The 60,948-nt window shown below is 52.1% G+C and overlaps 5 protein-coding genes across 17 annotated transcripts; 1 reads left to right on the forward strand and 4 right to left on the reverse strand.

Moving 5' to 3' along the window:
• Positions 1 to 12,976: 12,976 nt before the first annotated feature.
• On the forward strand, positions 12,977 to 20,803 carry B4galnt1 (beta-1,4-N-acetyl-galactosaminyltransferase 1). Of its 3 annotated transcripts, XM_036169622.1 has the most exons (11): positions 13,067 to 13,417; positions 13,871 to 14,089; positions 14,637 to 14,801; positions 14,888 to 14,994; positions 15,412 to 15,452; positions 15,593 to 15,773; positions 17,998 to 18,096; positions 18,222 to 18,412; positions 19,042 to 19,182; positions 19,366 to 19,606; positions 20,120 to 20,803. In XM_036169622.1, the coding sequence occupies exons 2-11, from the start codon at positions 13,872 to 13,874 to the stop codon at positions 20,335 to 20,337; spliced, it is 1,602 nt and encodes a 533-aa protein (XP_036025515.1). In that variant the 5' UTR covers positions 13,067 to 13,417; position 13,871; the 3' UTR covers positions 20,338 to 20,803. The 3 variants fall into 3 exon arrangements, 2 of the variants coding, with proteins under 2 accessions (XP_036025514.1, XP_036025515.1); XM_036169621.1 differs by having other exon boundaries at positions 12,984 to 14,089; XR_004943268.1 differs by lacking the exons at positions 19,042 to 19,182; positions 19,366 to 19,606; positions 20,120 to 20,803 and having other exon boundaries at positions 12,977 to 14,089; positions 17,963 to 18,096; positions 18,222 to 18,288.
• On the reverse strand, positions 20,787 to 28,732 carry LOC118570899 (solute carrier family 26 member 10). Of its 2 annotated transcripts, XM_036169624.1 has the most exons (18): positions 28,396 to 28,732; positions 27,816 to 27,926; positions 26,819 to 26,976; positions 26,455 to 26,619; positions 26,125 to 26,277; positions 25,394 to 25,476; positions 25,080 to 25,227; positions 24,864 to 24,977; positions 23,216 to 23,293; positions 23,031 to 23,126; positions 22,496 to 22,602; positions 22,328 to 22,397; positions 22,145 to 22,261; positions 22,020 to 22,053; positions 21,858 to 21,940; positions 21,718 to 21,772; positions 21,500 to 21,606; positions 20,787 to 21,045 (listed from the first exon to the last, which is right to left on the reverse strand). In XM_036169624.1, the coding sequence occupies exons 1-18, from the start codon at positions 28,718 to 28,720 to the stop codon at positions 21,007 to 21,009; spliced, it is 2,043 nt and encodes a 680-aa protein (XP_036025517.1). In that variant the 5' UTR covers positions 28,721 to 28,732; the 3' UTR covers positions 20,787 to 21,006. The 2 variants fall into 2 exon arrangements, with proteins under 2 accessions (XP_036025517.1, XP_036025516.1); XM_036169623.1 differs by lacking the exon at positions 26,125 to 26,277 and having other exon boundaries at positions 28,396 to 28,449.
• A 1,886-nt stretch (positions 28,733 to 30,618) lies between these two features.
• Arhgef25 (Rho guanine nucleotide exchange factor 25) lies at positions 30,619 to 37,944 on the reverse strand. 5 transcript variants are annotated; one of them, XM_036169929.1, is made up of 16 exons: positions 37,786 to 37,944; positions 37,413 to 37,527; positions 34,962 to 35,176; positions 34,737 to 34,832; positions 34,095 to 34,171; positions 33,866 to 33,932; positions 33,588 to 33,691; positions 33,314 to 33,383; positions 33,114 to 33,203; positions 32,932 to 33,042; positions 32,707 to 32,757; positions 32,433 to 32,510; positions 32,024 to 32,224; positions 31,723 to 31,903; positions 31,284 to 31,495; positions 30,619 to 31,067 (listed from the first exon to the last, which is right to left on the reverse strand). In XM_036169929.1, exons 1-16 carry the CDS (start codon positions 37,882 to 37,884, stop codon positions 30,960 to 30,962), a joined length of 1,875 nt encoding a protein of 624 aa, XP_036025822.1. In that variant the 5' UTR covers positions 37,885 to 37,944; the 3' UTR covers positions 30,619 to 30,959. The 5 variants fall into 5 exon arrangements, with proteins under 5 accessions (XP_036025822.1, XP_036025823.1, XP_036025827.1 ...); XM_036169930.1 differs by having other exon boundaries at positions 32,932 to 33,024; positions 37,786 to 37,943; XM_036169934.1 differs by lacking the exons at positions 37,413 to 37,527; positions 37,786 to 37,944 and adding an exon at positions 37,148 to 37,166.
• A 356-nt stretch (positions 37,945 to 38,300) lies between these two features.
• Positions 38,301 to 43,472, reverse strand: Dtx3 (deltex E3 ubiquitin ligase 3). 5 transcript variants are annotated; one of them, XM_036169598.1, is made up of 6 exons: positions 43,161 to 43,469; positions 41,781 to 41,839; positions 41,542 to 41,612; positions 40,417 to 41,146; positions 39,312 to 39,529; positions 38,301 to 38,980 (listed from the first exon to the last, which is right to left on the reverse strand). In XM_036169598.1, exons 3-6 carry the CDS (start codon positions 41,568 to 41,570, stop codon positions 38,905 to 38,907), a joined length of 1,053 nt encoding a protein of 350 aa, XP_036025491.1. In that variant the 5' UTR covers positions 41,571 to 41,612; positions 41,781 to 41,839; positions 43,161 to 43,469; the 3' UTR covers positions 38,301 to 38,904. The 5 variants fall into 5 exon arrangements, with proteins under 5 accessions (XP_036025491.1, XP_036025492.1, XP_036025488.1 ...); XM_036169599.1 differs by having other exon boundaries at positions 40,417 to 41,165; positions 43,161 to 43,468; XM_036169595.1 differs by having other exon boundaries at positions 38,914 to 39,529; positions 43,161 to 43,472.
• A 1,078-nt stretch (positions 43,473 to 44,550) lies between these two features.
• Pip4k2c (phosphatidylinositol-5-phosphate 4-kinase type 2 gamma) lies at positions 44,551 to 59,047 on the reverse strand. 2 transcript variants are annotated; one of them, XM_036169594.1, is made up of 11 exons: positions 58,766 to 58,829; positions 58,454 to 58,567; positions 56,178 to 56,275; positions 53,905 to 54,001; positions 53,045 to 53,188; positions 48,512 to 48,658; positions 48,327 to 48,365; positions 47,699 to 47,812; positions 47,073 to 47,340; positions 46,802 to 46,905; positions 44,551 to 46,663 (listed from the first exon to the last, which is right to left on the reverse strand). In XM_036169594.1, exons 3-11 carry the CDS (start codon positions 56,240 to 56,242, stop codon positions 46,574 to 46,576), a joined length of 1,068 nt encoding a protein of 355 aa, XP_036025487.1. In that variant the 5' UTR covers positions 56,243 to 56,275; positions 58,454 to 58,567; positions 58,766 to 58,829; the 3' UTR covers positions 44,551 to 46,573. The 2 variants fall into 2 exon arrangements, with proteins under 2 accessions (XP_036025487.1, XP_036025486.1); XM_036169593.1 differs by lacking the exon at positions 58,454 to 58,567 and having other exon boundaries at positions 58,766 to 59,047.
• Positions 59,048 to 60,948: the final 1,901 nt, after the last annotated feature.

Genomic DNA, 60,948 nt, shown 5'->3' on the forward strand with positions numbered 1-60,948 from the left:
AGTTTACAGTCAAGTCGTGGATTCTGGCTCCTGCATGTTGGAGTAAGACCTGTAGTTATTCCAGAAGGCTAATAAGGCAGGAGGATAGCCTTTAGTGAAACCCTCTAAGAGAGACAGGGACACTAGGGGTGTTGACATGGGAGCCTGCCAGAGATGACCAGACAGTTTATAGACAATTGAAAGTCTTCATTCCAGCCGGCTGGGACCCAAGTGTAGCACTGAGTATTTAAAATAAGAGATTTTTGAAGAAAAAAAACCACATCCTGGTATTTGGCTCAGTAGCTGCAGGGGGAGGTCCTTCAAAAGCCCCCAATTTAACAGAAGCAAAAATAAGTTAACTGGAGCATCTTGACTTCACGTTCCTAGAGTAGAGTTGGGTAATTTTCCATGGAGCTTCCTATCAAGGAGATAAAATTCTCTAGTCAGATCTAAAATGTCCTTAGCAAGAATACAAGATGGACGTACCTCTGCACTGTCTGCCCTGTTGCCATATACCTCAGTAGAACATTTGCCTAGTATGTGTGATGCTGAAAAGTAAAAGGAAGAAAAAAAAGCACGTGATAAGGCTTTAATAGCTTTTGTAAAATTCACTCAAGCAAACTGCCTAAACTTGTCTGAACAACAGAGAACCACCACTTTGCCAAACGGACATACAGATGGTAGCAGATGTCACATCAGATTGTCTTACCATGCTAAAAATTAATTTATCATCATAAAATTATTAAATTTCTACAAAAATAGGACAGAGAATTAGAAAAAGGGGTATCACTGCCTGGGGCAAAAAGACACTCACTCTCTTGATGGTTTCCATCAGACCATTTCTTTCTTCTGCCTTTACATTCTCTGTTCTTTATTTTCCTGGTGATTTCCTTCTCCCATTCCTGATGTTTTCCTTCTAACTCATTTTAACTCTCTTTAACTCTATCTCTATTATTTCCCTTACAGCTTATATACCCCAGAAAAATCTTTCAGGCAAAATAAAAATTACAATGTGGTTACATTTTGTTTTTCAAATGAATTATTACAATGAACACAAATAAAAAAACAGCATGTTTTCCACATCCCTAACACGATTAAACATTTTACGTATCCCAAGAACCCACACACATTCATACCCAAGCAACTTCTTATAGATTAACCATGTGGCAAGCAAGATATTTTTCTCAGTCAGGTCTTTTAACTGGCAGGCTGCATTTTGCAGTTACAAAGAACGGGCCAATTAATTTATTACTTATCTTCAAAGGTAATCTTATAAGGAATCTTAAAGGAATCACAAACCTAAACTTTCATATATAAAAAATCAGTCAGCTGTACTTTAAATCTTTGGGGTGCATACCTACTCATCAATAGTTTCTTATATCAGGAGATTGAGGGCAAAAAACGGGTATAAAGAATTAATCATCACCTTTGGTCATCAACAAGTCCTAGCAAGAAAAGTGCATCAGCTAGTAATAATTGGACTGCTTTGTTCTTGTTCCCTGACCTTAAAGAGTTCCTCACTCAACTATGTACCTTTCTAAAACTTTAGACTGTTTCCTTGGGTTTTTCACCTCAAAGCTATTCGACAAAAACATCTTAGTCTAACTTCAAGTAATTTTCAAAACTTTCTTTCAGCTGTGATGCACTCCAAAACCTGTGAACACATCTCCCAGCACTAAGGCTAAAAGAATTTAAGCTAGCTGGGCTAACTGGGACTCAATTTTTTTTGTTGTTTTGTTTTGTTTTTTTGTTTTTCAAGACAGGGTTTCTCTGTGTAGCTTTGTGCCTTTCCTGGAACTCACTCTGTAGCCCAGGCTGGCCTCGAACTCACAGAGATCCGCCTGGCTCTGCCTCCCAAGTGCTGGGACTAAAGGCGTGCACCATCACCGCCCGGCCTCAATTGTTTTTCTTAATCATTAACCTAAGCCACACTCTATATGGTTCCTCAATAGAAACCCATGTGTTGTAGCAATGTGACACTCTCTTGTTATATTTTTAATCATCAAGACTCTATTTAAACTAACATTCTTGTTATCATTGAGACAGTACAGCTTAGGAATAAATCATCTTCATAATAATCCACAGGCAAAAATGCCCAGTAGAACAGGATGTTTTTATGAGATAAACACACTATATCACAGGCAGTGGGGATCTCCCCACACCCATTCACACCATGCCAGATACTGAAGAAAGAGCAAACATGTAAAGGCACAGCAGAAGCAAAAGACACGTTGGGGTCTAGGGTCTCAGGGCCTTGCGTATCCGAAATTCACCCATCAGGGAGTTGCCTCCTGGTAGGCTGACACCTTGAACTTCAATTGCACCTGCTGTTCCTCTGACGTGGCAATCGGTAAAGAGGGAATTACCTGGGGGAGAGGGGAACAGGAGAGGACAGCCAGAAGGGGAGAGAGAATGAATAAGAACTACAAAAGCTACAAATATGTGAAAATGCCACAATGCATGTTGTCTTACACCTTTAATCCCAGCGCTCAGGAGGCAGAGGTTAGTGAATTTCTGAGTTTGAGGCCAGCCTGGTCTACAGAGAGTTCCAGGACAACCAGGTCTATCCAGTGAAACTTTGTTTCAGAAAAATGGGTTTAAAAAAAAAGGAAAAGAAGAAAAATGCCACAATGAAGCTATTTATAACTGAGGAAGAAGAAGAAAGAGCAGCAGATTCTGGGCTTGTTGCCTCAGTTTTGATGATGACAAGAGCTAAGTGTTCCTAGAGGCTCGGCACTTCTCTAGAATGTCCGCCTGATGTGTTTCTCAGGGGAGTTGTGTTGCAGTTTGGGCGTGTTCTAGTGTGTAGCTGGCCCACATCTGCCCACCCACTAGGTGGCTTCCCCTGTAGTCATCCCTCCTGCCTCTGCAGTGCTGGGATTTCAGGTGTACACCGCCACACCCAGAGAGGAGTGACTGGTAAATAGTTTACAAACTTAGAAATCAGAAGAATTAATTATCCAGAGTGCACTCGCGGATCTAAAAGGAATGTATTACGTGAGTATGTTTGCTCAGTGTGGAAGGTGCCAACACTGGTAAGGAAAGACATAACTTGAAAATAGAAATGTCCAACTTTATTGTTACGTAGATATTTGACTAAAAGTTACACACAGAATGAATTTGCCCGACAGCACCCCTGTTCTGTGCTATTTATCTCTTACACTTTTAACGAGTTCAAGTTCAGTGACAGCAGTGTCTTCTTGAATCACCTCCACCAGCCTTTGCCAAATTTCTTTATTTTGATATTCCCCTTCTTCTATTTTTCACATTCGTTTTATTATTTTTCCTATAATTTTGTGTAGTTTATAACAATATTAACAATCATTCAGTTATCAATAAAATATAAAATGTGCCTGTTACAGTTGACAGTCATATACTATCTAGGTCACACCATATTAATATTTTTTCTGAACAATTTTTTTTCTTAAAATTTTATTTTTATGTGTATGGTGTCTCACTTATGTGTACAACTGGTGTGCCTGGTGCCCATGGAGCCAGAAAAGGTGTCGGACCCCTGGAACTGAAGTCACAGGCAGTTGAGAACCACCATGTGGGTGCTGGGAATTGAACCCAGGTCCTCTGCTCTGAGCCATCTCTCCGGCCCTTTCTTGAACAAGTTGCCACCTTACCACCTTACATCTTAGAGTATGCCTTTAAGAACAAGGAAATAGTCTTAGACACCAGTTATCAACTTCGAGAAACCTAACATTTACCCTTTAACATTTATCTTTTAACCAAATTAAACATTTACTAATCTACCATCCTTCTTCCAGCTTTCCCAACCGCCCTCAGAATTTCCATTATAGCCATTTTCCCCAACTGAGGACCAGGATTCAATCTAAGATCACACTATATTTCCTGCTCACATCTCTCATTACAGGATACTTAAAACCATTATGGCATAGAAGAGGTTTAAATAACTCCCATGGTGACCTGTAGTTTGAACAGAATGCTGACTTCCAAAAGTGCCAGCATTTTAGTCAGGATTTGCTTTGATGAACTGATCCAGAGCTGAGACCTCATGATCTCGATCTCTCTCTCTCTCTCTCTCCCTCTCTCCTCCTTTTCCCTCTCCCTCTTTTCCCATCTTGAAATTTAGTCATGTGATGTTTGTTTGTTGGGACAGGGTCTCACTACATAACTTTGGTTGGCCTGGAACTCATTAAGTAGACCAGGCTAACCTTGAACTCACAGAGGTCTGTCTAACTCTGCCTCCCACGTATTGGGATTCTGCCAGTGGTTGTATCCATGTCAGAGTAACAGCAGGTAGCAATTGAAGTTCAGGTGTCAGGCCACCAGAAGAAAAACTCTCAGATGGGTATGTCTCCTTCAAGCAGGATGGAGGATGTATTCTGCTTCTGCTGTGCCTTGCTACATGCTTTTCTCTGGTACCTGATATAATGTATACATATGTGGGGATTCCCCACTACCTGCATTGTAGTGTGTTTATCTCATGAATACATCCTGATCTTTTGTCTAAAAGATGAGTCCTCCTTAAACTGTATTGTCTGATTGACACAGAGCTTGATGAATATAAATAAAACCATGATATGTTTCATAACTAAGGCCTGTTGTTCCACGAGGCCTGTGAGTCACACTTAGGAACCATTTTAGACCACAGCTCAGATTTATGATTTAAAGAAACATTTGTGTCTAGGAGGCAAGCTGGCTCAAATTCCTTTAATCTTTATGCTGAGATATGAAGTCAAAGGTTTCTTGTACATCATTAGGTGAAACAAAGATTCAAAAGAGCTTTAGATTAGACCTGATGCCTTGCTAATGGTTTCTTTAGAGAAATGTTTCCAATTTTTAACTCATGAGGACACACAGCTGTTCTGTCTGGCTAGGTTGTAAATACAAAGACAGTTCAATTATCGCTAGCTGGCAAATGATTAAGTCCTTGCACCGATTCCTGACCTCAATTTGTGAAAATATAATCTGACTAGTCAAGGCTACAGAAAATAACTTGACTCTGTAGCCCCAAATGAGGGCTGCTGGTGTTCTTAGAAAATCAGGAGCTACACGCAGGACAAAAAGTACATTTTCAGATTTTAGTATTAGTATGCTGTAGTATCTTGAGCTGATGCTAAAAAACATACAGTTTTTCTCAGGAAGGTTGGCTTGGGCTTTAATTAGAGGATATATGGTCTCCTTGCCTGGCGACTCAGCACTCGCCAGTTACCCTTAATTGCAGAGAGTTAGTTCAAAACGTTTACATAGTCATGGTTTCTATAATCTTTCACTTAATTATGGAATGTGCCCTTTGTGTGACTCTGGGATTGCCTCAAAAAGTTTTTGTTGGAATATACAAACTGTAAAGAGGCTTGAGAGAATACAACGTGGGGTGTAACAGTAGTGTTATTGTTGGTCGGTCTTTGGTCTTTTGGGGGGGGCCTGACACCCAGCTCCCAAATAAATCATACTTGGAGGCTTATTCTTAATTATCAATGCCTGGCCTTAGCTTGGCTTAGTTTCTAGCCAGCTTTTCTTAAGTTATCCCATCTACCTTTTGCCTCTGGGCTTTTCCCTTTCTCTAACTTCTGTAAATTTTATTCTTATTCCGTGACTTGCTGTGTAGCTGGGGGGCTGAGGCCGGGAGTCCTCCTTCCTCTCTGGCTCTGGCCCTTAGATCTCTCCTCCCAGATTTCTCCCTCTATTCTCTCTGCCTGCTGCCCCGCCTATCCCTTCTCCTGCCTCGCTATTGGCCAGTTTTGTGTTAGACCATCAGGTGATTTACACAGGCACAGTAACACAGCTTCACAGAGTTAAACAAATGCAACATAAACAAAGGTAACACACCTTAAAATATTCTACTACAGGCCGGGCGGTGGTGGCGCACACCTTTAGTCCCAGCACTCGGGAGGCAGAGCCAGGCGGATCTCTGTGAGTTCAAGGCCAGCTGGGCTACCAAGTGAGTTCCAGGAAAGACGCAAAGCTACACAGAGAAACCCTGTCTCGAAAAACCAAAAAAAAAAAAAAAAAAAAATTCTACTACAGAGTAGTACAACATGATGAGAACAACATGAGAAAATTAATTACAAGAAAAAAATAAGGAAATGAAACCATCAAGAGAATATGTGTGGGTGTTTCCCTTCCCCTAAAACACCTCAGAAAAAGTTTTAGCGTAGCTACGCTGTGGACTTTCCCTTTGAGCCCTGGCTGCCGCCTGGAAGCTGGCTCTTCCCAGGCTGTGATAGGATTCAAGGTGTGTGACACCATGCCTAGCACACTTTTGTTCTTAGTTATGAGTTGGTGTGTGTCTCTGTGGATACGGCACATGAGCACGTGTCCACGGAGGTCAGAAGTGGTTGTAGGACCCCCTGGAATTGGAGTTACAGGCAGTTGTGAGCCACTCAGCCTGGGTTCCCGGAACCCAATCCCTGTCCACTTGAGGAGAAACAAGTGATCTTAACCCTTCCTCATCTCTCCAGACCCTCTCCTGCCCCTTTCTCCTGCAGCGTGCGCTGGGAGTAAGGTTTTGGTGCAAACACAGCCCATGTTGGTAGGTCCCAGTAGAAGTACCTTAGCCATCTTTAATCTGGAAGTTTCTCAGTCTTTCTTTGAAAAATGAATGGCATTAAAAAAATCCAAGTTAGTTTATATTCATACAGATACGTATATACACCTATTTCCTCCTCGTTAAGTTTGTCTTTATCTTCCTACTTAGAATCAAGCTAACTATCCCCAGAGAACTCTGTACTTTGTCTCTGTACTCTGTCTTCATCAGGGTAGCATGTCTGGAGTTACGCCGTGTCCCTTCAATCCTCCTAAGCCATATGTCTCCTAGAGATGCTGTCTGTCATGCACTGGAAAGTTCGCAACTAATAAGCGTACCTGGCTGTTTCTTTGGGGCCACCAACCAGCTTCCAAATCCTGACACGGAGACTGATGATTAGTTCCGAATGCTCAGCCTAGCTGAGGCTCATTTCTGGCTAGCTCTTTTCACTTAACCTCTTTCTCTTTGTCTGTGTTTTGCCTTGGGCTTTTTACCTTTTATTTCCTTCTTTCTGTACATCTGACTTTCCTGTTGTCTCTATGTTTGGCTGCCTGGCAGCTGCCTGGCTTCTGACCCCAGTGTGTTCCTCCTCCTCCCCTCCTCCTCCTCCTCCTCCTCCTCCTCCTCCTCCTCCTCCTCCTCCTCTTCCTCCTCCTTCCTTCTCTCCTCCCTTCTTCCTCCTCCTCTGGAGCCTAGATTTCCCCTCCTACTTATTCTCTCTGCCTGCCAGCTCCTCCCATCCCTCTTCTACCTAGCTATTGGCCATTCAGCTCTTTATTAGACTGATCAGGTGCCTTAGGCAGGCAAGGTGAAACAAATGTTACACACATCTTTACATAGTTAAACAAATGCAGCATAAACTAAAGTAACACACCTTTACACAGTTCAAGTAATATTCTGCAGTATAAACAAATGTAACACATCTTTGCCTAGTTAAAGTCATATTCCACAACAAATAAGCCAGTCAGAAGGGGCTTTCTGGAGCTGGGGATATTGTGCTAGCCTAACGTTCTAGAGGCTCTGGGTTTGATCCTCAATGCCACAAAGATTAAAACATCATAAAAATGTATAGATTCTGCTCTTGATCAAATTTTCTCTTTAATTAATATTCATTTATTCGTCTTACTGTAACTGGTTTTTATTGTGGTAGTTACAAAGCAGTCATTTCACAACTCCACCCACTCCACACTTATCACCCGGCATCCACCCTTTACCTCACGCCTAACTCTGTCTCTCTGGACAGGGGAATCCGTGGCTGATATGTAAAATTGAATTAATTATAAAATAAAAATATTTAAAGGAAAAAAAAGAAATATAATGCAGGGCCTGGAGAGATGGTTTAGTTTCCAGCACCGACATGGTGGCTCACAACCATCCCACTCCAGTCCCAGGGGGTCTGATACCTCTTCTGGTCTGCACAGGCACCAGGCACACACATGGTGAACGAGCAAAGATACAGGCAAAACATCCCGACACCAAAGTAAAATAAAACCTCTTAGGCCAATGAGACCGCATGCTAAAGGTACTTCCTGCCAAGCCTACGTTCCATCCAGGGAACTCAAGTAGATCGGCAAAGCAGACTTTCTCAACCTGTCCTCTGAGCTCCATGTTGGTGTGTGGCAAGCTCACAGGTGTGCACACATGAGCACACACACTAATGAATGTAAAAAAATAAATAAGTGCCCTTAAAAAAAAAAAAAACTGTTTATGATAATTTACCACCTGCAGACGGAAGTCCAGAAGTTAAAAAGTCAGTCTTAACAATCTTGAGCCCAGCCTGTGCTTACATTTGTCTTAGTCCAAATAATACTTCCTCTCCCTAGTGACCAAATATTTAACTCCAGACACGATTGCTCGATCCGGTTGTTTGTCAAGGAAGGCTGTGCATGTCACTGGCTTTATTATTACAAGCAGCAATGTTCTCACAGAACAGAGAACCCTAAAAGTAAAATCATTCTGGGAGCAATGAACAACAGACCTTCCATTACCTGTCTTCCATTTGATAAGAATTTTATATCTTCTCAGATATAAATCCCCTTCTTGTTTTTTCTTTAAGATTTATTTATTGTTTATACACAGTGTTCTACTTGCTTGCACGTACCTGAACACCAGAAGAGGGAGCCAGATCTCATTATAGATGGTTGTAAACCACCATGTGGTTGCTGGGAATTGAACTCAGGACGTCTGAAAGAGCAGCCAGTGCTCTTAACCTCTGAGCCATCTTTACAGCCCCCCTTCTTGTTTTTTTTTTGTTTGTTTGTTTTTGTTTTTTGTTTTTTTTAATATCCTGCCAGGATTGGTGGTGCACACCTTTAATCCCAGCACCCGGGAGGCAGAGGCAGGCGGATCTCTGTGAGTTTGAAGCCAGCCTGGTCTACAGAGTGAGTTCAAAGCCAGCCAGAGCTGTTATACAGAGAGAAACCCTGTCTCAAAATTTCTTCATTTTATTTTATGTGTGTGAGTGATTTGCCTACATGTGTGGCTGTGCCCCATCTGCAGCTTGGTGCCCGAGGACAGAAGAGGGCATTGGATCTCCTGGGACTAGAGTTACTACTAAGAGTTATGAGTGGCCAAGTGGTTGCTGGGAATCAAACTCGGGTCCTCTGGGAGATCAGCCAGTGACCATAACCACTGAGGCACCTTTCCAGCACCCTTGAGAGCATTTTTTAAAAGCATTTATTTGCCCAGGCTGTTTCCAAACTCTCAGACTCAAGTGATCCTCTTACTTTACTCTCTTGAGTAGCTGGGAACACAAACACTATACCTAGATAATAGCATGTTTATAGTGAAATTAAAAATGTAGATTTAATTCTTTGATATTAAGTATGTTTTATGGCTGAAGGCGTTCATCACTGAGAGATGTATCCAACCTTTTGACATTTTCTTTAAAGTTCATACTTGAGATACATAAAATTGAATTACAAGGAAAAAAATTTCCAAAACTTATGTTTTAGTTAAGCTATGATTTTTGTATTGGATGATATTCCTAGCCATCTGTGGTGCATGTTGCTTGGAGGCAGTGTCATATCCTGGCTGGACACTGAGGAAACTGTCAAGTTTTCATCTTAATCTTGCCCTTTCTCAGCCAAGCAGTTCCTGTTTCCTTGTTTAGAGAAGAGACAGAAGCGGTCTCCTTGTAGGATTGTTAGTTGTTACTGCATAAATAACTGAATGTTTACAATGATTGCTGCAAGGAAGTGGCAACTGGTTAGTTAGGTGTTTATAATTCAAAACAACATCATTGTGTGTGTGGGGGGGGTGCGCGTGCGCGTGCGCACGCACGTTTATGATCTGTCTCTCTGCCTGTCTGCGTGTGGGTATGTGCACTTGCAAAAGAAGACATTGAATGCCCTGGAACTGGAGTTACAGGCAGTTGTGAGAAGTACCACATGGGTAACAGGAACCAAACTCAGATTCTTTGAAAGAGTAACAAGCACTCTTCTGTGTTGTTTAGACTCACAGAGGTCCTCCACACCTTCTGAGCTCTCTGATTAAAGGTGTGAACCACCAACTACTCCAGGGAGCCACCGAGGCATCTTCCCAACTCCAGCTTCTGTTTGGTTGCTTGTCTTTATTTATTTAGGTGGCCTTGGGGATGGAGCCTTGTGAATGTTAGGCAAGTCCTCCATCAGAGATCTCCATCTTCAGCTCTTTTTACTTTTGATTGACAGGGCCTCACTACATTGCTCAGGCTGGCCTTAAACTCACCGTGCAGCCCAAGGTATCCTCAGACTTCTCATCCTCTTGCTTCAGCCTCCCGAGAAGCTGGTGTTCTAGGCCTGTGACATCAGGGCCAGGGCATCTCTTTAGTTTAATCCTGATGTTTGTTACAATAAATATAGGTTGGCTATATTAGGTTGTGTATCAGTGACACTACCAGATGATATGCAAGGAAGTATGTGATTGGATATGGTTAAAGTGTTTTCAAATATATGTTTAATTACTAAATATGAATACATAACACTTACTAAAAGTAAGTACAAGCTAAGCTTTAAATAGATTTTGGTCGAGCCGGGCGGTGGTGGCACACACCTTTAATCCCAGCACTCGGGAGGCAGAGACAGGCGGATCTCTGTGAGTTCGAGACCAGCCTAGGCTACAGAGTGAGATCCAGGATCCAGGACAGGCACCAAAACAACACAGAGAAACCCTGTCAAAAAACCAGAGAGGGAGAGAGAGAGGAGAGAGAGGAGAGAGAGAGAGAGAGAGAGAGAGGAGAGAGAGAGGAGAGAGAGAGAGAGAGAGGAGAGAGAGAGAGAGAGATATTTTGGTCACTAGTGATCATGGAGGATTAGAAATTGTCACAAATTCTTTGAACCCACACTGTCCAAGGAGTTTATTTTTTATTACTTATTAGAGAGAGAGAGAGAACATGGACATCCAACTCACTTCATCAAACCTGAGTAGCAAGTGGTTTCACTGGATGAACTATGCCCCGAAGGTGACATTTAAATGACTTCTTGAATCTGGGCTGGCCGGCATACCTGTCACTTTTCCCTTGCTGTGATAAAATGCCATGAGTAAGAATGACTTCAGAAAGGGCTTATTGAAGCTTGCGGTTTCTGGGAAATATGATTCCGTTGTGGTGGGTAGGCATGGTAACGGGAGCAGGGAAATGATCACACCTCAACCTAGAAAAATGAAGCCGAGCGTGAACTGCAGGTGGGGTGAGGCTATGCACCCCCAAGGAGGGGCTTCCTCCCCCAAAGCTGCACCACCTCCCCAAACGGGGTCATCAGCTGGAGACCACCTGTTCAAAAACCCGAGCTGACGCAAGGCGTTCTTTGTGCAAACCACCACGGCCTAACCAATTGTTTCCACACACAGACATAGACACATGTAGGGAAAAACAATATACGAAAAATCTCAAAAGAACAAATGTTCTATCACTGAGTTTAACCCTCTACCCTCGTGTGTGTGTGTGTGTGTGTGTGTGTGTGTGTGTGTGTGTCTGTGTGAGTGTATGCCACATGTGTCTGTACCTGAGGAGACCAGAAGGGGGCATCTGACCCCCTGGTGTTAGAGTTAACAGGCAGTTGTGAGCCACTCAATGTGAATGCTGAGAATCAAACCACTGAACCATTTCTCCTGCTATTGTTTTTTTGACAGGTCTCCCTAATGTAGCCCAGACCAAAAAACCAACCAACCAAACAAACAAACAAAACACACACACACACACACACACACACACACACACACACACACACACACACACACACAAACCATGCTAATCCTCCAGCTTCTGCCTCCACAGTGGTAGGAAGGAGTACAAGGATGTACCACAAGCCTGTGTTAAAACCATTGGTCGAGAATAAGACCACTACAATTTTTGAGCCAAATTTGAAGTAAGCTTTAATTAAATACTAGCCAGGATGATAAGACTCTGACCAGGTCCATTCCAGGGTTCCCAGAAAATGGCCACGAGCTACATTGGCTAGGCAAACCCTACTTCCCGCCTCCGACCAATCAGGGACAAGCGTACATCCTGAGGCACTTCCTGCCTGTGTACCTTTCATCTAGGAATGATCAAACACATCCGGTGCAGTTGGGTAGTCAACCAAACTTGTTTAGGGAAGTGAAAACATGTGGCTTATTATCTTACATGAACGGCAGGCTCTAGCATCTTGGGAAGTATCAGTCCATGGGTGAGGGGCTTACAGGTTAGAGGCATCATTTTGTTTTATGGATCTCTTGAGCACAGTGATTAAAACTCAAAACATAACTTTGGTTCTCACACTAGACCACTATCAAGTATTTTTATATAGGCAGTATGTTGATATTTCCCTTTACCACTTGCTTAGAGGAGGGCTTCCAACTGTTTAAAAAAAAAAAGCCCTTGATTTATTTTAAAGTTTTTGTAAATCTACTTTTGCCCTGGAAATTTTGGTTTAAAATTCCAAAAGGGTGGAATTTCCCTTTTCCCCCAGCAGACGAGTCCCTATCTTCCCCTCCACACACATTGCGAGTGTGGTCGGGACAGGAAACGTCCGTTTGCAACACATTTTTCATCGGTTCTACCCGTTTTTCTATTAAATTTTGATCCCTCTGAGAACCACAGGACTTTAATTCTGGTAGGGTCAGGAGCCCGTCCACCTGTATTTGAAAGGACCACTTCTCGCCTGACCATTTCCCGGGGGGGTCCTCTTCCAGTCTGTACCAAGAAGCAGTTCGTTAGGGGGAAGGAGGCCATGCAGAGCATAACGGCTTACCTCAGTTGATGGCTCGGAATTCGGAGAAGAGGGGCGGAGGGAGGTGACCATCTTTGTTAACTTAGGCAGTGTTTATCTCCGGGGATGTCTTCATCCCATCCTGCCCACTCAAGTTTTCCTTGAGGTTGGAACCCTCTGCCCCACCTCCGGCCTGCTGCACCCAGTTGTTGTCCCTAGGCTACAAAGAGAGCGGAGAGGGAAATGACGGGGGACCGTGAACCGTTACAGAGACATAGCGGTTTGGGGGGCGAAGGGATGAGGGGCAGAGAAAGGGACCTTCCAGGGAGACCTCCTGGCCTGAGCAATCTCCTCCGCGCCCGCCAGAAGGCGCCGCGGCGCTCGCCATCCCCGCGCCGAGCCGGAGCCGGAGCCTCTGCCGCATCCATCCCGGGCGCCGCGCTGCGGTTGTGCGAGCCGGGGCGGGGGCCTGCGCCCTCCGCTGCCCGCGAGCGCCACTCGGTGCCAGCGCTGCCCGGCTTTGTTGCTGGGGCTGGGACGCGGCAGATCTACGATTCAGTTCTCCCCGGCAGGAAACGTCCAGCACCACCCCCACGCCACGGTCTACAAAGCCCCGGAGTCCGCAGGCGGGAGGAGCCGGAGCCCCCAAGCTGTCAGGCTCCAGCCCAGCTCCCGCATCAGGCCGTCCCCGGCCTCATGAGGACCCCCCGGCCGGGGCGGAGAGCCGGGCGCCGCCCGGACCGCGATCTCGCCGCGCCCTTGGAGCGTTAGACAGGTCAGTGCGCTCGAGCGCCTCGCGGCCAAGGTGTAGGCTGGAGCGGCCCCCCGCGGCGCACCGAGGCCACCCCGAGGGTCACCTCGGCCCGGGGCACCCGCAGGCACGGGCGCGATGCCGTGCTTTCCCTGACAGACCAGGTGTGCAGCCGCCTCCTCCGCAGCACCCCCGCCCCGGTAAGGGGGGGTGGAGGTGGGGTCCCCAAGGGCCACGCGCCCAAGGTGTGGCGTGTCACCACGCCGGGCCTCGGGTGTGTTGCGGAAGCTCAGATGTGAGAGAGAGGCGGAAGAAAGGAGGCCCCGGAGACCCCAGCGTAGGGACGGGATGTGCGCCCTGCGGATCGGAAATGGGTGGCCTCGGAAACCTGCGCGACCCTCCGAGGCAGCGGCATCGAGAGCCCCAGCCCTCACCTTCTTTCGGCCCCTGGTCACCTCTCGTCCTCCCCTGTCTCAGGATGCGGCTGGGCCGCCGGGCCCTCTATGCCCTAGTCCTGCTGCTCGCCTGCGCCTCGCTGGGGCTCCTGTACGCCAGCACCCGAGCCGCCCCCAGTCTCCCGAACCCTCTGGCGTTGTGGTCGCCCCCACAAGGTCCCCCGAGGCTCGATCTGCCAAACCTTGCCCCTGAGCCCCGCTACGCGCACATCCCGGTCAGGATCAAGGAGCAAGTGGTGGGGTGAGTGGTGATCGCGGCGAGGTGGCGACAGAGCTGAGCACGCTGGAGGGGGGCTGGGGGGAGGCTGCCTGGGAGCTTTTGTTTCCTCCAGGGCTGGACTCGGATGCTGCTGACTGGTGGGTGCAGCGAAGCGGGAGGTGGAGAAGGTTACCGAGGCTTAAACTAGGGGGAAGGGAAGGGGACAGCAAATCTATCCTCCTTGAACCTTGTCACCGCCATTGGGGTGTGGGAGGACGTTCAGGCAGGGGAGCACCCCAGAGACTGCCTGCTTCTTGATTTAGACTTGAGATTACGGAAGGGTTCCCGAGTGGCGGCTAGGTCTACATCTCAGTAATGGGCCCTACTCCACACCTCTATAAAGCCCAGATATAAGGGATAAGCCGTCTTGTCTGTGGTCCCCGCTCGGGGGCTATTTGAAGAGCAGTGTTTAAGGGGAAGGATTCCACATGGGAAGAGTTGAGGGATCCAAGTGCGGGGGTGCTATGCGTTTTGTGAGGGAAATGGAGCCGGGGAGCTGCAATCTAAAGACCCTTTCTCCTCACTTCAGGCTGCTGGCTCACCACAACTGCAGTTGTGAATCTAGGGGAGGGAGCTTTGCCTTCCCATTCCAGAGACAGGTTCGAGCCGTCGACCTCACGAAAGCCTTTGACACTGAGGAGCTGAGGGCTGTCTCTGACTCCAGGGAGCAGGAATACCAGGCCTTCCTTGCAAGGTGCTAGTGAGAAAGTCTTGGGGGGTGGGGTGGTCGTTAGTGAGATCTCTCCTCCTGATCCCTTTGTCCCCCACTCTCTACTGCAGAAGCCAGTCCCTGGCTGACCAGCTGCTCATAGCCCCGGCCAACTCACCCTTACAGTATCCCCTGCAGGGCGTGGAGGTCCAGCCCCTCAGGAGCATCTTGGTGCCAGGTAGAGAAGGAAGGTCTTAGGGGGTGAGTCGGGCTGGACTAGGCTAGATGGAGAAGAAATGGTGTGTGTGTGTGTGTGTGTGTGTGTGTGTGTGTGTGAAGACCTCCGATAAGGGAGCTCAGGAGGTGGGAGGTGAGGACAGAAAGGAATTGCAGAACACCTGGGATGTTTGTGAAGAGGAATCTCTTCTTTGGTAGCTGAGGCAGGGCTAGTGAGATAGGCAGGGCAAGCCACGGGAGAAATGTCTCTCTGGTGGGAAGGAGTTAAAAAAGCAATCCCTGTAGGGTGTTCTGTACTAGGCCTCCACAGGAGAGGTGGGCATGAAGTTCTGTGCGGACACAGGGTGGGAAGGAGAAAGTAAACCATCAAGAAGGCAAGGCTGCCTGTGTAACCCTAGCTCCCCATCCTTCCTCCCAGGGCTAAGTCTGCAGGAAGCTTCTGCTCAGGAGGTCTATCAGGTGAGAGAAAACAGCGAAGGAAGAGGCCGGGTGGGCATGAAGGGTGGCGGGTCCACCCAGAGAGATTCAGAGATCAAAAGGGCAAGAGGTGGGTAGGTAGGGCGGCCTAACCCTGCTCTCTCTCTCTCCCCCCCTGCCAGGTGAACCTGACTGCTTCCCTAGGCACCTGGGACGTGGCAGGGGAAGTGGCAGGGGTGACTCTCACTGGAGAGGGACAGACAGACCTCACCCTTGCCAGTCCAGGTCTGGATAGACTCAACCGGCAGCTGCAACTGGTCACCTACAGTAGCCGAAGCTATCAGGTCAACACAGCAGACACAGGTGTGAGGCCTGGGTAGGGGCAGGGTAGGCTGAAGGAACAGAAAGAGCCCAGAAAACCTTTAGAGAGCAAATGATAGAGGGTGTGGGAGGCACTCCAGGCAGTGGCTTGAATTGCCAAGACCAGCAGTGACTGTAGCGAGTGGACCTGTGGTGCCAACGGCTGAGAGAAGGAGCCTTTGTGTATCTGGGGCCAAAACAGGCCAGAGGGAAACCAGAGCCCTGGGCGTGTCCCAGCTTCTGCCCATCATTCCACCATTGTGGCTCCAGGAAGTGGCCTGTTGCCGGAGGCAGAGGACTCAGGCACCCCACGATCTATCTCATGCCTTTCAGGAGAGTGAGTGCACTGCCCACAAAGGTTTCTAGCCCAATATTTACTTTGTCAGGCTCTCTCTTCTTGGTTTTCGCCAAAGCTTGTTCTCCTGGAATCTTAGATGGTATTTTAATTTAAAAACAAAACAAAAGCCAGATATCAGGGTGAAAGCTGAAAGATCAGAGAAGCAAAGGACAGGGCATCAGATTCCTGGGGACTGATGTTAGCTCAGTGGTAGAGCGCTTGCCTAGCAAGTGCAAGGCCCTGAGTTCAGTCCTCAGCTCCGAAAAAAAAAATGTATTTATTTATTAAATATACAGTATTCTATCTGTGTGTATGCCTGCACTCCAGAAGAGGGCACCAGATCTCATTAGGTGGTTGTGAGCCACCATGTGGTTGCTGGAATTGAACTCAGGACCTCTAGGAAGAGCAGTCAGTGCTCTTAACCTCTAAGCCATCTCTCCAGCCCTAGCCACTAGTTCTTACCTCTATGATATCCTCAGCCTAAAGAGTGAGTTCCTGTTTCCTCATGCCTTATATACCTTTCTCTGCCCTGCCATCTTACTTCCTGGGATTAAAGGCCTGTGTGCTTCCCAAGCAAAGGCATAAGATCTCAAGCGCTGGGATTAAAGGTGTGTGCCACCACTGCCTGACCTCTGTGTCTAATCTAGTGGCTGGCTCTGTCTTCTGATCCTCAGGCAAGTTTATTAGGGTACACAATATATCACCACATACTTTCCTGTGCCTAAGTTTCCTGTCCTAGGAATTTATGTAATGGAATTATCATGAGGATTAAATGGCTTCATCCTTCATCAATTTAGAACACACTTTCAATTTTTTGTTTGTTTTTAAACCTATCTCCTTTCATGTGCCTCAAACTCACTATTCAGCTGACCTTGACTCCTGGTCCTCAAGCTTCAACTACCTCCCCCCCCCGCCCCCCCTGGTACCAGGATTACAGCTGTGTGCCACCACCTCCAAAGCACAGAGAATTTTACAGCTGCATAGCACAGAGCAAAGTATAGTGGTCCATGCCTGTAATCTTAGTGCTTGGGAAGCCACGGTAGGAGGGAGAACAATTCAAGGGTAGGCTAGGCTACTAATGCCATGTTTGTATGCGTGTAGGAAATGCTTGGTAAAGATTAACTTTTTAAAAATGTTAACTTTTACCTAGACACAATAATGCTCACCTGTAATCCCAGCACTCAGCAATCTGAGGCAGGTAGGAGAATTGCCTCAGGGTTGAAGCCAGCCTGGGCTCTGAAGCAAGTACTAAACCAGCCAGGGCTACATAAGCAAAGCCCAGTCTCAAGAAAACTAAAAGGGAAGAAGAAGAAGACGAAGACGAAGACGAGGAAGAAGAAGAAGAAGGAGAAAAGGAGAAAAGGAGGAGGAGGAGGAGGAGGATGAAGAGGAAGAGGAAGAAGAGGAGGAAGAAGAAGAAGTTGTTCCATTGTCTTTGTCCCACCCCCTAAACTGTCAGTTTCTGGGCAGGAAATGTAGCTCAGTGGGTAGCGTGCTTGTCTAGCATGCACAAGACCATGGGTTCAGTCCTCAGCATGGCACAGAAACAGAACTCTACATGGTGTCTTATTGGGAGACATCTGTAGGTAATAACACCTGTAATCTCATTCGACAGGCAGAGGCAGGAAGTTCAAGGTCATCCTCTGGAAGAAAAATAGGGCTGGGAACAAGAGCTCGGTGGTAGTGCTTTCCGAGCATGCATTAGACTCTAAATTCAATTCCCACCGCCACAAAACAAAAGGTTGTTGTTTTGCAGAAGTCAGAACTCTATGTTCTTGCCCACCAAGGTCTGGAAAGGCAGAATGCAGAATAGGAATTTAAGTCCTGGTCCGCTGAAAAGCGAATGTTCTTCTAGTCTCAAGGGCCCAATTGCACGTCCTTTCTTCCCAGTCCGGTTCTCCACCAAGGGACATGAAGCTGTCTTCACCATCCGCATAAGACACCCTCCCCACCCCCGGCTGTACCCGCCTTCATCTCTATCCCAGGGAGGTGAGGCTCGCGGGATTAGGGAAGTAAAGAAGGGGTTGGCCCTGGGAGGGGCTGCGTTTTCACTTCTCCTCATTTTTTTTCTTTTTTTTTTTCTTTCCGCATCCAACCCTGCGTCTTGCTTTCAGCCCAGTACAACATCAGTGCTCTGGTTACCATAGCCACCAAGACCTTTCTTCGTTATGATCGGCTCCGGGCGCTCATTGCCAGCATCCGACGCTTTTACCCCACGGTCACCATAGTCATCGCCGACGACAGCGACAAACCGGAACGCATTAGCGACCCCCACGTGGAGCACTATCTCATGCCCTTCGGCAAGGTGCGCATCCTGCAGAGCTGAACCCGGGCGCCAGAGGACTCTGGGAAGGGGGCGTGCCCTCAGTCTGGGCAGCTTGCAGGGTAGTGGTTAAGGACCACCGGCCTCAGAAACAAGCGTGTGCCTATTGTAAGGGATCCTGGGATCAGGAATCTTGTCTTATTCATTCTGCGTTCTTGAAATGGAGCTTCATACCTATAAAAATAGAACGATCGAAGGAGGCACGCAGGAATTAAATGCATTTCAAGACCCTCCCCCAAAAGATTCAAGATCTTTAGGAAGAGGGGTGGGAACCTGCGGATTTTTTTTAAAAACCTAGTTTCCGGTCACCCGAAAGCATTCAAAAGTCTGGAGAGGAGGCGGGCGGTGGTGGCGCACGCCTTTAATCTCAAGCACTCGGGAGGCAGAGCCAGGCAGATTCCTGCGAGTTTGAGGCCAGCCTGGGCTACAGAGTGGAATCCAGGACAGACACCAAACTACACAGAGAAACCCTGTCTCGAAACATCCCCTTCCCCCTCCCCCACAAAAAAGCTAGAGGGGCACGGGCTGTTTAGACGGTCAGGGAAGAGGGAGAGAGACGGCAGAGTTTTCCTGCTTCTACAGACTCCCCAACCATAATCCAACTCTTCTAGGGTTGGTTCGCAGGTCGGAACCTGGCGGTGTCCCAAGTAACCACCAAATACGTGCTGTGGGTGGACGACGACTTTGTCTTCACGGCGCGCACGCGGCTGGAGAAGCTTGTGGACGTGCTGGAGAGGACGCCCCTGGACCTGGTAGGGAGGGAGGGGCGCGGCAGGTGGGGCGGGACAGCGGCGGGTTCTCGGGTGAAGGGGGATGGTCCTGGGTCCTGGGGTGCGGGAGCATGTAGGGCGAGGGTGGGGCAGGGGGCGCAGACCGGAAGCACCCGGCTCCTCGGCGACCTAACCTTAACCGGAGCATCCTCTCACTCCCGGCAGGTTGGGGGCGCCGTGCGGGAGATCTCGGGCTTCTCTACCACCTACCGGCAGCTGCTGAGTGTGGAGCCGGGCGCCCCAGGCCTTGGGGACTGCCTCCGGCAAAAGCGCGGTTTCCACCACGAGCTCGTGGGCTTCCCAAGCTGCGTGGTCACCGACGGCGTGGTCAACTTCTTCCTGGCGCGCACAGATAAAGTGCGCGAGGTGGGCTTTGACCCGCGCCTCAGCCGGGTGGCACATCTGGGTGAGTGGCGCCCCCTCCTGGCCAGGCCTGGGGAGGACCTGGCGCGGCTCTGGGCGGGGCGCGAGGCGGCCACTCCGCAGCACCTGCCCACCGTCCCCCCTCCCACTGGATGCTAGGGCCGTTCTGGGGGGGACTGGGGTGTTACCGAGGTCTGCATCTGAGCTAAAAACAAAAAAAAATCAAAAACCCGAAACCTCCACTCTCTTCTGCCTGACATCGCGTTTACGCCTCAGACGCCTCAGACGGCACAGCTGCAGGTCGGCCTGGAGCTCCCCTCCACTGCCAAGGTCACCCTGACCTGCCAGCTGCGTCCCCAGGTTCAGACCTGCTCAGAGGAGGGAGTCTGGTGTTTATGGAAATGAGCGCCCCTATACAAGTGACCTTCGCGACCGAGTTTTTGCACAGCCGCCCTCCGAGTCCTAGACTTCAGTTCTCCCCCCCCCACACACCCCCGGAACTGGCCTTTGCCGCCCTCTGGAGCCTTAACCGTGTGCTCTCCCACCCTCACCCCAGAATTCTTCCTGGACGGACTTGGTTCCCTTCGTGTTGGCTCCTGCTCTGATGTGGTTGTGGACCACGCTTCGAAGGTGAAGCTGCCGTGGATATCCAAGGACGCAGGGGCTGAAACGTATGCCCGCTACCGTTACCCGGGATCCCTGGACCAAAGCCAGGTGGCCAAACATCGTCTGCTCTTCTTTAAACACCGGCTTCAGTGCATGACCGCCGAGTGATGGCTGACTGGGGCCTTCCCACTGTCAGGCTGGGCCTGCTTCCTTGTCCCTGCCAGGACATTTCCGGCAACCCCTGACCCCTGACCCTCTCTTTCTACCAACCTGATCCCTAACAGGGGCTTGTCCTGGTGACAGCCCTTCCTCTCTGTGAGTGACCGGAGGCCCTGATGGAGCCATAACCTCCCCCACAGCCAGTGCCAAGTCCCCCCCCCCAACCCCATTCCTATGAGGCAGGAAATAGTGGGGGGGGATTTACTTTCCAAGTGCCAAAGAGCCCAGAAGGACTCTAAGACCCTCAAGTGGAAACACTCTCACCTCCTGAGGGGGCAGGGAAACTCCCAATGTGCAACCCCACCCCAGCTCCGGATCCAGCACCGTGTGGTCCCGCTTCAACACACCCCCACAGAAAGCGCTGTGGCTGGAGTTCTGTGGAGCTGGTGAACACACGGTGAAAGCCATTTTTTTATTTGTGTCTCTGCTGTCCTTTGGGAACGGTGGGGCTGGGGGGGGGGGGGCTGGCGAGGTCCATGTGCAGACAACTAGACCCATTTCATGGGCTGCACAGAGTCTCAGCTTCATTTTATTGGTTGCATTTGGCAGGAGGCTCAAGGGCCGTGGCCTTCCTCACACACATACTGTTGGGGCCTCTCACACTCCAGGTGACCTTGGTCAGACCCATACTGTGCAGATCTTTGGGCCAGCGGGCTTCTGGGGAAGAAAAGGACAGTTCAGGAATGTTAGGTTACCACCATCCATATCCGACACTTGGTGCTCTGGGAGCAACATATCAGCCCTGGGGAGACCTTAGTGCAGGTCTTTGCTGTTGAAGGGTGGTCCACACGCACTAACTTGTGTGTTTGTTTGTTTCCTTGTGTGTTTGTTTCAAGACAGGGTCTTTCTGTGTATCTCAGGCTGTTCTGGAACTCCCTATGTAGACCAGGCTGGCCTCAAACTCGTAGAAATCCTCCTGCCTCTGCCTCCCATGTGCTGGGGGATTAAGGCTGTGCCCACCCCCCCTTCAGCTGACTAGTTAGTTTCCCCCTACTTCCCTCTTGATCTTCCCAGTCCCTTCTCCCAATCCCTCTTCCCAGATTTTCATCTATTCCTCTTTACCCTGGTCCAGCACCTCCTGGCTCCTGCCCTTGAGGCTACTAGCCCTTACCAGTCTCTCCAGCGCATGAGCGGCTGCATCCTGGACACTCACAAAGAGTTGTTCTGGAGTCATTCTATCCAGGAGTCCAGCCCGGGTCAAGGTCTCCAGCACCAAGGCTGTGTGTGAAAGGTGTCAGGTGCTGGGGGCCCCCCAATCCCTCCCACAAGTGTCCAGTCACAATCCCCCCCCCCACTCCGTACCCCCCCCCCATTCTTCACACCACACACCATTACACTGGGCCAGGAGGAGACAGATCCCGGCATCCTGGCATCGCCTGGTGAGCTGCAGGAACCAGACAGAGGGGTTAAACCCAAATCAAGGGGGTGGGATGACAAGGAGTTTTTCCTTGGCTTCCCTGCGCCCTCACCTGTATCACTTCCCTGGCCCCTGCAGCATCTGCAAAGCTGATGCCGCTGAAGTCTAGGATCACCACCCTGATGGGCTCAGCACCTAAGATGGGAGAAGGTGGGAGTACCCAGACGCCTCCGTGGTTCACAGCCAAATCTCCCTCTCTGTCATCCCGACTCACCTTTGTCAGGTAGACCACCCAGCTTTGGAGACCACTATAAAGAGAGCAAAACAATGTCGCACCTCCAGATCACAGGCCTCCCAATCCCAGAGGGCCACTCACTCCTCCTTGACCAAAATCCTCACCTGGCTTCTTTCTCCAAACCCCAGATGCCACTCCAAGGTGTGGCGGAACTGCCCACGGGTCGCAAAGTAGAGTGGCGTGGGATAGCTCAGGATACAGAGACCCGGAACCTGGAGGAGCTAAAGGGAAAGAGAGTCAGAGACGTCCTGTCAAACCACCCCCTCCTTTGGCTGCTGCCCACCCACCTTGTGGCTCTCTCTGAGTGGCCTGTAGAGCTCGGTCCCCTCAGCCAATCCAAGTGCCAGGCACTGAACCCTAGGGAAGAAACTGGGGTCAAATACCGAGCCTAGCCTGGCCTGGCTGTAGTCACCCCCAAAGTATCTCATTTCAACCCTACCCATCTCTATGCTCACCTCTGAGTTCGGCAGACCACCGTCATCATAGAGACGATCACACCCACAGCCAGGCCCAGGTCCACATTCAGGGTCACTACTGCCACCCATGTGACCATCCACACAGCCTGAAGGACATAGATAGGGGTGGATTCCCAGGAGAAACACAGGTTCAAGGACAAATATGAGTAAGGATGACCCAGGAGAGAGGGGAGGGCTTATTTCAGAGTGCACACACCAACTATAATAATGTCAGATCCTGTGTAGGTTGGGGGGTCTGGACTGAGGGTGAAGTTCAGTGGTAGGGAACTCTGCTAATATTCATGGGGTTCTGGGTTCAATCTTCATAACCACCAAAAAAAAAATGCCCCAAATACACACTTGGGTCCGTTGAGCTCAAACCCGACCCTTCCCCTTTTCTCTGGCATACGCATGAGGTCTGTGTGTTGGAGGTTGTGTGGATTAAAGAACTTAGGACCAGAATGATCAGCTTTGGTCCAGGGCAGAAGCCAGGGATGCTGGGGAGTGGCAACCTGGGGTCAGTGTCATTTCTCACAAAGTCCACACGGCTGATGTGCCACAGCTGTGGCAGTTCCTGCATCTGGAAGAACATCTGGCGCATGCTGGAGATGTTGATGCAAGCCAGGACAGCCTTGAGACAGAGAAGAACGGGCCTTTGTCCAAAGGCTCTGGGAGCCAGCCAGTTCCACTCAAGCACACAGCGCCTCTTCTGCTCCCTACCTTGGGCAGATAGTAGAAGAAGGGCCCCAGCCACAGAAGCACAGAGAGAACCACTATGCAGGAGAAGAGGCCGGCCAGCTGCAGGGAAGGAAAGACGGACAAGGGGGAGGAAGAACCTCTTCCACCCCCACCCGTGGGAGCTGGTCTCTCTGCTCAGCCTGTCCCATCTTCAGAAGTCTCCCTCCTCCCAAACCTTTGGCACATACATGCCCTGCTCACCCACTTCTTGACCTTCTGCCAGTCACACTTAGCCCTGCCCCCAGTTAAATCTCTTTCAGAGATGTATGCAGGTCAACCTCGATATTGTAACCCATCTCCATCTTTTTATTTATTTATTTATTTATTTATTTGTTTGTTTGTTTGTTTACTATGTATACAGAAGAGGGCACCAGATCTCATTACAGATAAGCCACCATTCGGTTGCTGGGAATTGAACTCAGGACCTCTGGAGGAGCAGTTGGTGCTCTTAACCTCTGAGCCATCTCTCTAGCCCCCCCATCTCCATCTTAAAAGATCATCTTGGTGCTGATGGCGTAACAAGCAGGCTAGCCATCTGCTTAGGGTACCAGCAAAGTAAGGAAAACACAAAATACTGGGGGAGATTGAGGTGTAATTATTTTTTAGAGGTTCTTATGGAAAAGGTCAGCATTTTATCGTGTGTGTGTGTGTGTGTGTGTGTGTGTGTGTGTGTGTGTGTGTGTGCAGCAGAGTATGTGCAGAGACGGCACACCCCTGTCCCGGTTCTTGTAGAATTTGACCCTGGGAGTCTTCCTCTGTCACACTGAGGCAGGGTCTCTCAGTTGAACCCAGATCTCACTGTTATAGGGTAGCCTAGTCCCCTTGCTCCAGGGCACCCCATCCCCCATCTCTGTCTTCAAGACAGGTTGCCATACCCATGGAGCTGGGATTTGAACTCCTGTCCTCACGCGTGGGCAGCAAGCACTTTATCCACTGAACCATCTGCCCAGCACAGCTGTCTTGTTTTGAAACAGTCTCTATGTACTCTAGACAGCCTTGAACCCCAGATTCCCCCTGCTTCAGTCAGCCTAGAATTCTGGGTATGTAATACAACATTCAGCTATTACATATGTGTGTGTTTTTTAAAAGAATTTTGGTATGTACACAGAGTTCTGCCTGCAAGTATACCTGTAGGCCAGAAGAGGGCACCAGATCTCATTACAGGTGGTTGTGAGCCACCATGTGGGTGCTGGGAATTGAACTCAGGACCTCTGCAAGAGCAGCCAGTGCTCTTGACCACTGAGCCACCTCTCCAGACCATATATTGGGTTTTTTCGAGACAGGGTTTCTCTGTGTAACAGCTCTGGACTAGGCTGGCCTAGAACTCACAGAGATCCGCCTGCCTCTGCCTCCCAAGTACTGGGATCAAAGGTGTGTGCTACCACCGCAGGGCATGTTATTTGTATTTTTAGTTCATCTGAGGCACCACAGCTTTAGTCAGTGCTTACAGCCTACAGAGGTCCTTGCGGAGCTTCATTATTGCCTAATCCTGCTCCTTATAATCCCTTCTCTTGTTCCCATCCTCTAATATATAGATGCTATTGGGGTATCTGCCTGTGTTCCCCTCCTCTGTTGCCAACCCCTGCCTGAGTACCCCATCTCTTCTCCTCACCCAAGGACTCTCTCTTACCTGTGTGTTCCCACCAGCATCCACCAATAAGCTGGTTGTAGCCAGTGTGGCCGAGTTGGGAAAACAAGAGAAGAGAGAAGAGATGAGGTTGGAGACACCATGGGCCAGGAGTTCCTAGAAGGATTCAATGGGGTGAAGAGGAGGAAGACACAGGCACGGGAGAGTGAGGCTCAGGGGTCCCTCTGGGAAAGGCTGGCATCCGCCATTGAGTCACACCTGGTTGGGGTCAATGGTGTAGCCGTACTTGTCTGCATAGATGGAGGCCAGGGAGGTGGACACGGCAAAGGTAACCAACGCGATGGGCAGCGAGTCGGCCAGTATCCTGGGCAGCTCATCCAGGGTGGGCAAGAGGGGTTGGGGAAATCTAGAGAGGGAAGGATCCAGGGTAAGGATGGGCTGGGTGCTCTGGGGAAACTGAGCGGAAAGGGCAGATAGGATGGGTCAGGACCAGGGCGCATGCGTGCGCGCGCGGGGGAGCGGGGGCTTCTTCGGGAGAGGAAGGAGAAGGAAGACCGTCTTCTCTCTCTTACCCTCCAGGCAATAGTCCCACCACCTGGACATTGTATCTTGTGTCCAGGGACGAGGCAAAGCACAGCACAGTGGCCAGAAGCACCTGAGGGAAATAGCAAATTGGGGCCCAGAAAGAGATGGGGGCTTGTGGGAGAGTCTAGAAGAGGCTCAAGGGAAAACGAGAATCCCAGTGTGGGGTTGGGTGGTCTCGGCAGGTGAGTCCACAGAGTGTTTGGAATGGATGCCTAACAACTATGTCTCACCTACAGTGAAGGAAGGGGCAGAGTGTTTGCCTGGAGGGAGAGAGACAGACAGACAGACAGACAGAGGATCTAGGAGGAGGTCCTTTGGGAATGATGGACACAAAAGATACACTTGAGCCATTCTGAGCGGAGAAGCTGGACTGTATCTAAGCACGTCTGAATTACCTGTGGAAAGCTCTGACATTTATTTACACAGGAAGTTGTTACCAGGGCGGGCAGTGAAAGGAAGATACAGCGGATTACGGTAGAGGCCCGGGAGCAATGGAAAGAAAGGAGGCAGCCCGGCCCGGGAAGTGGGACAGGACAGGTGGGCGGTTCTGGTGGGTCGATTGCTCTGGAAGAAGCTTGGAGAAGTACAGGTGACCACGAGACATCTCGCTTGTGACTCCTGTGCATTCCACCAGGGGGCATTCTACAAGGATCCAGTAGCCTCTAGATCCTTCTGGATGGGTAAGATGGGGGGGTTGGGGACCTAGGGTGGCCCTCACCATGACAACTTCTCCTGGGATCGGAGTGGGTAACCTGTCCCGGAATCGCACGTTCAGCTCCTTGACCGGCACTAGCAAGGCCAGGCTGAGCGCTGAGATGGTCAGTTCCGCAGGACTGCTCCGGGCCAGTGCCGTGAGCACCGCAGCCAGCGTCTGCAGGCAGGCGGGGACCGACCCCGCGGGACTCAACACCGACCCACCAGACCCGAGCAAAGCTTGCACCCCTTCCCCGCTGCACGCCATCCGCCTCCCCTCCGCCCCTCCCCTTCCGAGTTATCCTTTCCCCGTGACTTCTAGAAACCTCTTTTTTTTTTTCCCCCCCACTCCCACCTTGAAGAGAGAAAAGCAGCCAATCTGGCGTGGGAGAGACAATCCCAAGAGGCTGGGCAGCTGCGACACCAGCACGTGCAGCGCGGCCCCGCTGGTCAGCGCCTTGACCACAGGCTCCGATAAAAAGGTGGACAGGACTCCGAGCTGCAGCGCGAACATGGCCAGCTGCAGAGAAGGCGGAGGGGGGTGGGTGTGGTGTGCGATCGCCCACAGACCAGCCAGCTTCCCCACCGCACAGCTGCAGCTCGGGACCTGCCGCCGAGGCGTGTTCCTACCCTCACCACCCCGCCCAGCCTCAGGCCCAATCGTTCTGGTCCTCTCCGGTGGATCCATCCCCTAGGGTCAGCCCTGGGTCCTCCCTTACCATCAGCGCCCCACTCCCGAAGGCCACCGCCGCTGCCGCCCCAACTCTCCGAGCTTCCAGTTGCTCCCTTTCAACGCTACTGAGGTTCCCCGCCAGGGGTTCGGGCACCAGCCGCTCCACCACGGAGCCGGTCATGAGGCTGAGGACTGCGAAAGTTCCTGCAGCCGTGGGCCAAACGCAGAGGTTAGCAGCCGCGCAGCCTGGGCCACAGCAGCAGCCCGGACGCCCGCAGTGTTCGAGCCTCGGGTGCTGATCCACCCTCTTCGAAGCTAGCTGCCTACACGTGAAGAGCTTGGGGTCATGGGATGGTGCTGCAGCCGAGAACCCATGGGCAGGGAGGAAAAGAGTCAGCCCCCTAGCAAAGTGCCCCCTCCACAGACTCTCAGCCGACTATGCGCCTCTTCTTTCCCTTCCAAACCAAATTTAAGCAAATTTCACAGGGGACGAGGAGATCTGTGTAAACTCCCGCCTCTGTGTCTACTTTAGCGAGCCTTGGGGCGGGAGTGGGGGGAGTGGGTTATAGAGTTCTGTGCAAAGAGGGTGGGAATGGGTTGGGGATATCCTGAGAGGTAGCAAGTAGGTGAGGGACTGTGGCAGAGGGGAACAGAGAAGCAGAGCTTTCAAGTAGCAGCCTTCAATACCCGGCAAGAGGGAGGCAGAGGCAGACAGATCTCTGAGTTGGACTGGAGATCACCGGGCCTATGGGGTAGCCTCAGACTAGCTAAGACTGCTATACAGTGAGACTCTATTTCCCCACCCTCAAAAGCCTCAAACCCCCGAGTATTTTCTTTCTTTTTGTTTGTTTTTTCGAGACAGGGTTTCTCTGTGTAGTTTTGGAGCCTGTCCTGGATCTCGCTCTGTAGACCAGGCTGGCCTCGAACTCACAGAGATCTGCCTGGCTCTGCCTCCCGAGTGCTGGGATTAAAGGTGTGCGCTACCGCTGCCCAGCTGACTATTTTCATCCTAAAGAGAAGTCATGGGCAGTCTGGCTGCTCACCAGTGGACAGGTGTCTCCCGGTACCCAGCAAACTGTAGATAAGAACCGGAAAGAAAGAAGTGTAGAGTCCGAAGACCGGGGGCACCGAGGTCAGGAGGGCAAAGGCCATGCCTAGGAGGAAGTAGAAGGAAAGGCATGTGTGTGTGTGGTGGTGGTGGTGGGGAGTTATAGCCTCCAGGTACTGCCCTTTACCACACACTTGGGCCGGCATCAGGGACTATAAATCTGAGGGAACAGAGAGGTTAATGGGCCTCAGTGGGAGGTCGTGAGGCTGACGAGGTCACAGATCCTTGCCCACGTCCTGGGTGGCAGGTTTTGTGCCTCTCTTCAATTCCCTGAGGTGGAACAGAGTCCTAGATGTCTCACAGGATTGCACAAAGGAGGAGGAATGGGGGGTGGGGAACATGATGGAGCCCCACAGTCCTCCCAAACTGAGCCTCAAATTCCCCCTCTCTGACCGGGCAGGGACACTAACCCACCTCCTTAATGCTCAATTCTCAGCTCGGGGGGGTGGGGGGGCTCCTCCCTGGAAACCTCCCATAGCTTGGGACCCCAACAGGCCGTAGCTGGGGCCTCTCACCCTGGGGCACGTGCACAACGCCCACCGTCACTCCGGCCACAGCATCTCCTAGAAGCCAGGCTCGCCAGCGGTAGTGGGGCAGCCAGCGCAGCGGGGGCACCCGTGCCAGCAGCACGCGCCACGCCCCTGGCCCAGAACAGAAGCAGGCTCGCCTCCTCCACAGCCTGCAGGGCTCCGCTGGTAGCTCCGGTTCCTCTGCGCCCCCGAAAAGCTCTTGGAACCGAGCGTGGGTGAGAGGTTCCCTGTACCTAGAGCTCAGCGGAGACTTCAGCTCAGAAACCTCTTCCAGACCTGAGCAGGTCCCAGAGACGAGTGGCCCACTCATTTTTGTCCTTGGCCCCCTGCAGTATCTCTCGGTCTTAAATACCCCTCTGTCCCCCCACCCTCCACCCCCCCTAGTTCTGAGCCCGCCTCCATAAAGCAGGGTCCAATCCGGACCTGTGGGGAGTACTCTCTAGAGTACCTCCTTGGGTCAGGCTTGGGTGGAAAAAGTCCCTGTTAGGCGCCTCCTCAGACATCCTTAGCCGGATCTGACTGCCTGGAAGCCTGGGGGCGTGCTGTTAGGAATGGTAGAGAGATAAGAGACCCACAACCACTTCCAGGGATCCTCACCTCTTCATGGGGGGGGGGGGCTTTCCTCATTTACACTTGGAGCAACGACAGCTGGTTTCGTTGGGTCAGTGGTCTTTCCCTGCAATAAATACTCCCACCACTGGGGTTCAGAGCTCATTGCCAGTTGGGATTCCCCACCCAAATCCCAGTCCCCATATGGCAAGCTTACCCCCCAAAAAGTGTCTTATAACAAGAAAACAGTCTTATAAGCTAATACACAGTGAGCAAGGACAGGGACAGAGAACTACCCACCTCTCTGCTGGGTAGGGGTGGCTGCGCCTGACTTAGGGGAAATATTGAACTAATTTGAAATTTTTATTTTATAGGAGCCGCAAAGCCCTGCAATCCTGTTCCTTACATCCAGTTTTCTTCTCAAAGTAGGCATTCAGCAGTACACGTTTAGACTAAGGGCATGACACTTGCCACTGCTGTGGCTGCCTTGGCTGCCCCATTACGGCCGGCATTGGTGGGTCTGGCTGCCCCAGGGGCACAAAGGGGCCACCCACCCATCTCATGCACCTGTGGTCCCCTGCTGTTTGCTGTTAGCCCCTCTTCCATTCAAAGACTCTTTAGCACCCCCTCCCATCACTCTCTGGTTCCCTGGTCCCTGACCCCAAAGCCCAGGGTGGGGTACAGAGAGGGTGGGCCTCTCCTCTTCAATTCCTCCCATTGTTGCCCAGAAATCTTATCTGGGCCTTACGTCCTGTCCCCCCCCTTGTGGATCCCTCCCCCTCATTGTCAGCCAAAGGGACCTGGGGCCCGTGGGGAGGCTCCAGCATCTCCACACCCTCCCACCCCAGCTGTCTATTGTCTGCTGAGGAAGCCCCAGTCCACGTGACTGGGCCCAGGGGACTGCTGGACACAGTGGACACGCAGACACATAGGGACCCAGAGGCCATCTGGGTCTCTGTACACTTGGCTGTCCCCGTCCCAGGGGCCATGCCAGGAGTTGGGGGGGGTGAAGACTTCTTCAGCGCTCCACTCTTAGGTCTGGGTTTAAAGAAGCCACTCCTGTTCAGTGTGGACATACTTCCCTCCCCACCCCCCCCCCCCAAGAGCACAAAGGAGACTCTGGATCCTCTCCACCATCCCGTCCCTTTGGTCGGCAGAACATGGAAGGCTCAGACAAAGGTACCCTGGATACTTTGTACACTCTGTGTGTGTGTGTGTGTGTGTGTGTGTGTGGCAGGGAATGGGAGGTTACCAGTGGAGCGAGCCTTCTGGGGGAGTTTGAACCAAAGAATAAATCTAGAACCCAGAAGGACCGAATAAAGGTAGACTGACTACATTAAGGTAACTCTAGAGTTTCCCCTGAGTGCCAGGCGTGGACTGAGCGATGCTGTGATTGTGGTGGATGACAAAGACAGAGCGGCTCCTTTGATCGTCTACCCCTCCTTGTTTGTCCTTTGTTTGTTTGAGACAGGGTCTCATCATGTAGACCAGGCTGGCCTCACAAGGACCCGCCTGCCTCTGCCTCCCGAGTGCTGGGATCGAAGGTGTGCGCCGCCACATCAGCTTCTACCTTCTCTTCTCCTCGGACCCCTCCTCACGGGGCCGGCAAATCTCATTCCCACCACAGCCCCTACATCTCCCACCACCAAGACAGCGGCCTGGTGATGTAACAAAACTTTTATTCACAGGAAACTGGAAAACAAAATCACAACAAAACCAATCATTTCTTTCTGGTTCCTGCCCCAGTCCTCCTTCCAAGCCCCTACGTATCCTCCATTTGAGGGGGTCCATGCATGGAGTGGAGCTGGCGGATCCTGTGCTCCTTGTGCAGAGAAGAGTCCTGTCAGGTCTAGGCACTCCCCATCATGCTGATCTCTCTCCCAGCCTTGCCCATCCTCCACACACCAGGAAGAAAGGAGCCTGGCACATCGCCAGGATTCTCTTCTGATTCCTTGAGGGCCCAGTGGCTGAATCAGCACCATTCCCAAGGCCTTCACCAGTTATAGCTCATCTTCATCCAGCTTGGCCAGCCTGGCCTGACAGGGCGGGGTGCTCACAGCTGGGAGGGCTGGGGGTTTGTGAGGAGTCTGGGGGGCATCACTGAGAGCCTGCAGGAAGATTCAAGTTGGGGGTCAGCAGAGGCCACCAGCCGACGCTCACCCCTCTTCCAGTTAAGGCCCTACACCCTCCTCCTGCCCTGGAATTAAACGGAGAGGGTAAGGATGGAAAGTCACCCCAAAAGGAAGGTGGCAGAAGAGAGGATATGGGGCAGGAAGAACAAATGCCCTCCCCTTCCCACCCTAGTAGGAGACTGTTTCTCATACCTGTACATCCAGGGGCAAGGGTGCTCTGGGCACCTCCCCTTTGGGCAAAAGCAGCAGGGAAGGGAGGGAGCCATTGACAGGTGTGTGCATGCTGACCTGGGCCAGGTCTCCAGGCCGCATCCTCCCAGGGCTCCCTACCCCAGGCCCTCCTGGCCGCCCCAGGCTGTTGGTCTGGCTCTCCCGTCTCTGGTACTCAATGGGTGACTGCAAGGCTGAGACCAGGTACAGAACAGAGATGTAACACAGGCGAGGCAGACAGGGGCCCCTTGCTTCTCCCTTCCTCCCATTGGCCCGCCCTGCTAAGTTAGCCAGTGTAAAGTGCTTGGAGGATTCTGGGTGCGCAGAGAGAGAATGGAGAAAAGCCAGGCACAAAGAACCAAGGGTTGGAGGTTGGTCGGGGTAAGGGTTCAGGAGGTCGGAGGGATGATGGGAGCTTCACCATTGAGAAAGTCCCGCTGGCTTTCCAGGATCTGGGCCACTTGCTTGATCCAGGCCTGACTGACAGCAGGGTCTGAAGCCTGCAGGACATAGCGCTGGATCCCACCTTCCGGCCCCCTAGAGGTCAGCGCGAATCGGCAAGGGTGGCCTTGGAGGTTTCCCTCAAGTCCTAGGCAGCTCACCTGGATTTGCAAACAGAAACTGTCCTCAGGTTTTGCAGGCCCCTCCACCAACCCCAAGAGTCGGATATCAGGAGGCGTCACCCCATCCCAGTCTGCTCCCTCCCCACGGCCCCTCCCCACCTTGATGCTGCTCTTGTACACATAACCAGGCTGTGTACCACCTCGACCTCCTCCTCCCAGCGCCTCACTGAAGATGATAATTTGCTCAAACAGGAAGACGCGCCTCTCTCGACCCCGGGAAGAAAGCAGACCCCCAGCCTCAGGCTCTGTCACCAAGAACGTGTCCTGGCCCAAGAGCTTCCCCTGAGCAGTTAGTTTTCCCTGGAACCAAAGGACATGGCTGGCCTCTGAGAGAGCACAAGAAGGGTTCGAGCAGAGCCATCTGCTTCTCCCGCCCTCCCCCCCCCCCTCCCTGACACTCCCAGCTAACCCTGGTGGAGTCTCAGAAGGTGATTCCTTATAAGGATCCAGAGTGCTGAGACCTGAGTTCTAGAACATTGCACTGCCGTTTCCTGCCCCGTTCCCATACCTCAAATCCCCGAAGTCTCCCCAGGGACATCATGTCATCACAACGCTTGGGTACGAAACACATGACCTCCACAGCTTGCTGGGATATAGGTGAAGAGGGGCATTGTTGGACACAGAGAGCCATTACTGATACCACAGGCCTCCTTTCGAGAGAGGCAGACAGTTGCCTCTCCACACATCACCACCAGAGGGGCCTCTCCCTACAAACCAGACCTCCCTGAACCACCCAGAGACTGAGGTACCCACGAGCCCAAGCGAGTTCCTGGGAACCTCACCTCCAGCTCCTCAGTACCCATCCCAGCTCTGCTGTAATACTTCAGAAAGTCCTAGGACACAGAGAAGAGATGTTCAGGGAGGTTGTGAGCACATCCTCACAAGTGCTCACAGCCAACCCTGAGGACACCGGGGAGGGCCTCTGTAGAGCCTTCAGAACCCTGAAGGTGACTGGGCAAATGCCTGTCCCAGCCGGCTGTGTCCCCAGGGACTAGGGTGGTCCTGACCTTGAGCAACAGCTGGTATTTCATAATTCGCTGCACAGGTTTGATGAGGAGGTCATTGAGCTGCAGACGGTGTCCCAGCTGCTGCCTGAGCTCCTGGGGACAAGGACAGGCCTGAAAAGCCTGGTCATGCTGATTCTCTGCTTCCCCCAAACCCCACTCCCCGAGGCACCCCAGCCACTGACCTCAAAGTAGCTGTCCCCAAATTCTGACACCACATGTTCTGACTTGGGCTTATTCTGACAGTAGACCACATACATATGCAGCCGGCGCTCCTAACAGGGGTAATGTTGAAGGGGGCAGAGTAGATGGCTGCAACCCAGGGCACAGCTGCACTGAGCCCAGACCCATCCCAAGTCCTTCCCCTGCTAGAGCCCGGCCTCACGTGTTTGATGAACAGCTGAGCCAACAAATCAGGATCTTTCAAACACTGCTGCAGCTCCTGAAGGAAATAGCTGGAAGAGTTGGGAGACAGCCACACATCACTTTTGAGGCCTCCTCACACATCCCAGATTCTCAGTCACATGCCCTCGTCACTCTCCCTACAAAACTCCAAGGCTCCTGGAGTCCCACCCATGGCTGGGATACAGAATCTTGGAGAGATAGATTACTAGATGAGTGCCCTCCCCCAGCACCTGGCTCAGGGCTCCATCACTCACTCTCGGTGCCACTCATAGATTTGCTGAATGTTCCCAAACACAATCCTGTCACGACCTCGAAGACTCTCAGGGACCCCCTGAGTTGCCATGGTAGCCATGTAACCCTGTGGGAAGGACGAGACGGGACTGTGCGAGCTTGTAACCTCGGCCCTGGGTAGCCCCAAAGTCCAGAAGTAAGGGCACTAGGAAGCTGGTAGAGAGGAGCACCACCTCTTGAAGATATCCCCAGGCAGAGGGAAAGGGTAAGCGGGCCGTGGCCGGGGAGAGGAGAGAACTACCTCTACAATCTGTCCCAAGTCATCCACGTACATTTTTTCTGTCTCTACCAGCTCACTCAGGACAAACCTGGGGAGTACAAGGCAGTGCAGGGGTGCCATCACTTCAGAGTCTAGACACATCCTCAGTTCAGCCTGTTCTTCTTGGACTAAATGACCCTCTATCACCACAGCCACCCCCGGAGCACCAATCTCGTGGAAGCTCAGGAACTGGAGTGTGCTGTGAACTTACATACTCCTTTCCAGGGCGACCTTCTTTTGTTCTTCCTCATTCTGGGGAGCTGGAGACAAAGTCTCCTCTTCAGGTGGCTAGAAGGTAAGGGCACCCCAGGGCAAAAAGGGAATACCTTTTCAGTGAGGAGCGCCTTTCCAGATCTATATTCATTTGTTTGTTTTCAGACAGGGTCTCTCTATGTAGTTCTGCCTGTCCTGGAACTTGCTATATAAACCCAGGCTGGCCTTAAACCTACAGAGATCCACCTGCCTCTGCCTCCTGAGTGCTGAAATTGAAGGTCTGGGTCATCATACCTGACCTAAGATTGATTAATTTATTATTATTATTACTATTATTTAGATATTGGGGGTGTCATGCATGTGCTGGTACCCACAGAGACCAGAAGAGGGTGCTGGGTCCTTTGGAGTTGGAGATCCAGGTAATTGTGAGTCACGTGATGTGGGTGCTAGGAACTGAACTTGGGTCTTCTGGAAGAGTAGTAGCTAGTGTGCTTAACCACTGAGCCACACGTCTCCAGCCGTTGTTTGATTGACTTTGAAACATGATCTCACATAGCCCAGGAGGGCCTGGAACTTGATATGTAGCTGAAGTTGGCCCTGAACAGGTGCATGCCGCATGCCCAGCTCTATTTCTTCGTACCTGTGTCTCGTCTCCAGGACCCTCCAACAATGTAGTCAATAAGGTTAGTTCTGGCAACCCCTCTCCTGTGGCTAGCGTTGGTTCCAGCATCCAGTTCTAAGGCCAGACAGGTGACTGAGGTCATGAACAGCAGATGGGTTCCCCAGTGACCAGTGACCCCAACCTGCTGCCCTCTTTCCCAGGGTCCTTCCTGAATGCCCTACTTCTGTGGTACTCCCTGCTCACCTCATATTGTCCTGTTTGACCACTGTCTGCCTCAGTTTCCACACTGAGACAATGTTTGGAATGATCCAACCATCTCCTCAGGCCAGTTACTGGCCCAGGGGGGACCGGAGAACAGGGGTGAGAGCTGAGGCCAGAGCTGGGGCCAGACGGGGCAGCTAGACCTGAGGCAGCAGATGCTGACATGCTCCCCTCACTACCAGCAATGGAGTAGGATTCTAACAGGGAGAAAGAGAGAGCAGTTGACGGACAATGCCCCAGCTCCACATTTGGGGTCATAGGGGGATCCCCAGGCTGTCCTCTCGGTGAGGTTCAGACCCTGTCTTCCAGGGTTCCCTCTTTTGCCAACTCTCATTTGAACTGGCCAGGATGGAAATCTTTGCAAGGGCACCCTGGAGCAGGAGGACAGAAAACACCTGGCTCAGAGGCCTGTACTCCCCCAGTTCCATGTGGAGGTTCCCCATACCCTGAGCATAGCACAGATATGTGGGTGGGGGCAGCCATCTGGGCAGATACTGGAAACTGGGGGGTAGCCATCTGCCTTCCTACCACACTCCCCTTCCAATAGGTACAGACCATTCTCTCAGAGAGGGGTGAGAACAGGAGAGATCTGCTGTCTGTCTGCCACCCCAGGCCCCTCCCCCTCCAACTGCAGTAATTACTTTTTTTTTTTTTTTTTTTTTTTTTTGGACAGCCCACCTCTCCAGCACACGCACATACCCAACAGAGAGGCGGTGAGGAGAGCCCAGCAGGGGGTTATCTTTGGTCAGCAATTGAGAAAAACTGCCGTCTGAGTTCTTTCAAAGCCCCTTACAGACACTCACCCACCCTCCCACCCCCGGTTGGCATTCCCCTGCTCTCTTCTCAAGAATACTTCTCAGCCAAGTGATGTGAGCGAAGATACATGGTTCTGCGCCTAAGAAGATCCTGAGAGAATTTTTCCTCCTAGCCAGCTGATTATAGGAACGAGTCCTCTGACCCTTCCCCAATTAGCTCAACTTGGATGAGTAGAAATCTAGTAGGAAGGACCTTAGATAGTCTCTGTTAAATCGCTTTCCTGGAAAACACATAGGCTCCAACGCTAAATCCCTAGGGCAGGAGCAAGCAGATGCCCCAAACGCCAGCTCAAGCCACCACCATCCGCCCGCTACTCAAGGCTGTCCCCCAAGACCTCACACTCACCACGTCCCCCCCGGGCGAAGCAGCAGCCGCATTTTGCCAGCACTTTCCGAATCACTCGGGGACAGGCACAGCGACCCTCTTTGTGACCCCCCCGCATGGCGCCCGGGCCCCCCCGCACCCCCCACCCGGGCCGGCCATGCAGGGGGAATCACGGGGGGCGGGGCGGGGACGGCGCAGGGCGCACACCCCCCTCCCTCCCACCGGGGTCCAGGCTTGGGGAGTGGGTGGGGGAGGAAAGGGATGGGAAGCGGGGGGTCCAGGAGTGGACGGAAGTCGGGGCAGGGGAGTGTGGAGGGAGGGCCGTGCGGGGCTGGGCCGCCGAGTTGGGCGGGGAGGGTTTCCGGAACCCTGGCGGTGCGGGGGCCCAGGGTCCAGATGTCCAGCCAGAGAGGGAGGGAGAGCGGGGGAGGCCCGGCCGGGATGCGACAGCAGCTCCAGCTCCGTCTGCGGCCTCGGCTTAGAGGTGGCTCTAGGCCCGGGCGGGGTGGTGCGGGGGCCGATTCCCCGAGCCCCTGGAGGTGCGCGGGTCCGGGCCGAGCGGCGAGCCGAATACCAGGCCGGGCCGCGGTGCTGCCGCGGGGAGGGGCCTCTGCGGCCCAGCTCCGCCTCCCCCGCTCCCCCAGCCCCCTCCCCCAGGCTCCCCCAAGCTCCCACTCCACGTCCCGAGACCTCCACCCCTCCTCCCGGGCCTGGGCTCCCCGGCCCGAGATGCTGCGCCCTCTGGCATCCCAGCTGCGACTGCGGGGCGCCGGGTTAGGCGAGAAGCCTGGAGGTGGGGTCTGCCTCGGTCGCCCCCTGGCCCCTGAGATGAAGGATTCTCTGGATGGGGCCTTGGCTTGTGTGAAACGTTCTGGGGTTCTGGCTGTCTTCCCCCCCCCCGCCCCGCGCGCCCCACGCAGGGCGTGCGTGCACGGGGAACACTTTGTGAGGAACACAACCCAGGTGCCGCCCTCTCCCCCGACCCTTCTTTCCTCCAGGCCCCAGAACTGCAAGCTGAAACTAATCACCAATTAAGGCGAAGTCCAGGCGCCTGAGCTGGCCGAGGGCCAGGGGTGGGGCGCGGGGACACTCCACTCCGCCTTCGGGGGCTTGGGACCCGCCGAAGTGAGGACACACATCGGGCTAGAAGGCGAAGAGAAGCGTGGTGTCTGCGATTAAATGGTCCCATGCAAATGAGGTGCAGACCTTTATGTTAATATGAACAGAATCGGTTTGAAGTCACCACTTTGCGCAGGATGGCAAATTGTGCCCCACCCAAGCCCAGCTTCTTACCCGGCGGCAGAGCCCAGGCGCGGACCTCAGGTTCGCGCTCCCCTGTTTGGACCTTCTCAGTACAATCACTCTCTGTCTTGGTACTCGCAGGCCCCAAGGGATCTCTCTTCGGGGTCTGCTGGGACAGAGGCACTGTAAGGAACCCCCCTCCCCCGGCCTGCCTTGACCTCCCCCTTCCCTCTCCCTCTTGTCAAACTGCACATTATTTTGAAAGGTTCAACAAGAACCTGGCCTGTGGCCTTGATAAGCGAATTTAAGGATCCCTGCGACTGCTCCATATAACTTTTGTTCGCGGGTAAACTGAGTCGTGGAGTGCAATTCTCCTGAAGTCCCCTAAAGACCCCCGACCCCACCCGCGGTCCCTCCTTCTTACCCCCTCCTGCCCGGGTACGGCGCATGCGCGCAGCATGCCCCCCATGACCCCCAGTATCCGGTCAGTGCGGCCAGGGGTGGGGCGGTCCGGGGGCTTCATGCTGGACCCCCTACCCTGCTTCAGGTTTCAGGGCCGAGGGGCTACGGAAGCTGGGGGGCTCTGAGGCCTGCGTGCGTCCGGGGAGTTGCTACTGCCGAATCCGCCCCCCTGCCGGGCTCCGCCCCCACTCCCACCTCAGCCAAACTTCGCAAAAGGGGTAGGGTTGTTCCTTGCTCCACAAACGGAGTTGAACAACAAACCAACCCCTCTTTATCCCGATCCCATCCATCGAAATGTGGCCTAGGGCTCTGCAGGGTTATTGCAGCGCCCAGTACTGGCTCTACCCCGTTCCCCAGGGCCCCAGGAGGTAAAGGGACTGGGCAGGCACGCCAGGATTCCCCATTCCGCCAGCTCCTTCTCAGCGGGTCCTGCTCCCCACCCCCACCCTGTCCAAGGAACAGAAAACGGGTGTGGCATAGAGTTGCATATTTTACTTTATTTTTATTAAATTAAAAGCTACAGTCTGGCAGCAATTCCAGAACAGGGTGAGGAGGCTCCTTATAGGGGTAGAGAAGAGCGAGAGAAAGACAGACTGACAGAGACAGACACAGGAGAGAAAGGATCCGTTAAGGTAGGACTACTGTTATCTTAACACACAGCTGGCTGGGGGGTGGCAGCTAATATCAGTCCAAGGTGAGACAGTACAGTATCCAGGGGCTGGAGCTCGAGACCTCCACCCCCCCTACCCAGGTCCTTTCTCGGCCCAGTCACTGGACAACAGTGCATACCAGCAAAAGCCAAGGACACTGGAGGAGCAGGGGCATAGAGAATATGTACACGGAGTGCAGGGAGGGAGCCCCGGAAACCAGCCTCTGCCAGAGGGGCGTGGCTCAAAGCCACCGAAGCACTAGGCCAATGGGGGACAGGGGAAGGGACTGTCCCCTTCCCCACTGAACTCCCACCTCGGTCGGACAAATCCCCTAGCGTGGGTGGTGTGGGGGCAGAGAGAGAGGGGAACAGAGGCTTCCGCTGGATCCTAGTGGAAGAGGGCAGCAGGGGCCTTGGCAAAGGGGGTGGCCTTCAGTCATCTGTGATACCCTTGGCTCTCAGTTCCTCTTGCACCCTAGTCAGGTAGGTGGGGTCCGGATACCCAAACCTGGGGCAAAGAGAGATGAGGGTCAGAGTTAGCTGCTTGGATTTGTTCATTATCACCCACCCTCATTTTGAGTAGCTTGGTAGAGGCCAAATTCAGACCCCTCCCCATTTCCCATGAGGAGGGACCTCCAAAACCAAGAGTCTGCAGCCTTTTGTTTTTGTTTTGTTTGTTAAGCTGAACACATCAGGACCAGGATGAAAACAGACTGAGGAAGTGATGGGGGGTCTTCTCCAGTTAGGAGACTCCCAGGGGAGAGGCCAGATGACTCTCCCAGAGTAGACATGGGAAGAAGGGGAGGAGCCAGGGGGAAGGAAATGAGGAGGAGTCGCACAGCTGGGGTCCCCCTGTGCAGCTGGTCTTGTGGTGGATATCGTTCCAAGTGATGACATTGGGTCTCCCTGTGGTCATGGACGTGCCAATAGTGAAGGTGAGGCGCTGGTCAAATGCCTTTCGGAACAGTGTCAGCACCTTGTTGCCCTCGGGGCAGTCCGGGAGGTAGGCCACCCGTGTGGTACCAGGATACCGAACTCCTGGGTTCGGGTGTTCGGCCTGAGAGGAAGAGGAGGCAGAGTAGGCAAAGAGCAGTGTCTCAAAGGCCTGGATCCCAGTGGAGGGTCATCCTGGCCCGTCCTTTCATCTGTGCATTCCCAACAGACTGACAGCCTTTCAGGGGAGGGGTGGGATTGGGGTCTGGGCAGCAGGAGCCTGTATCTGGACATAATTTACTGTTAATCCCTCAAGTCTCAATTCAGGGACAAATGGACTCTCAGAAGTGATGGAAGTTACTTTCCAGATAACTCAGCAAAAATGGGACACAAGAAAAATTTATCTTTTGGCATTCCCTCCTCTACCTCAAATACGAACACTCTGCCACTGCCTCCCGCTTCCACTTCTCTATGTCCTCCCTCCAGAGTTAACTTTCATCAAGACTTTGTCTCATAATCGGGAACAGAGGGGCACCCCAGCTGTTAGAATGGCCAGGGCCCTGCTGTACCTGGGTCACCAACTCCAGACTTTCCTTCTGCCAAGGATGTCTGTCATATCCACATAAGCCAGGTGACTAGTGTTCAAGCCTTCCTGTCATATCTGATTTTAAGTTTTTGGTTTTTTTTTTTTTCCTTGTTTGATTTGATTTTCTTGGGGGCAGGGATTAAACTCAGGGCTCCCCATATGATAGACATATACTCTACTACTGAGCTACATTCTAGCCCTCATACTTGAGTTTTACATGTGCCTTTGGGTCACGGAGATAAAAAAGCTGCGCCTCAAGGAGCCACCCCCTCCCCACCAGCTCCAGAGCACATCCTAAGGCATACTGGGAGACAGCAAGAGTGCATCATGTCGAACAACAAACTCTCCACATCACCTATTTTTCTTAGGTCAGAAAAGTGAGCTTGGAGAAAACCAATGGGCAGGGAGAACTGTGGTCTTCTTACCCCCTGGACACCGGGCGGGAAGACGTATTGGATGACAATGGTGCCGTACTTCTCATAGCTGGGTAGCAGGAGGGTGGCATCCTTGGAGACCAGCATCCGCCCATTCTGGGGCTGGTTGCCCACCAGCTGCCCATAGAATCGGCCACACATGGGGCAGGCTTTTTTCACCTGCAGGGCCCGCGTGATGCAGCCCTCACAGAAGGAGTGACGGCACTTTTCCAGTGTCTTGGCGTTCTGGATCTCCCCCAGGCAGATGGGGCAGATGCTTTCCTGCTCTTCGGCCCCCTCCCGAAGACGCGGAGGAAGTGGAGGGGGCAGGGGAGGAGGGGGAGGTGGGAGCCCTCGAGCTCCTGGGGGCAGGAGCGGGGCAGCTCGAAGAGGAGGTGGGCCTGGGCGGTGCAGCTCAGGGTGCTCCCCACCACCCCCCAAAGCCAGGCAGCCCATGAGCTCCCCCTGCCTCTGAGCTTTCTTCAGCTCTTTCTCTGCCTCTTTCAGTAGCCCCTTGAGAGCCTTGCGGGCCAGGTAGAGCCCATTGGGAGGGGCTGGGGGAGGGCCCTGTAGGGAAAGCTGGAGCACGTAGATGTCAGAAGTCTCGCCATCGATGAGGATGGACACGCGGTGCTCCTCCCGAAGCCGGGCCAGCCGGGCTGGGGTCTCCTTGCTCAGGAAGTCCCACACAGGCTTGGAGACGGTCACTTTGTTCTTGCAGGTGCCTCCGCAGGCTGCCATTCTGGACAGGACGAACGACACTGCCCCCAGGGTGAAGGGACTCAGGGTGGGGCGTCCCCACCGGACACGCCTCCTACTCCAGGTGCCTCCAAACCCCACAGATGCTCCTCCCATTCCAGGTGCCTCCCTACACCACATCACCTCTGCTCTCCTCAAAGCCATCCCCCAACACCTCCTGCAAACTGTTTTTTTTTTTTTTTTCTTTCTATTTCCCCTTATCTCTCATAGTCCCAGCACCTGCTGGAGAACTAGAGTTTCCGTATTTCATTATTATCTAAGCCAAGCTTGCCTCCATTTCTCCCCTGATCACAACCACCTGTCCCTTCCCCTTAGAGTGGGAAAATAAAAGGCTCTTCAAATGGGGAGGGAGGCTTCCCACCCCCACTTTGTGCTCACTTTGATCCGGAAGAGCTTAGAATTGGCATGCAGGCTCGCTCCTTTTCCCTGCTACTTGGAGATCGTGTGGCCTAGCGGGATGGGGGAAAAAAGGAAGTAAGAAACAGATTCTCCAACCCCCACAGGCCCCACCTCAGGAGCCCTTGAAACAGACAGGGACCTTGAGCAGGGCCACCAGGCATGGGATTCCTTGGAAGATGGGAGGAACATGAACTGGGGTTCTCCTGGGGTGCAGGTACCTGAAAAGACCATGGAAGTGGTGGCGGAAGTCTCTACTTCCACATTCAGCTGACCAGAGCTGGGGACGAGGAAGGTAAAGAGTTAGGATAGCAATCCCTCAGCCAGCCCAGAAACAAAACACTTCTGTGTCCTCGCCTCCCCTGCAGAATTCCATGCCCAGCCTCTCAAAGTTGCTCCAGGAACTTAATCAGGCTAACTCCTCTTCTTTCCCCCGGGGCAGAGGGAGACCCGAGGTGCACATAAAGAACCCCCGGGGATGATGGTCTCACTTGCCACCTCCCTCTGATTACACTGACAGAAATCTTTCCTCTGCTCCTCATTTCTTTATTCCACATCCTCAAACAATTCAAGTCCCTGTTGCCGACAGGGACCTTTCCTGGAGAGCCAAGGTCTGCTAGGGACGCCAGCAATACGGTAGCAGTCACCGCAGTAACAAAGTTAGCCCCGTCACCTTTAAACCCAGGCCCGCAGAGCTCTGCCAGCTCCTGGGTCTGCATGTAGGAGGGGCGGGGCTCAAGCCGGAGCACAGCTAGAGGGACCCCACGTTTCCACCACACCCCCAGTCCTGTCACATCCAGCTCCAGGGCTCTTCCCACAACAAAGTGCAGCTCCATCAGGAAGAGGGGCCATTCATGTGACCTCAATTCCTTGACTCATCCAAAGAAGGAGCCGCTGTCCGTGTGTGCCTCCCTCCATCCTAGGGCCCTTATGATGAAACCCTGGAGTCCCAGGCCGCACGGCCCCGGGTCCCTGAAATGCACGGTGGAGTGCCCCCACCCCAGCCGAGAGGACCCAGGATCATCGAGGTGTCCTAGCTCCAAGCCCTTGCTGGCACAGCACAGGGAGGCGGGGCCACAGTTTAGTCTGGTCTAGCCTTCCTCCGGGGCAAACCAGGCCGGACCCGGGACCAGTGTCTCCCTCCCAGACAGCGGCCCCGGGCAAGGGACGGCGATGAAGGGCCAGGGCCCCCGGGAGGTGGCGGTGAGGGTGGGGAGGGGTGTCCACTGAGGCACCCCCACCCTTCTCCCCCAGACCTGCCCCCAGCTCCATCCAACCCGACACCAACTCCCGCATTTCCTACTCGGGGGAGCCCCGGAGTGCCCCCGCCGCTGGGTGAGGGCGTGTGTCCACCGGGCCGCGGCCCGGAGAACCCCCCCAGTGGAGGCCGGGGCTGGAGGTGCCGCGAGGACGACGGGCCCGGGCCCGGATCGGATCGCGGCCCCCTCTCCCAGCCAGCGCCCCGGTGCGCGCGGGGGTGCGAGCGCGCGGGGAGCGGGGTCGAAGGCGGAGGAGGGGGCGGAGGGGGGCCGGGGGCTGGCGGGGGCGCGGGCCGGGCCCGGGGGGCGCGCGGTGGGTGTGGGGGCGCCGGGCTCACCTACCTCCCGTCCGCGCCGCCATTGCCGGTCACATGACAGGCTGTTGCTGGGATGACGGTCCGGGCCTTAGCAACAAGGGGCGGGGGAAGACCCCGCGGAGGTGGAAGGGGATGCCGGGGTGCGGGCCGAGAGCAGGGGGGAGGAGGACGGCGCCCCTCTCCCCTCGGCCGGCCAGAATTGCCGATCCCTCGGACCCCCTCCTGGCCCGGAGCCCCCGCCTCTCGGCCCCAAAACAAAAATGGAGCCGCGGACAGATCCAGCCTTGGCAGGCAGGGAGGGGTGGCGCCAGGGGCCCGAGGGTAGGAGGTGAACTCCCCTAGAAAGGCCGCTTCGCCCCCCCAGGAGCCCTCTCCCCTTACCCCCCACCCCCCAGCTGCGTGGCACCTTCGGACTGGCAGTGAGCGGCTGGGTACGGGAGCCGCCTCGGTGGGTGCACGGATTTGGAGGGGAGGGCGATGTTTTGCTTTTTTGTTTTTTGGGGTTTTTTTTTTTGAGATCCTTGGCTGTAAAGGAGAGATGTTGGATGGGAAGAGTTTTGGTGAAAAGGAAGACATTGGTACTACAAAATAAACGCCGTGACGACTACTCCCATCCCCTCCCTCAACTCTCCTCCTCGAGTGTTACCTCCGGTGACCCCCCACAGCCTGCTGCCAGGTGGGGACGGGTGACTAGTTTCCCCACAAATCCGCAGGTTGGTGCAGGGTGGGAAGCGAATAGTTCCTTTTAAAAAAAAATGGCTTGGGGTGGTGTTGGTGTCAAGTACGTGGCTCAAATAGGGTTAAAAATTCCCAAAGGGGGAAAAGAAATCTCTGCTCTGCTTCCCACCAGAGCAGTCTCCGCCTCCTGCAACTCACTTCCCTGGGGCCACATCGAGCCAGGTTTTTCCACCAGCCAAGACCTCAGCCAAGACACACTGAATCTCCCAGACCAGCAACACCCACGTCATCCTCCCCTTCCCATCCCCTCCCCCCTGGGCTGGAGGGACTGGTCACTCCTTCACTTTCCCAGGACCCTGCTGTTCTCTCCTCCTGCCCTTGAAGTAGATAGCTTTCCCAGGAAGCCTGGGTGAACGGAGAATTCCTTCCCAAACAGCTGGTGTGCTGAGAGGCCCACTAAAGTTAAGAGATGGAGTAACCAGGGCTTTGTCAGCCCTCTCCTCCCTGCCCACCATTACTGCTCACTTCCCACAAAGTTGAGGAATGTCTTCCACCCCACACCTCTAAGTCCACACCATCTTAGGAACCTCCCACATACTCAGGAGCCCAACACCACCTTGAAGACTAGTATTCCTCAGCTGGCCTCTGCATCCTGTGAACGCAGGATTCCTCGGCATTTTCAAAGGGGAAAAAAAACACACATTTCTGTGAATGATTTGGATCGAATAATTTATTTTATTGTGATATTGGGATTAAATACAGATTTTTTATTAATAAAACAAAATGATGGAAAACAGAAGCAATGAATGAAGATGCCCATACTGCCCTGCCCATAATACACAACCTCATGGTTAGAGAATCCAGTTCCAATGAACAGCTGCTGGTGTCATGGGGCTTTATTGCATCAACAGGGGAAAGGTCGCCTGTGGGATGGAAGAGACCTAGCAGGCAGGTGCCTCCCACCAGACCACCATTCCTTTGGTTAAAGGTGAAAGGGGAGCTGCTCCCTGAGGACCGCTGGCTTCTTAGGAGACTGACTGGTCAGGCCAGTTATGCAGCAGAGCAGCTGCTTGGGCCTCACTGCCCCCCTCCCCCCCTCCCCCCCACCAGTGTGGAGGTCTGAAGAGGAACACAACAGCGAGAGTGGGTGTCTTGGTTCCAAAGGCTCCGGGCAGAGACAAGGACAATCTATCTCATCGTAGAATCTTTTTTTCCCCAAGACAGTCTCATGTATCCTTGGCTGGCCTCAAATTTGCTATGTAACTGAGGATGACCTTGAACACCTGATCCTCCTTACCTTCATGTTTCTAGTGCTAGGACTCTAGGGGTGCACCACCACACCTGGTTTACGTGGTGCTGGGGATGAGCCCGGGCTTTGTACATGCTAGGCAAGCACTCTACCAACTGAGTTATAATCTCCAGTGCTCAAACCCATACCTTTTTTGAGTTTTCCTGAGACCAGGTCTCACTCTGGAGCCCAGGCTATCCAAGGTAGCCTTGAACTCTCACTAACTTTACCACAGCCCCCTGAGCGCTGGGTTTTACAGGCATGAGCTGCCATGCCTGAGCTCCTCGACATTCTGAGGATATCACGAATTAACTCAGCTATCTTTGGAAGGGACTGGGTGACTGAGTTATGGCTCTGACTCCTCTCTGGGGGTGGAAAGTAAAGATGACAGAGAAGGCCATCTGTCCCCTGGGAGACACATTAGCAGGGAAAGATGGGAACAGGACAACAATCCAACCAGAAAAAGTATCTGAGCAGAGGGGAGAAGTGTCCAGGGGATGGGAAGGTTCCCACACTCAAGATCTCTATCCTCTCGAAATGATGGAAACAGATCCACATGCAGCTAGTCCCTTCTACTAGAAAGGGACCTTGGGAGTAACTGGACAGGAAGAAAGGAAACTTCACACAGGGTATGAACCTTCACTCCGCCCAGTCCTCCCAGCCTGCTCTCTCCCCCATCGCTGAAGGGTTCCATCCCCAGCAAGGTTCTGGGGAGGCGCAGCACAGAAGCCTCACACCTGGCCCTAGGTTTGGACGCTCTGGCCAGGGCTCCTGCATCCAGAAGTACTCATGGGTACAGCTCAAAGTGAGGTGGGATGGAGGAAGAGAATGGACAGTAGTCAATGCTTGACAGGGACCTCCATTCTCTGCACAGTCACAAAAGTCCACTTAGGTCCTGCCTCTGTGAGGTGCCAGCCTGCTGACCACTCCCCACCTCACCTCCATGCCAGACTGTCCATGTGTGAATGCCTGCACCCACATCGGAGTCTCCTGAAAGCCCTCCATTCCAGGGCCTACAGGGAGGAAGCATGCCACGAAGCCCTGGAATGGCGTCAGCGAATCCAGACATTCAGTTCCGTCCACACAGCAAAGTGCGTCTGGGGCAGTTGCCTGAGCCACATCCACGGCCCAGCCAGGTCTCGGAGACGGCAGACAACCCTACCCCCAGCTCCTCCTAGTTCATGGAAACAAGATGTTTTTCAAAGATCAAGGCACTTAGGAGAGTCAACAACAACACTCTAATGAAGCAAGAGGGCTCGGTGGGAGCAAGGAGAGCGGGCAGAAAGACGGACATGGGGAGAGAGGATGGAGTATTTCTCGGGCAGGAAAAGCCTATCCCCCAGATGGAATGATGTGGATGGAAGGAGCCTGCAGCCTGAATTTAGCAAAAAAGACAAGTAGTGGCCAGATCCAGTTCCCCTCAGACTCTCAGAACCCTCCACCTTCAACAGAGAGCAGTGATCACCACACAGTCAGGCTCTTAGGCAAAAGATGTTGCCAATAAAATCCAGGAATCGCTTAGCATACTGCTCAGGATGGACAGTCGAGATCTCTGCCCCCGCCTGCGAGAAGAAATATGGAACAATGTGTGAGGAGCCCTACCACCTTCCCTGCCTCCCGCCTTCCCCCAGCCACCCCACCGCTCCTGTGACACCAGAGGACAGGCAGGCCGAGAAAGGAAAGGCTTTGGGGACTCTCACCCCATGCTTGACGGTTTTGGCTGCGTGAGCTGCTTTCTTCTTGGCATCGTACTGGGTTAGAATGTCAATAAGGCCCATGAAATACACCTCCTTCTGGGGGGCACCTGGGGAGAGAGGCTAGCAATGAGGACCGGTACAGACAGTCCCAATTCCTTTTACCCTGGAGCCAGCTTTGTTGTGGAAAGCTAATCAGCTTCTCCATCCACCACCCTGGTATCTGTCCCCCAAGGATCCCCACCACCCCCCTTAACATTTCCAGGGTCTCTCTCACCCTCGGCACTCCGGATGGCATAGACATCGATGAAGGACTCAAACTCTCCTGGGCCCAGGGGCCGGTGGGAATGAATGTAGCCTCCAATGCCCTCAGGGGAGGTGCCATAGGAGCCCACCAGAGCAGGATGTCCAGTCAGGTTACAGTCCCCATCCCACTCAGCCTCGTCCTCCCGCACGGGCCCCTCCTCCTCTGGCTCAGAGCCCCGGATGATGTCGTGGATGCCCAGCAGAAGGCTGTAGTCCATGATCTTCAGCTGCACTAGAAACTGAGACCCACTGACAAGTCAGAAACCCCAGGTCTCCCACCCACTCCCAGCCACCGCCCGTCCATCTCCTGCCTTGGATTTCTGGGCCCTCCTAGGGAAAGGAGTATATAAACTGAGGTCACAGTGTACCACCACGAATTAGTGCCTGAGTCCTGGAATCTAAAAGCACCCTCTGACCCCTGGCCAGCCCCATCCCATTCCCTACCCCACCACTGGGCCTAGGGGTTTCTCCTGTTTTCATCCCCAGCCTTTCATTCAAGAAAAACCTTATACCCCGAATAGAAGACAAAAAGCAAAAATATGTCAAGAACGAACTAGACATCCCTGCCCTGTTATGAAAGAGCACCCCAATCGTTACCTCCACATCTCTCTTCAGCTTCTCCAGGAACACTTTCTTCTCTTCCTCACCAATATACACTTTCTGGTTCTTGTTGAGGAAGTCCATATCCTTAAGAGTAGGTAGTTCTTTAACCTAGGGTGGGGAAAAGAAGGTCCTGGGGACATTTCCCTTACCCAAGGCCTCCATCCAGGGCTCTCTCCACCCCAGACGCTTCGGAGACAGCAGCAGCCCGGCCATGGCAGTATGCCTGGACTCACTCAGCTACATCTCGTTACACCCACCACTGTCTGCTTATGGATTGTAGTCCACACCCTCCACACTGACTTTTCTTCCTTCTTCCTCAGTAAAAACAGCTACTTGAACACAAGAGCTCTGGATGAGATCTGGAAAACGAGCACTCTGCTCTTCACACCTGGCAATCCCCACCTACCCCCAAACTTCAACACAGAATAACCAATACTAGCAGCAACACAGCCACCCCACTGCTCCCCCAGATCAGTGGCTGATTATCTCTTTTCTTTCTAGTAGTTTAAGGTAAGAATTAACAGCTGGTGTTCTGTATCCATTATGGAGAACCGCTTCTTCATCCTAAGCAATTCCTTTGACCCACCCCATCCTTCACAGCATCACCTGAAAGGAACATTACCTTTTCCTTATCGCTGGCTTCCCGGGACACTAGGGAGCCCTGTGGAGAGACCAAGACTGAGTCAGAAGGAAAAACTAACAGGGACAGTCACATCTGTGTCTCTCCGTCACGCATTGCCCTCCCAAGCCTTCCCATTCTCAGGCCGAGAGCAGCCTTTCCTTTAGCCCAGGCTACCCTGTTCTTACCTTGAGGTCATACTTCCTATGCACAGGAAGACGATGACTAAACATGTTTCGCATGACAAGCATGTAGCTGTCTTCATTCTCCACACTGACTCGGTACATGCCCAGGAACTGGGGCAGCAGCGTGTTCCCATGACACTTGACTATGTACTAGGGAAGAACGCAAGAGGAAGCATAAGGAAAGGACGGCGGGATGCGCAAACAGCGTGGGGACAGGAATCCAAGCACTGCTGCTCCAGGGCCCAGGAGGAAACCTTAAGCACAGAGGTTACAGAGTCAAGAGATGGTCACCCACTTTCTGAAACCCTGCCTCCTGGCCTCTTCTATTTAGAATTCTCTCTTAATTTTAAAGTCTGAGTCTCATATAGCTGGGGTGGGTCTTGAACTCCTCACCTCTCTGTCTCTAGCTTCTAAGTGTTATGATTACAGGAATGAGCCACTTTGCCTGGCTACCTTTGCCTTTTTCAAAATGAGGAAGGTAGGTATTGTTATCCTTATTTTAGGCTCTGTGCAAATAGCCACAGAACCAGGGTTAAACTTTTACTTATCAATAAAATGATTTTCTCTAAACCAATGCTTCTTGGTAGGCTAGTATAAATGTCTACAAGGAGACCTGCAATTAATTTAGATTGTCTTGTTTTTTGTTTTTTTTAAAATAAACACTTATTTATTTTTATTTTTTGGTTTTTCGAAATAGGGTTTCTCTGCATATCCCTGGCTATCCTGGAACTTGCCGTGTAGACTAGGCTGGCCTCAAACTCACAGATTTGCTTTGAACTCAAAGATGCTGAGATTAAAGGCTTGCACCACACCACATGCCTTTTTTTTTTTTTTTTTAATATTATTTTTACTTTTTTTTATGTGTCTGTGTGAATGCCCCAGGAGGCCAGAGGATCCCTTGGAACTAGAGTTACAGACAGGTGTCAGCCACTTGACGACATCACCAGAACTCAGATCCTCGGGGAAATGTCCTTCCCTGATGAACCATCTCTCTAGCCCACCTTTGTTTTCTAAGTCAGGTCCGATGTCACCAGGCTGGCCTCAAATAAAGCTGACCTTAAACACTTATAGAGTGGAAAGACAGCTCTTGGAGAGGACCGTGGTCAATGCCCAGCACCCACATGGTGCCTCAAGACCACCTGCAAGACCAGTTCAGGGGATCCAAAGGTCCTTTATGGCCTCTGAGGGCACCAGGTATGCATGTGGTGCACAAACATACATGCAGGCGAAACACCCGGACACATAAAATACAACAATAAAGTATGTATAATTGTTAAGTTACTAAAAAAAATACAATGAAATAAACACTTGGCCCTCCTCTCTCCACCCAGTAAGTGCTGACATTATAGGAACTCGGCTTGCAATTTGAATTCTTTTCTTTTCTTTTTGACACAGGGTCTCAGGTAGCCCAGGCTGGTCTCAAACTTACTATGTAGCCAAGGATAACCTTGAACTTCTGAACCTCCAGCCTCCACCTCCTGAATGCTAGGATTACAGGCATGAGCTACCCTGCCTGGTTGATATGCTTCTGGTTTTCATGCACACTAGGCAAGCACCAGATAAACCACATTCTCAGCCCACAGTTTGAATCCGTCATCTGGGTTTGGTGATACATGCATGCAATTCCAGAACATGGGGGTTGAGGCAAGAGGGGTATAAGTTCAAGGCCATCCTGAGACCTTGTCTCAGAAGGGAAAAAAAAAGCATTCAGGGCCAGAAGTATAGCTGAGTGGTATGGTACTTGGCCCTGGGTTTTGTCCCCTAATTAAAACACACTTCTTGTGCTGAGGATAGAGCTCAGCAGGCAGAGTGCTTGTGTGGTGGTTCATACCTTATAATCCCAGCATCGGAAGGTGGGATCCAGAGGACCCATGGTCATCCTCAGCTACATAGTTCAAAGCCACCCTGGGGTACACGAGACCCCAACTCAAACTGAACAAAACCTCCCTCTCTGCCTATTTTTCTTAAAAGACAGCCTTAGGAAAGCAGTCAACAGAGAGCCAGAGAGGTGGCTCAGAGGTTAAGAGCACTGGCTGCTCTTACAGAGGTCCTGAGTTCAATTCCCAGCACCCATACCATGGGTCGGAATTGTCTGTAACTCTAGTTCCAGAGGACCTGATTGATATACTCTCTGGCCTCCAAGGGCACCAGGCACATATGGTGCATAAACATATATTCAGGGAAAATACCTGTACACATAAACTTTTTTAATTAAAAAAAAAAAAAAGAAGTAATAAATAAGCCCTTCTTCAGGGAAATACCCTAAAATCATTGAAATCCAATTTCAACCCTCAACTCCTCAGCTGTCTAACGCAGTGGAGATGACAGTCACTGAATTATTACAGCCGTGCACTCGAGCCTACTGACAACCCAATGCACTACCTTCTGGTGTCCTCTGGCCCCTTAAATCCTTTCTGGGCATACTCGAGGTATTAATAATCCAAACTGCCCGCCCATACCTAATCTCCTTCAAGGGCACTTCTTGCCCCTCAAAGATTCATTCATATTCTCTCTCTCTCCCTCCCTCCCTCCCTCCCTCCCTTCCTTCCATTCATTTTTCAAGACAGGGTTTCTCTGTCTAACAGCCCTGGCTGGTCTTGAACTCACAGAGATCCACCTGGCTCTGCCTCCCGAGTGCTAGGATTAAAGGCATGCGCCACCACGGCCCGGCAAGAAAGATTTTCTTTTTATTTATTTGTATTTGTGTGTGTGTGTGTGTGTGTGTGTGTGTGTGTGTGTGTGTGTACGTATGTGTGTCCACAGTCTTCCTTTCAAAGCATAGTGATTTTCAGTGGCGGTAGGTGGAGCTGTGAGTACTTACTGATGTAGAACTCCTATTCTCTCCTTACTCTCTGCCACAGCCCAGTCATCTCATGGACAACTGAAATTGGGATGAACTGCAGAAGCCGTGACCACACCTGCACCATCTTCCTCCAGACACCTGTCCCTTTCCTGTGTCCCGGGTGTTGACAAGTGGTGCTAGGCACTCAGAGGCTCTGCTCCTTGGCTCCCAGGTGTCCTCACAGGTCTTTCACGCCTGCTGCATTCTCTTCCGGACTCTCCTCACCCGCACTGTTAACACTGGCCCTCCACTCTCAGTGTGCCCTCTCTAGTCTATTTTCCACATGCTGTCAGAGGCACGCTTCTAGACGTTCTCTTCTCTCTCTCTCCTGATTGTGGCACTGAGGACAGAGCAGAGGCCTCATACACGCTAGTGTGAGCTGCACACCCAGCCCTTTATTTCTAAATAGCACACATTCCAGTTCCCTGAAAACTACCTGCAGGACAAAGCCCGGATTTCTCTGTGACTTAAGGGCCTTTCACAGTTTGGCTCTAGCTTAATTTCCTAACACCACACATCCCAGCCACACGAGGATTCTTGCAATTTCCTAGCATCAAACACTTTCATGGTTCCATGCTTTAACAAATGCCATTTCCCTTTGCCTTAAATGCTCTCTGCCACCTTGTCCAATGACTAACCTCTACTTCTAATCACTCAAAACCCAGCTCTGGGGTTGGCAATATGGGTCTGCAGTTACAAGTGCTTTTGTCTAAACCTGCCAGCTTAAATTCAGTCTCTGGGACCCCAGATGATAAACATGGAAAATCAACTCCCCGGAGCCAGCTGATCTCCAGAAGCACACACTGTGGCATGTGTGCACCTTTCAGTAAATAAACAAATGTAAAATACATAGATATTTTGATTCATCAAGACAGGGTCTCGCTGTGTGTCCCTGGCTGTCCTGGAACTTACTCCATAGACCAGGCTGGCAAAGATCTGCCTGCCTCTGCCTCCTAAGTGTTGGGATTAAAGGTATGTGCCACCACACCCAGCTTAAAAATAAAAATTTTAATAAAAAAAAATATCAGGGACTAGAGCAATGGTTCAGTGGTTAAGAGCACTGGCTGCTCTTGTAGAGGACCTGGGTTGACTCCCAGAACCCATATGGCAGCTCACAACTGTCTCTAACTACAGTACCAGGGGATCTGACACCCTCGTCAGGCCTCTGAGGGCACCAGGTACACACACGGTGCACCAACAAATATTCAGGCAAAACCATAAAATAATAATAAATTTTTAAAAAAGGACCAGTGGTGGGGGGTAGGAGGGGGGTACACGCCTGTAATCCCAGCACTCGGGAGGCAGAGGCAGGTGGATTTCCAGCCTGGGATACAGAGCTAGTCCAGAACAGGCTCCAAAGCTACAGAGAAACCCTGTCTTGAAAAACAAATAAAACAAAACAAACAAAAATTCTGGAGGCCAGTGAGGTGGCTCAGTGGGCACAAGCACTTGCCACCAAGCATGATCACGTGAGTTTGATGCCTGGGACCCAGGTGACGGGAGGGAGGATGGCCAACTCCAGAAGTTGTCCTCTGCCCTCCAAGCTCATGCACGGAAAATGAACAAAGGGATGGTGGTTTGGGACGCTGGTGTCAATGGGGGGAGGGGGGTCACAGGTCACAGGGAGGAAAAGACCAGGACCTCGGTGTGTTCTGGCGGCCGAGGAGAGCAGGACGGGGCTGGAGAGGCCTGACCTGGTGGTAGTTGGAAAGGTTGCTGTGCATGTCGGCAATGTCCTCGCTGGACACTTCCTTGATGACCAGAGTTCGATCATAGGAGATGAGAAATCGACCATCGCTGCCTTCACTTTCGCTTGGGGGGCTTCGAGTAAGGGACACCTAGAGACAGAGAACAGCCTATGAGCATGTACACTTTCCATTTTTGTGGAATAACGGCCCAAGAACTGCTTCTCAAAGTGGATGAAACTCTGCAACTGAGCCCACTGAAGTGCTTCAGTGGGAAAGGTGTTTGCTCCCAAGCCTGACAACCTGAATTAAACCCCAGGACCCACATGGTGGAAGAAAAGAACCAATTCCAGAAATTTCTCCCTTGATTCCCACATATGCACATCCACTAAAGCCACCCACAACCAAGACAAATGGGCGGTGGTGGCGCACGCCTTTAATCCCAGCACTGGGGAGGCAGAGGCAGGCGGATCTCTGTGAGTTCAAGGCCAGCCTGGTCTACAGAGTGAGATCCAGGACAGGCACCAAAACTACACAGAGAACCCTGTCTCAAAACAAACAAGTAAGATGCAACAAATCCCTTCAACATGTTCTTAATTTAGTTTCCTCACGTGACTGAATGAACAGGAAAATAAAACTCTAAACGTATCTACAATCTGCCTCCCCCAGAACAGCTTGATTAGTCTCATTACATTTTCAAAGATGCCCATGACCGCACGCGCGCGCGCGCGCACACACACACACACACACTCACTCACTCACACATTCTCAAGGACAGTATTAACCAAGGCTCTCGGTTCTCTAAACTTAACTATCTAACAGACTTTCTGGTTGCCGGGGACTACCCACACCCCACAACAGACTCTCACCAAGTAATCCTGATCATCAATGCCAAATCGGTCACGGAGGTTCCTGAAGACCTGGGGACAGTATTCCTTGAACTTGAAATGACTGGGAAGATTCTCTCTGAAAAGGTAAGAAAACAGAACACTCACTTTATAAACAATTGTTATAATTGCCACACTACTGCCTGATTTAGCTCTCTAAATCCTGTAAAGAAGTTAGTTAGTTATTGCCTTTATTTAGGTGGAGTGTGCGCTCCAATGTGCGCATGTATGACGCATGCACTTGAGTGTGTGGGTGAGTACACCTGTGTGCTCAAATATGGTGGCCAGAGGGCCATGACCTGTACCTTCCTCTATCACCCCACCACCACCACCTTACTGCTTTGAGACTGAGCCCAAAGCCCAGCATTTCTTGTAGGCTGGATGGCCAGCAAGTTCCCTCTACCTTCTCCATCGCTGGGAAAATGGGAACACACAACCACACCTGGTTTCTCTATGTGGGTGATGGGGATTCAGGTCTCAGCGCCATGCTGTACAGTACTCTTTGCTGCTGAGCCTCTCCCGGGCCCAACTTTGCTGTTGCTGTTGTTTTAGTTTTTGGTGACAGAGGCAGGCCTTGGGTCCTGATGCTCCTGCCTCCTCCTCTCATTCCTGTGCTTGGCTCCTTCAAGGACATTCAAAGACATACTGTCGTCATTTATAGAAAGGAAGACTGTCTCAGAATGACCGAGTGGCCTGCCTAAGTTGGGTCGTGTGGCTGGTAAATGGTTCAAGTACAGCAGTGGCTTACTGTGCATCTAAACAGCAGATTCCTTAAATCCCAAGCTCAGTAGAAATATCCTAAATTGGCAGTATTTATTGATATTTTGAATGTACTATAGGGGGATTAGAGGTGTCCATTATTTCTCACCTTCCCTACCAGAAGGTAACAATAAAGGCACCTGAAACCAATTTTTGTTTTTTGTTTTTTGTTTTGTTTTAGTTTTTCAAGACAGGGTTTCTCTGTGTAGCTTTGGTGCCTGTCCTGGATCTTGCTCTGTATCCCAGGCTGGCCTCGAACTCACAGACGGGCTGGGATTAAAGGTGTGCACCACCACCGCCTGGCTGAATCCTAATTTTTTAAAAAATTTATTTATTTATTATGTATACAGTATGTATGACTGCATGCCAGAAGAGGGCACCATATCTCGTTACAGATGGTTGTGAGCCACCATGTGGTTGCTGGGAATTGAACTCAGGACCTCTGGAAGAGCAGTCAGTGCTCTTAACCTCTGAGCCATCTCTCCAGCCCGAATCCTAATGTTTTTATTTGATGGAACAGACTAAAAGATAACAGGTATAGATACATACATATATATGTGTATGTATGTGTGTATGTATATATGTATGTGTGTGTATACATGTGTGTGTGTGTGTGTATATATGAATGAATGTAGGTACTCTGAAAATGTTTACACTTAAAAATTTTTAATTAATTAATTAATTTATTGGTTATTTTTGAGACAGTTTCTCTCTATGTGGTCCTGGCTATCCTGCAGCTCGGTATGTAGACCAGGCTGGCCTGGAACTCACAGAGATCCTTCTGCCTCTGCCTCATAAGTGCTGGGATTAATGCACCACATGCAGCTATTTATTTATTTACTCCGGGGTGTGTGTGTGTGTGTGTGTGTTTACGTCAAGGCGTGTGCATGGAGGTCAGAAGACAACTTCCAGGAACTGGGTCTCTTCTCCCACCATGTGTGTCCTCGAGACTGAATTCAGGTTGTCCGGCTTGGTCAGCAATAGCCCTTACCGTTAGTCAACTGCTGGCCCTCAGATGTTTTTGTTTGTTTTTTTTCTGCAACACTGAATTTTTGCTTTAGAATGAATGTGAGACTGTAACACATGCAAATTAACTTCTATACCTAAAACCTTCAACTCACTTAACATTTTAAAACTATCTGCTGTTCTCTTTCTTTCTTTCTTTTTTTGAGAAAGGGTCTCACTGTGTAGCCCTGGCTGGACTCACAGAGATCTGACGGCCTCTTTCTCCTGAGTGTTGCTGAGATTAAAGGTGTGCTCAACCAGGCCTGGGCCCTGTTTCTTTCTTTCAATGTTTAGTTTGTGTGAGTGTGGGTGGTACGGGTCACAAAGCTCATCTGGAGGGTCAGTCAGTTCTTTCCTTCCACCATGTGGGTTCCAGACACTGAATTCTTTTCCTTGGGCTTGGCAGCAAACTCCTCACTCACTGAGCCACCATCCACTGGCCCTCTGCCATTCTTGTTCTCAATTTCTGTGAGGAGGTGCAGACCACCTACCTATGGAACAGGTGATTGTTGACCTTGATCTTGGAGCTAGCCTTAAAGTCGTCTGGCAAGAGCATCACTGGAGGCGGTACCTGGCTGAGTTCATTGATCTGAGGAGCCAGAGCACAAGGAGGGAGGTGGTGAGACGCGCCTCCTCGTCTAGGCCAGAGTCAAGAAAGAGCAACTCAAACCCAGCTCCTTCACAACACCAGCTGCGGTGGCACATCTGCCAGAAGTGAGACAAGTACCCTACCCCATCTGCTGCCCAAGAACTGATGTCAGTCACCCTCACAAGGCTCCTCACACCCACACCCCCAAGGAACTTCATGCTCACCACAGCCACTTTATATTTGGCAAGCCCTGCAAGCAATCAGGACTATTTTTAAAGCTGTGAGAAATTCTAGAAAAAAAAAATTAGGAGAAAAAAACAACTCATAAACCCCAAGACAGTTACATGCTTTGTTGGGGGAAAGGAAAGGTATTTCTAAAGTGCAGAGAGTTAATGGGACTTGGGGGGGGGGTGACGACCCACTCAACAGTGACAGGAAATGAAATGTCTGTATACCCTGAGTAACTCCTTACAGAGAGGACACTTCCAGATCACTCTGACCCAGATCTTGGCAGTAGGTGCCCCCCCACCGGCCTAGGCCAAAAAGTCAAGGAAGAAGAGTTGCTCCTGAGGACATAAACACTTTGAGAGTCTATGTGCTCAGGAGGTGTCTGTTCCCTAAGTGCACCGCAGTCGACCAGCGAGAGGAAGGACGGGCAGCACATGCTCCCCCTGTCCCACTAGTTCAGGGCTCTTTTCTCTTTTATTCATTCTTTCCCCTCGGTGTTACTATGCCCCTCTCCCCACCCCCACCTGCCTCTCAGAGTGCATCTGCCGGGGAACTCTAATCCCCAGCTTACATTAGGTCCCTCCCCCTAGCTCTGAGCTCTTCAAGGGCAAGGGCCCATTCTAATGGCTGCCTTTCAGCTGTTTAGTTAGCACCGTATCTGGCACACAGTGGTCCCGAACTGTTCATTAAATCGATAGATGCATGTCTTTGTCTGTCCTTATGTGATCATTATTCAACAGAGGTTCCGGTCTAACCTAAATCCCACATGCCGCAGTGCGTGCGACCGTTTTTTGTCCCCGGGAGAAAGGAGGACAGAATATATTCCTCCAGAAAAAAAAAAAAAAAAAAAAAAAAAAAGAGCCACTTGAGATTCCCAGCCTAAAAGTCAGCTACAGCTTTTCCTGCCCCCTCCTCACCACCTGCTAAGCAGGCTGAATCATCACGAAGGCATATGTTCAAGGAATTTCTCTGTGCTACACACTTGAGGTACATGTGTGCTGGCAGGGAAGTGGGGCATTGAAGCTATAAAGTATTTTACCTCAAGAGCGTGAGGCGGGTCTTACAGGTAACTCCTCCAATTCCTACCGAAGGAAAACCCTCCCCGGTGTGTGTAAGTCACCCAGAAGGTACCTCTAGTGAAGCACTACCTCCATTGGTCTGGCCCACAACAAGTGCCTCAAATAGAATACTCACTCAAGATATCACCTTGCTGAGAGAGCAGCAATGGCAAAAGGGGACTCACTGGCCACCAGTGATGTTCCAATGACAAAAAAGAATGCAATGTTCTTCCTCACCCCCTTACACCTCCACCACCATATATCAAGACTGCAACTCAAAGAAGCTGATAACCAAAATAGCCCCCTGCATTCGAGCTGAAGATCATCACTGCATCCCTCCTACTCCTGATCTGAGAAAGGAAAAAACCAGGCACACTTCACTAGCTTTGTCTCCAAGACGTCCTCTTGAAAGGAGGTGTCCTGGACTCATCGGCCTCCTCCGGACTCCCAAGCTGCACCCTTCTGAGCCCTTTTCGGGCTTCTAAAGCTCACAAAGAAACGACCCTGGAGCCACAGCTCCTCCGCCTTTTCCTGGGTTACAATTTACTCCATTTACACCAAATAGCACCACACCAGCCAACAGTGGGGATACAGCTAAGACCAAAGGCATGTGCGCATTACGTCCCGATTGAGTGCATCCCCTAGGGTCAGAGTTGGGTAGCTTCTCTGAAATGCTGTGTCCCCGGAAAAGGGCAAGCAGGGTTAGAAGATCCAAAAAGCTAGATCCTAGAGCTATCCCCAGACAAAGCCAAGGCTCGAAAGTCAAGGGCCGAGGCTAGAAAGCAAGGTGGAGAGGAAATCGAACGACCTCCTTCGCCAGGCAGGGGTACCCCGACACGCTTCATGCACTCTCGCACCCAGACCTCACCAACACCCCTTTAGAGCCACTCCCCTTAATGTCCCTCTGGTTGGAGCCGGATTCTGGCCAGTCCCTGTAGCCTGAGGGCGGACCCGGCAGGAAGGAGTCAAGGAACAGAGCTGGATTTCAGGTGGAGAGGATGGAACTCTAGGGAAGGAGTAAAGGGCAGAAGGAGAGACAAGAGTCTACAACCAGAAGACAGCCCGGGGGACACCCGGGTAGGGGTGCGCTGGGAACCAGGCCGGGGCAGGGGACGAGGTGGCAGCGCCAGGAGCTTTGGACGCAGGACCCGGGGGGACCCACAGATGGAGGGGCAGGAGCTGGGGGGTTCCGGCCGGTTCTTACCGAGTGGGCGACGCCCCACAGGAACACGCCCACCAGCGGGTCGGCGGCCCGGAACACCTTCACTTTCTGCTGCACGAAATGCTTCTTCTTGGTTTTGGAGGCAAAGCCGAATCCTGGGCCGGGGCCTCCAGCTGCCGCGGGTGCGGCGGCAGGAGGGACGGAGGAGGACGCCATAGTCTCCCGCGCACCCCAGCGAGTGGAAGCGGGAGCCGGCCGCGACTCCCAAGCCCGACCCGGAAGCGGTGCTCACCTGCGCCGCCGTCACGTGACCGGAGGCCCGCCCGCAGGCGCGCGCGCGGGGCGGGGCCAGCCAGGCCCTGTTGGCCCCGCCCCTGGCCCCGCCCCCTGGCCGGGGGCGCTGTCACCTGGCGCGGGTGCTCGCAGAGGTGCGGAGCCCCGGCGTGGAGGACTCCGGTGTCTCGACCCTCCCTGGCGCTGTGCAGGGCGGCGCTCCTTCCCTTTCCGGTCCTGTCCAGTTCCTAGCCAGTAAGGTCTGCCCTGCCTGCTCCAGGCTGGCTTCACACGTGCTAGCCCCGTCTGGTCCTCACACCAAGTGTGGGTCTTACGGAGGAGTGGGTGGCGCCTCCATGCAGTTGGGGTTGCGAAAGAATGGGCGTGGCAAACTTAAATATATGCTTTTTTTTTTTTTTTTTTTGGTTTTTCGAGACAGGGTTTCTCTGTGTAGCTTTGCGCCTCTCCTGGAACTCACTCTGTAGACCAGGCTGGCCTTGAACTCACAGAGATCCACCTGCCTCTGCCTCCCGAGTGCTGGGATTAAAGGCGTGCACCACCACCGCCTGGCTCAATATATGCTTTTTAAAAACTGTTTTAGGTGTATGGTTGTTTGGCCGGCACGATGTAAAGGAAGTGCCAGCGGAGGCCAGAGGAGGGCGTCGGACCCCCTAGACTGGAGTTGAGGATGGTTGTGAGCCACCATGTGGGTGCTGGGAGTTAAGCCTGGTCCTCTGGAAGAGCAGCCAGTGCTCTGTTTTTTTGTTTTTGTTTTTGTGTTTTGTTTTCGAGACAGGGTTTTTCTGTGTTGTTGTGGTGTCTGTCCTGGATCTGTATCCCAGGCTGGCCTCGCACTCACAGAGATCCACCTGCCTCTGCCTCCCGAGTGCTGGGATTAAAGGCGTGCGCCGCTGCTGCCAACACCACGGTCGGTCGGTCCGGCAGCAGCCAGTGCTCTTAACCGCTGAGTCATTTCTTCATCTCCTGGAAATCTGAAGTTTTCATTCATGACCCCAAGCGTCTTTTGAATTTGTTCATTTATTCATCTAGTCAACAAGTATTTATTGAGGACTTGGGAACCCACTACCCTTCTTCAGGCTGATTGTCCTCTGTTTGAAGCAGAGGAAAATCCCCACCCGCCCCCCAGGAGTTAAAAGTTTAAGACACACCGGGTGGTGGCGCACGCCTTTAATCCCAATACTTGGGAGACAGAGCCAGGCCGATCTCTGTGAGTTTGAGGCCAGCCTGGGCTACAGAGCAAGTTCCAGGAAAGGCACAAAGCTACACAGAGAAACCCTGTAAGATACTGACTAGCCCAGAAGGTTGCAATATTAAGAGATAGCGACTGTGCTAAAACTGTGCTGGGCAGTGTTAATCACCAAGAAGGAACATGTAATCCATCAGGTACCTTCCAAGGGGAGCTAGGCATAGAAAGCTAAGTCCAGCTGGGCATTGGTGGCGCCCCCACTTTAATCCCAGTACTCGGGAGCCAGAAGCAGACAGATCTCCGAGTTCAAGGCCAGCCTGCTCTACAGAGTGAGTTAGTTCCAGATGAAGACCAAAAGCAGCGTAGTTTGTGGGGTTGTCAGTAGTAAAGTGACTGACTTCAAAGCCCGTGGGCAGATGCAGAGAAGGTTAGAGATGAGAGGTGGGCACTGAAGACCCTTTGTGGCTGACACTGTTAGCGTGTTAGGGTGACTCAGACATTCCGGTGGATGTTACAGAAATGGGCGTACTGATGGTGAACTAGAACCTTGAGGAGGGGGTGGCATCTACAGATACACAGTTTGAGACTGGAAGTGTAGCTCCGTGATAGTGTTTGCCTAGCATGTGCAAGACCTGGCTTCAGTCCCCAGCTCCACCGTAAATAAATAGGCACAGGGATAAATAAATAGAGCTCAAGGTCAGTTTGGAAAATTCACTGAGAATATGAGATTTGAAGGCAAGGAGGA

Source organism: Onychomys torridus, chromosome 20 (genome assembly GCF_903995425.1).
Source record: "Onychomys torridus chromosome 20, mOncTor1.1, whole genome shotgun sequence".
Taxonomy (NCBI): Eukaryota; Metazoa; Chordata; class Mammalia; order Rodentia; family Cricetidae; genus Onychomys; species Onychomys torridus.

What these genes read in the sequence shown, in the direction of transcription:
- B4galnt1 (XM_036169621.1), top strand. Translation starts at nt 13,764, where the DNA reads ATGGGTGGCCTCGGAAACCTGCGCGACCCTCCGAGGCAGCGGCATCGA. An exon ending in TACCAGGCCTTCCTTGCAAG is followed by an intron (nt 14,802 to 14,887) that starts GTGCTAGTGAGA and finishes TCTCTACTGCAG; the next exon opens with AAGCCAGTCCCTGGCTGACC. An exon ending in CTGCTCAGGAGGTCTATCAG is followed by an intron (nt 15,453 to 15,592) that starts GTGAGAGAAAAC and finishes CCCCCCTGCCAG; the next exon opens with GTGAACCTGACTGCTTCCCT.
- LOC118570899 (XM_036169624.1), bottom strand. Translation starts at nt 28,720, where the DNA reads ATGAGTGGGCCACTCGTCTCTGGGACCTGCTCAGGTCTGGAAGAGGTT. An exon ending in CGTTGTGCACGTGCCCCAGG is followed by an intron (nt 27,927 to 28,395) that starts GTGAGAGGCCCC and finishes ACTTCCTCCTAG; the next exon opens with GCATGGCCTTTGCCCTCCTG. An exon ending in TCTTCTACTATCTGCCCAAG is followed by an intron (nt 23,127 to 23,215) that starts GTAGGGAGCAGA and finishes CTCTGTCTCAAG; the next exon opens with GCTGTCCTGGCTTGCATCAA.
- Arhgef25 (XM_036169929.1), bottom strand. Translation starts at nt 37,884, where the DNA reads ATGAAGCCCCCGGACCGCCCCACCCCTGGCCGCACTGACCGGATACTG. An exon ending in GTCAAACAGGACAATATGAG is followed by an intron (nt 34,833 to 34,961) that starts GTGAGCAGGGAG and finishes GTCTGGCCTTAG; the next exon opens with AACTGGATGCTGGAACCAAC. An exon ending in CCTTGCCCCTGGATGTACAG is followed by an intron (nt 31,068 to 31,283) that starts GTATGAGAAACA and finishes ATCTTCCTGCAG; the next exon opens with GCTCTCAGTGATGCCCCCCA.
- Pip4k2c (XM_036169593.1), bottom strand. Translation starts at nt 58,939, where the DNA reads ATGGCGTCCTCCTCCGTCCCTCCTGCCGCCGCACCCGCGGCAGCTGGA. An exon ending in TGTGGGGCGTCGCCCACTCG is followed by an intron (nt 56,276 to 58,765) that starts GTAAGAACCGGC and finishes CTGGCTCCTCAG; the next exon opens with ATCAATGAACTCAGCCAGGT. An exon ending in AGCTGAAGAGAGATGTGGAG is followed by an intron (nt 47,341 to 47,698) that starts GTAACGATTGGG and finishes AGTGGGTCTCAG; the next exon opens with TTTCTAGTGCAGCTGAAGAT.
- Dtx3 (XM_036169595.1), bottom strand. Translation starts at nt 41,570, where the DNA reads ATGCCAATTCTAAGCTCTTCCGGATCAAA. An exon ending in CTAAGCTCTTCCGGATCAAA is followed by an intron (nt 41,147 to 41,541) that starts GTGAGCACAAAG and finishes CGTCCTGTCCAG; the next exon opens with AATGGCAGCCTGCGGAGGCA. An exon ending in TCCCGCCCGGTGTCCAGGGG is followed by an intron (nt 39,530 to 40,416) that starts GTAAGAAGACCA and finishes TCTTCCTCTCAG; the next exon opens with GCCGAACACCCGAACCCAGG.